This window comes from Drosophila hydei, unplaced genomic scaffold (assembly GCF_003285905.1).
Source record: "Drosophila hydei strain 15085-1641.00,03,60 unplaced genomic scaffold, DhydRS2 tig00000250-arrow-arrow-pilon, whole genome shotgun sequence".
In the NCBI taxonomy this organism is placed as follows: domain Eukaryota; kingdom Metazoa; phylum Arthropoda; class Insecta; order Diptera; family Drosophilidae; genus Drosophila; species Drosophila hydei.
In genome coordinates this window covers 125,596-197,684 of record NW_022045696.1, presented here as the reverse complement: position 1 = coordinate 197,684, position 72,089 = coordinate 125,596, and the positions used below count along the sequence as shown (strand labels likewise).

Genomic DNA, 72,089 nt, shown 5'->3' with positions numbered 1-72,089 from the left:
ACAGGCGGAATTAGGCGTGGCAGACACATTAAAGTATATAAATCGCTTGGAAAGATGAGCTGAGCTGGTCTGTCCGTCCTTGTGCCAAAAGAGCTAAAGACACGATACTTTAGTTATGCATATATTCTTCTACACCATCGATATTTTAGTTGAAGAAGACGAAGAGCATATCCCATTTTAGATGCATTCCCTCACAAAAATCCATTTCAAATAATAGCAATTTTACTTAGTCACAAACTACATTCAGTTAGCTCCTCTAGAGCGCGAGTTATTCAATAAATAAATTGCATTGCAGAGTCCGTGATGCAGCATAAACTAAGCAAGATGCATGAAAAGATTGCAACTGCAGCTCCGAGCATTCTTCAGGGTATCTCGTAGCAGGGACTCGAGCTCTCCCGCTGGCTCAGTTATGGCTGGCTGTGTAGCTGTGGTAATTGGACAGCTCGAGAGCTGCTTAGAGTTCGAGCCATTGTTAATCTCTGCAACTTGTAATGCGCTTGCTATGATTTACAGTCGGAATTGCAGTGCTCTTTTGCTCTTAGCCTTGTTATGTTATCAAGTCAGCCTTGCCTTACCCTAACCGACTTGCTGTTCCTGGACGAACAGCTCTCGCTTAGCTTCAGCCAGTCGAGCAACTGGTAACTATAGGAATGCACTCATGTCAAGCAGCTTTATTAGATTTAAAACAATATATTGATCCAATAATATACATATATTTGCTCTAATGAGACACTAAGTGAGAACACGCACAGCACAAGAAAAAAATACACAGCATGTGCCGCACACACACGCTGACATATTTTACATGTGCTTTTATTCATACCCATTAAGAAGTGGTAGAGCAGGTAGAATGGGTTTATGCAAATGACTTGTGACATGCTAGAAGATTCTCAGACTCGGTATATTCATGACAGGCCTTATATAGCCAAGTGTATATAGCTTAGCTCATGAAGAGTCTTAAAACTCAAAGGCTAAAGTTATAGATATATAAAATATCCGAATATAGAACTAGAACAGGAACTGGAGCTGAAACTGGAACTGAAACTGGAATTGAAACTGGAGCTGAAACTGGAACTGAAACTGAAACTGGAACTAGAACTGGAACTGGAACTGAAACTGGAACTGGAACTTGAACTGGAACTGGAACTGAGACTGGAACTGGAGCTGAGACTGGAACTGAAGCAGGAACTGGAACTGAAACTGGAACTGGAACTAGAACTGGAACTGGAACTGAGACTGGAACTGGAACTGGAACTGGAACTGGTACTGGAACTGGAGCTGAGACTGGAACTGAAGCTGGAACTGAAACAGGAACTGGAACTAGAAGAGGAACTGAAACTGGAACTGGAACTGAAACTGGAACTTGAAATGGAACTTGAAATGGAACTTGAACTGGGACTGGGACTGGAACTAGAACTTCATCTAAAACTAAACTAGAACTTGGACTAAAACTTTAACTAGATCTAAAACAAAGAGAAGCAGAGAGAGACAGGCAATGATAAAAGGGAGACAGTGGGAAACTAGGAGATACAGAGAGAAAAAAAAGTCAAAGTAAGATGCAGAGAAAGATAAAAATGAGAGAGAGAGAGAAACTAGGTTCTAGAACAGCTTTTTACTACATTGAAAATTTGAATATGTGGAAAGGGTATTGAATCGGAAGAATAGAAATAGAATAAGAAATTTCGACTGGATCTAGGCTAGTAAGTCCTGTTGAGCAATATTGTTTGGGTTTGAGTTTCGTATAGCTGCTGCAATACGAAACTGTTTACAGGGCATCATCAGGTCGAACAACGTATGAACGGATTGTTGGTAGTTTTAATATTTTAGTCCCCTTTGAGCTTAAGTATTTTTATAGCAATTTGCCAAGTTATATTGTGAAAGTAATAGATTGTCCCCCGCTAACTTAAATTATGTTTGAGTGCGGCTCACGGTGTGAGCTACACTGTTTATGTTTACGAGGATTTCTTCGCTTCTCTTCTCATCTGTTCTGCTTTCTCCTGTCTTTGCTTGCTTTTTTGTGCTCCTTCTGCTGCGTTCACATTTGGCGGAAAGGCACAATTATTATCCAGCATCCGTGGCGGCACTTCCTGGCCACCAAAGCAGCGCAGCGAAACTTTTATATAAACTCATAATTTTGCATTTTTGAGATAACAAATTGCAGCATGGAATTCGCTTCCTATCCCGAGCATTCCTTTTGCCGCACGAACGCCCGCCGCTTCCACTGCATTTGTTTTATTCGCGCGGCTAGAAAACTTTAAATTAGATTGCATTCGTGAGCGCTGTCTGCCTATATATATATTTATGTATATATATGTGTCGCGATCCCCGAGTGACGGCCACAATGCTAGGAGACAGCCAGAGCGCTACGAGATCTGCATCTTCACAGTTGGACAGACGCATTAGCTCAGAAGATCTTGTCCAGTCTTAATAATAGTAAGAATAATAGCTATTTGCTCTCATATTTCCCAAACATTTTAGCACTCTTTCATTCCGTTGCTTGCAAATAATTCAAATATATTCAAGATTCATGAAGTTCGTTTCCTAATTCAACTTCATGAATTCAGTCAGTGGAATAAAGTTGGCTAACGTTTTGGTTAGTTTGCTTACATATTTACAGCCCAAAATATATTTTTTATCATGACAGCATGATCAAAAAACATGCAAAAGTCTTTTTAGTCGAGACTGCCCGACTAGGAAATACCCTGAACCCAGTGAAAAGCTGATATTGCATACATTTCAAGCTTCTCTGATACATACATAGCCAATTACACATACATTCGCTCAATTGTGGAGTAGCTTTTATTCTAGATTAACTTGCTTAGTCTATATTTAGAGCCTGAAATTGGCTTCCAGATGTGTGTATTTGCCCTAACACAAGTCTCTAGAGTTTGAAGGAAGTTTTTGCGAATTTGGGCACACGTGGTGCAGGACAAGACCAGATCGACTCAACTTCTCAAGCTAATGAGGAGTGAGGACTTTTACCTTTGACTAAAGGAGATCCCTTTTCATAAATATAACTTATCTCAATAGTGCAGAAGTGTGCTTCGATGGTTTTGTATGTAAGGTGTAAGTTTGATGATACTCAAAGATCTGCCACGCCTCTCTGTGCCTATTCCATGCATGTTCACAAAACCCAAAGTTCCCATTTGCCTTTTCCATTTCCCACTTTCAATGGTCATGAAAAGCATAGCTTAAAAGACCTTCAAATTGAGGCCACAATAGCAAAACAGGCAGAGTCTAAAGCGTTAACCAATGAGGCTTTAAAGTCAGGTGAAATGACGCTTGAAAAGAAAATTTCTCCATATTGCAACTTGACTACTCGTATTTGGGCTGGCAGAGTGAGAAGCTTAGGACTTAGCCTGGCTTGTTGAGCAACACATTTATTGCCTTATGCATAAGCTCGGAATATACATGTTTGCATGGCATATGTCTTGGCTGCTGCAGACTGCAGCAAAAGTTGGTCATTCGCAGTTGGGGGCGTGGTGTTGAATGAGTGTGCGGAGACAGCGGCAGGGCGTGTGTTTGATTGCCCTGCCGTTTGTCAAGCGGCATTCATACACTCGATTCAAAAATTCATTCAATTCAATTGAAAAATTGCGTTGAATATTTGACGTATGGCCTGCCAAGCGGGCGGAACGTGCGGGGAGGGAGGGAGGTACGGGGGGACTTAGGGTCACATCAGCTGTCACTGGCAGGCACTGAGTGGGCGGGGGCGGGCGTTGGCATCAACGTCTACAACGTCGTCATTGCTGGTAGCCAGCAAAGCGTTAAAAATGACTGTCATAAATTAATGAGCGACGCCCGATTAAGTGACGCATTGAAATTGAATTTTGCTGAATTGCATTCATTATTCATTTACGGATACTTCTCAGTGGCTCAGCAAATTCTCCTCACCTTTGGCCAGGCAGTGCACAAGGCCAAGTTAATTGCACGTAAAAAGTGCACCGAGCAGTTGGATTGCCAACAACAATGCAAGCTACGATTCCCTACAGCATGCACCTCGAACTTCAGTTACGAAATATCAAATCCCAATCTAGGCATAAACGTGACAATAATATGAATCAGTAGATTACGTCGCTCTCGCTCTCTCTGTCGATGTCCAGTTGAAGTTGCCAGTGTCAGTGTCAAATAGCCGTCGTCATCAGCCGTCCCATGCTCCGTGTCGCGACGGCCAGCAGCATGTAGCCATTTAAGTTAATGCCACACCCGGCAAAACGCTTTGAATCTGGCATGGTATTAGAGAACGCGTCCTGCAATTGCGCCGGCCACTGGAATTATGCCAATGGCAACTGCGAAAACGTGCCGTTTCTCTAGATGAAGTAAGTAATTGTTTCGCCAGCTGTTAAAAAACATTTCAACAGCTAATTAGGGATCCGTGACAGCGCCATGGCAGAGACAATCCCAGCCAGCAACAGCACGAGCTCCCTCATTGAATTAGCAACACGAATTTTCATTCTTTCAGGTCAGCAATTCCGTTAGGCTTTGATAAACGACCTTTGATAGACCGCGTCAGCGAATTTTCCTATGCGATCCCAACTAACTGACCTAACTCAGACATCGGGCCATTATATACCAGGGCTCTCGATATCGAACTGTTAATAAATGTCAAGATATCCTATATAAAGCAAGCAGATATGGTCCACTACAAGATACATCTTAGTGCACGTCGATCAGTATAGTATAGCTTAGTATAGATTAGTAGAGTCTATGTTATATCATATCATTGGAGTTTGAACAAGAAGTTATATATGTTTTTATAGTGAGTTTTTTCTGAGAAAATTACACGAAATTTTAAGTATATATATATTATATGAGGTATATATATTTAAATGCAATCCATATTAACTAATGTTTAATAGCTGGAAACTTGAAACTATAAACTGATTTTCTCAATTCAATTGGAAACAAAATTTTTCCTTTTGAAGGCATAACAAATGGAAAAGGAACGGCATAATCGATATATCTATATCTTGCTGAGTTTTAGGCGGAACTCTATCCAAAATTCCAAGAGCTTCTCTTGAGTTGGATACTATACATTCATACCTACTGGATCCGAAAAACTATATGTTCCTAAGCTACGGAGCTAAAATCGCCATATACAATAAATGCTCTAAGTATAGCTTTAAGTTATATGGTCCGCTCATTGGATCGGAAATATTGATTTCGGAATACGCTTAACTGAATGAGTATTCTGCAGTCGATTTCACTCCGTTGTATGATTCTTAATATTTTTCTTCTTGCCAACTTTAAAATGTATTTGAATTCGATTTTTACTGCAGCCCAACCTTAAATAAGAATATTCTGTTTGTATTCCAATAAAAACTACAAAAATTTATTAATACACATTAAAATGAGGGACTACAAAACAAAACTTTAGATATATTTAATTGTTAAATTATTTGTGGGAGTGCTTTTCAAAAGGGAAAATCGTTGCATACTTTTAGGCAGTTAATTCAAAAGGATATGGTTTTTTAAACGTATGTCATTAGGAAACTGTTCTCCATAACATTAACCATTAGGCAATGTAATATAGAAATCCGCACAGCCAGTCAGGCATCGAATTTTATTTGAATATAAAACATCGGCTCAAAATTAGACAAAAAGTGGCCGCAGTCAGTTAACTTTTAAGTTGGCCTTTTAGATATTGGCCGTTTTACTCAATAAGCACTGTTTAAGCGCTGTTATACAGTTTATACTGTAACATCGTTGCTAACAAATGTATTCCAAGTCAGTTACGTGTATAACATGCATTCTAAAAAGAAACGGCTAGCTACTACTACAGAACAAGTATACGAAATAAAAGACTGTAAAAAGTTTTTTGTTTTTGGATCCTTTAATTTTTATTAACAATGCTGATCGCAAACGATAACATAACATAACATAACGGTGCCAAAATGAGTAGCTTATCGATAAGTCTTAGATATGAGTATTGTATTATAATAGTTATATAGAATGAATAGTTATATGGAATTATGCTACATAATAAAATTTGATTTTGAGATCTCAATCTGTTTATATATAAGCGGTCAATCTGTGTGGCTTATATATAAGCAGTACTTTCAGGCTTGGGCTTCGTGAGTTTCATAACAACATTATGTTAATCCAATACTTAGAATTTAAATGTTATATGTCAATTATAGGCTTTAGTTGTTAACAATTATTATCACAATCTGTGAGGCTTAAAGATGTTACACAAACATTTGCTATATTGGTACTTACAATGATTGAAGCAAATAAAAATTTACTTCAAATTGGTTACCTTAAATATGCGATAGCTATCTGCTCTCCGCAATGTCACCAATAGAAGTTTTTACTCACTTGGCACTGCTCGAAAATTCAATTTCTTCTATATTTAGGCAATATAACCGCCAACAACTACGAAATATGTATATATCAACATTTAATAATGAAATAAAAACTAAATTTGTTTTCATAAAAAGGCTGCGCTATAAATCATGTGTATTATACATTTTTAATTTTATATAATTTGAGTAATTGCCCTTGTGAGGAATCGATTACATATGCAAGCTTCGTAGACTTGGGGAGAAATACCCAACCCTTTGGACCTAGATCAAATTTACCAATAATAATCACAAGTGTTTGAGTCATAAAAAAAAAAAACAAATGCATTTTTACTTGGGAGCGTGTGGAAGCAAAGCATTTGGCATCAGGCAAATTAAAACAGTTGTGAATATAGAATTAAATTCATGTACATGATGGTCAGCATGACAATGTAGGTGGCGAAGCAGCATCATTTCTTCTTAGCATCCTTTAGACCAGCTCCGGCGTTAAATTTGAAGAAAATGATATCGCCATCTTCGACCGTATAGTTGCGTCCCTGTTGGCGGTATTTTCCAGCCGCCTTGGCGGCTACCTCACTGCCCTCGGCTTTGAAATCCTCAAAGTGCATCACCTCGGCCATAATGAATCCCTTCTCGAAATCAGTGTGAATACGGCCTGCTGCCTGTGGCGCCTTTGTGCCCTTCTGTATTGTCCAGGCCTTGACCTCGTCGGGGCCGGCAGTGAAGAAGTATTCCAGCTGGAGGGCCTTATACCCAGTTATAATGATCTTGTCGAGCTGACTCTTGCATTTAGTCTCGTCCTCGTAACCTTTGCGTTCGAGCTCATCCTTCTCGCTAAGCTGCTGCTCGAATGCGCCAGAAAAGGGAATAAGTAGAGCGCCCGGATCGTTCTTGTCAATCCATTCCTTAATCTTGGGCAGCCATTTGTTCTTCTTGCGGATGAAGTCCTTGTCGGAAAGATTGACCAGATAGATGACTGGCTTGGAGGTCAGGAACAGATACTTGTTCAACGTTTCGATCTTTGAGAGGAGAGGAAATATGAGAAGCATGAAATCAGATAGAAATGTTGGTTACCTACATCGTGGGCATTCCAGTCCTCAAAGCGCAACTGACGCTTCTGATCCATCAAGATGTCCTTGATCTTCAACATGGACTCATATTCGGGCTTTAGCTTCTTGTCGCCGCCACGGGCCACAACCTTTTCCAACTTATCCAGATTCTGCAACAGTTTCTCCTCATCCTTCAGACGAAGCTCCTCGGCAATTATGCCCAAATCGCGCACGGGATCCACTTCGCCCTCCACATGCGTTACATCTGGATCCTCGAAGGCGCGGCACAAATGGAAAATGGCATCGCAGGCACTGATGTGCGAAAGAAAGTCATTACCCAAGCCCTGCCCCTCGGCGGCACCCTTGACCAGCCCCGCGATGTCCACCACATTCAGATAAGCGGGCACAACGCTACAACCAAAGAGAAAAGATATATATTTGATCAAATGGCTCCAGCCACTCTTATTTGACACTCAATATATGCCACACTCACCTGGCCGGCTTGTGGAAATCCACGAGGTAGTCAAAACGATCATCGGGCACGGGCACGCGACGTATGGGTAAGGCAAGACGAGCGAGCGATACATAGAGAGCAAGAGAGACAGAACGAGAAGGAAAGGGAGAGAGCATGTTAGCTGGCTTTTATTGTAATTGGGAGTTTGGGGCGGGCATTCAATGCCAGGCACTGCCCTGGCCACATTGCCAATCATTGCAATTTTCTATAATTTTTATAAAATCACCAAAACCCGCGAGCACTCAAAATGAAGTCGCTCAAATTAAATGGGCTGCGCGTAATTTGCATACGAAGCAGCTGCTGGCTGGCTGACTGGCTGGCTGTGGAATCTTAGCCTGCAACTAGATCTGGCAAATTGCCGAGATTGGGACACGCCCCCGCGACGGCAGCCAACTTAGAAGCGACTCATGGAAGCTGCGGCAAGGCAATCGATCGAACGCAACAGAACAAAAAAAAAATAACATTGATTACAATTATTTGGAGGCAACGCAAATTGCGACTGCAATGGCCAGCGGCAGCTCATGGTAATTGGAATACTTATTCTCATTGGGCTTAATGGTGCAGAAGGGGAAATTCTCGGCTGGCGCGGCGCTCTGGGTCAGCACATTAAAGAACGTCGACTTTCCTACGTTGGGCACGCCGACGATGCCAATGCGCAGGTTAGTGCCAATGCGTCCGATCAGCGGCTTGCGTTCAGGTTCATCGTGCTTCTTAGGTGGCATATTGACTGTTGCTACAAAATATATATATGTATATATATAGATATATATTTGTATATGTATTTATGGCTTTTATTATTTTTGGCCACAACAGCATTCGACCTAACCTCAACGTCGCTTGCTTGCTGTTTACACTTACTTCAAATCCGTGCGCTGTTCTTCGCCCTGACTGCAAAGTTACTTCAAAATTATAAAATGATATTCAGTTAATACAAATGCTTCTGCAATATTATTTACATTAATCTCTGCTGCCGGTCAAAATAAACTAAAGTTGCTGCACGGCTGCTGATTCCGTCCACCTCGTTGAAGCAAAGAGTAAGAGAGAGAGAGAGAGAGAGAGGGTGAGCGATTGAGTGAACAGCTGTCAACCACACAGCGATGTCTGAAGTTATGGTAAATGCCATTTGCACTTCTATCACACATAGCATTCAGCTTTGTGTTATTTGCATTGCTTTTAGTTTACGCTGTAGGCAATGGATGGCGCTAACGAGCGCGCATTTCAAAAACAAATTTTAATTTTGAAATTAACGTTTCTCCGTAGAGTTCGATTATGTTACCTAACCCACTATTAAGCTAAGCTGCTAAAGCGTGTATATAGATATATAGAACATGTAAAACATAAATTGAAAAGACTTATACGGATAATAAATAGCATGTCAGCGTTTTAAGTAGAATATACAATAAGCCTTAACAATCTGTTTGTTTTTATCGTCGAAGTTGCACAGATTGCAGACATTGCATTCCTTAACTCTGTACACTTTGAGTATAATAAGCGACAGCAAGGTGTGCGTGTTTCTGGTCGTAAAGAATCTGGTCGAAATTATTTCTTAATTTTTGATACAGTTTGCCCTCGCTAATGTGATTAGCAGCCACAAAAACAATGGCCAAGATATCTGTGAAAGTCATTTTACAGACGCACGTACGCGCAATTTGGCGGCTTAGTGAAAACCCGCAATAATCAATAATTAAGCATAATTAGTGAGCCGATCGTGAGCTTTATGATACATTGAAACGCAACGCAACGCAGCACAAGCTGCGCAGCTTCCAAAAAAGCCAGAGAGATAGCCAGTTCAGGCGAGAGAGCTCGCAACTGATCGTTTGATTCGATTTGAATCAATTCAATAGGGTCTTCTTTGGCCCAAATTAAAAGCGCCGTTATGCGTGCGCGGACTTACTTTATATAACATATGAATAGCTATATATATATTAATATATATACAAATATATATACATATATGGCACCATTTTAACGGACAAAGAGTGTGGGAGGGGGAGAGAGAACAAATAAATTGCTCCCAATCAAATAAAGTACATATCGAATCGAGGTCGAACCGATTATTGCATTGAACATAAAGGACTAAAACGATCAAAAAATCTCTGAAAGCTCTTTTTTAAGTATTGTGCAGTGCATCAAAAGCATCTACAAAGCCAAGGACATCATAAGGGACTAAATCGAAAACTGATCAACAAATGGAAAAATTACTGTTTATATCTAGCTGCAATCGTCACAAACAGAAGGGACTATCTCGGAATTACACCCGACTTACGGCTAGCCTTCTGAAAAGACATAGGACAGGTCCCAAATATACTGAGTCCCAAATACGCATAATATGTTTTGGTCCCTCAGGCTCAATAGCAAATTATACAAACAGATCACGGGAAAATGTCTAACCCAACAGAAGACTGCCAGAAGACTGCGGCACAGAAGAAGAATGACTGAAGAGGATAATCCCATCACAGTTACCAGAGCGATTCATATATTGAAATAACTTCTCACCTCGGTTAAAAGCCTTGTCTACACAAACTAAAAAGTCTAGCCTCACATCTTATCATTCATGTTTGGTTTGGCTTAAATGGTGAAGTTATCAATTCGCCGCAATGTAGCTCGGCTCGCCTCTCAGAGGTTACGACCAACGCATCGGTCAATGAGTCAATTTTGATGTTTGGAATCTACTTACGAATATATCAAAATAACTTAATATGACTATTCTCCGTAAAGTTTTCAGATCTGTTGAAGCTTTTCAGTTGCCTTTGAGCAAGAGCATACTCCAACGGATGTTTCGCTGAGCGCAGCAACGCAAGTTAATAATCAAGTTTAATTTAAAAACAAAATACTTAAATTCATTATTATTTATTTTATTACCATTTATTAAAAAATACGTAGTTTTATATAGATGCAATTATTTGAACTATTTTAAATACCGTAACTTAAGAAGACAAACAATGTTTAGTTCAATCAACATTTCTCAAGGTATCTAGATCAATGTCAAGTGCTTATAGAGTGAAATACGTTTTGTTCCACACTTTGGTGCGTTTCATTTTATATTATTATATGTGTATATTGATCGTCCCTTTCTGTATGATACATATATATATATATATATACTATACTGTAATATCGTTTCACACTGCACGCTAGGGATGCGGAACATAATTTAACGATCGATTGCGGTTTCAGGGCATTTAAAAATCCATTTGTATAGCCAACCGCAGCAGCGCTTGAAGGATCATAGCCAGGCCAACTGTTGTTTGCTGATTCTTAACAATTTAATTCGTTTGCCCACAAAACCGCAAAACGTTCTCTCACCGCTTAGTTATTCTTACATTTTTTATTCTTTTTACAACTCTTGGAAGAGGGGAAAATGATGCTAGGCACATGTAACAGGCGGGAAAAGTCGTCTTCGACCCAACAAAGTGAATTTTGTGTGAATCACAAACCTTAATGCTTGTCGTAGTTCTGTTTGAATGTTATTTATGACTCATAAGCTAGCTTTGTCAAATGGATGTGAAATGTCTGAGAAACATTTAAATTCTTTAAGTCGCTCTGCCCTTCTCTCTGTATCGGTAATGTAATTTAGCCTTTAGCATTTCGTCTTTAATTGTCAAGCTCACTAGATTTGATACTCGTTCACGAAGTTTAATAGCTTAGGTGCTAGACACTTGAAATCATAAACATATAGTATACATATCTACGCCAATTGTCCATAATTAATTTTTTTATTACAAATTTTGTTTATGTGGAAGAGTTGTGCATCTGAACTGCAGTCTTAGCGACGGCATTGAAATGCATTAAAAACCATTTTGAAGATTATACAATTGAATTCAGGATCATATTGAAGACTTCAGTATCAATATTTAATAAAATTATATAGTCAACTACATCCCTCAACTATTTAGCATAAGTCGTCTAAGCATGCCGTTTGAGCTTCACAAGTTTTTGCTCTAAGCCTACGTTACGTTCTTTCCTTAGATAGATAAGAAGAAGAAGCAAATGCCATCTAATCTCTAGAGATAAAAAGATCTACTATCGGTGGCAAAGATCATCTTTAACAGCATAGCTCAATCTTCAAAACAGTTTTATTTAACTTTGAAGTTTGTTTTAAGAAATAATTCTTAATCAAAATATATAATTTGATCGAATAAGAATAGCATTTACGATATTTATGTTTTATTACCATATATATATAATTTATATATATTTTTATTTCGCATAACTGTTGGATCTAGAAACTGTAGAAAGTCTTTGAAAATATTTTTAACGTTCGTTGCTTAAGTCTTTTGTTTTAGCATATTTCTTCAGCAATTGAATGAAAGTCATGTTAAGGGCAATTATTTTAATTTGGCAATAAAATTTGAATATTTCAGCATTCCATTAATTGAGGCAACAAGCTGAAATGGCAGCAAGAGCAGCCACAACAGCTCGAATTCGTGGAAACTTCATGCAATGAGCTCAGATCTATAAATTTATATATATATACATACATATGTATAACATTCATATGCGTTTCACCTGCCCGAATGCCGGGCTACGCTGCGCCACGCCTCGCCCCGCCCTGCCGCGTAACATTAACGCACGCCTAATAAGTATGAATACTAAATACGAATCGTATGCTGTGGATGGGGGTATGGCCGCTATAATTATGGACACAGGCCGCGCACACCTGGAGCATGGAACATGGCATAGTTGCGTGGGCAGACGCCTTTTGCCTTCTGCCTCTTTGGCGGGGCTCTCAGGCTCGTTGCTAATTTGGCAAATTAAAAGCGGGTGCTACGCCAATAAGAAGCCGCAATTATAGTTACGCGTCCAATACAAATATGCATAACAATATTTGAGTGTGTTTGTGTGTGGAAATTTATGGGCCGCATACGCTTGTGGCTTGATAGCCATGCGGGCGGGCGGGCCAAAGGTGGAGCCCGCTTGCCCAGCCAACCGCTGCCCGCCCAGCGCCGCGCTGCCACTGGCCGCCTCTGATAATTAAGCGCAATAAAAGTCAATTAACTGCCGCTAATTAACAAACAATATGCAAAGAGCGGCTTCAATGAATACAAAAAAGAATATTTGGAAAAAAAAACACATATATATATATATATATTTATATATATTAGCGTCTGTATGTTTGATGATGTTCATATATTCTAATATTTTATATATTTATATGCTCATATTTGATTAATAATTTCTGCTCTTATCGAAGCAAATGTTTTTAAATATTTCAATAAATTATTTGAGCTGCTATTCTCGGACTTAATGGTGTATCATCATATACTTCCATTTATTATAGACTGTTTATGTATATATTTCAATTCACAGGCCACGCCCATCAGCGTTTGAGTTAAGCCATAAAAATAGATTCGCGAAGTGATATAGTACTTTTTGTGCGATGTCCGCCTTGGTGTCCGTCCGTTTGATCTGCTCTATAGATGCAACTAAAATATTTCACTATTTTGGAGGGGGGGGGGGGCGTGGCATATATAGAAACTGCTCTTTAACAATTTTTAAGCAAATGCCGTAAAATGATAGAGTCTACATTGATGATTGGAAGATTGTATGTGAATTTCTTCTCAGGATTTAACCAAAAATAATATGCCCACGCCACGCGACAGTTGTGTAGCTGCCGTAAATTTAAAACTAATTGAAATATTGACATTAGAGGCGGACTTTATATCCTATGATTTATATAATGAAAATGTTGTATATGAATTAGGAGCACTTATAAATCGACTGCATGCTAATAGATAAGGCTTTGTCGGAAAGTCAAAGGAGTTTAGAGCTTAACAATCTTTGTGTTTTCCGAAATCTGTTAGATTTATTGATAACTCTCATATTCATTAAATAAAATTCTTGCTTTCTTTTCTTGTTTGATGGATAACACGAAGAGAAATAAGTTTGCTTGACTTTCGACCCAATTGTCTAGATAAAGGCAACGTTCATAAAAATAGTAGCGCGACAGAGCACAACACAATTTAGTGATAAATATATGATTTTTAAAACAATTTTAAACGAATTTTAAGAATAGCATATTTCTTATTAATTTAGATTTTTTTTATCACAAACTTAGCAGCACATACACATCAGGGCAAGAGAACGGCAAGACTTAGTTGTTCATAAAAATAGTAGTGGCTTAAAAAATAAGGAAACCTATTTGACATTAGTTGAACTTTCTGTATTAACTATAACACAGATAAAGCAGCATGTAGAGCTTAATAGTGTTGTTCTGGCAGTGTCGAGGTCAGCTAGGTAGGGACCAGGTGCCGGAGAAAGAGCAGAATGCGGAGCTGGGTCTGGCAGCAGGGGTAACCTCAGACTCTCAGCGAAAAACCTCAGGGTTGATTTCAATTTCTATTTTCTTGAATGTTCCTTTTTTTGTGTATGGTTTTTTATGATTATTATTGTGTTTATTACGATTTCCATTTCAGCTGTGTGGCTAGGGGAGACGCAGGGCAACGCCCACCTTTTTCTTGCATATACTTGAATATAATTGTGATCGGGCTCGTTCCGGTGTCAGCTTTTCCTCAACAACAGTAGCATATGTTTGTCTGCCTACATACATATAGATATATATGTGTGTATATAGAGATAGATATTTATGTGCATAAATAATATGTTCCGGGTCTTTGAATCTATCGCACCTTTAGCACTTAATGCAGTTCCTCTTGCAACATTTCAAACTTTCCTCCGTCCTCGTCGCTCCTTTGTATTTTGGGCATTCGTTCATGTTTCTTTTGTCTCTCTAAAACGCAAATTGAAAATGGCTGAGCTGGGTATTATGCGCCAATACGTGGCTATGTGACAAGGCGAAGGCAGCTCCATAAAGTTCCATAAAATTAGCATATTCCAAATGGTTGCCAACAGCAGAGCCGATTGATATTTGATACAGTAAATACACCAATTGAAGGCATATCTTAATTTTAAATATAAGTTCAAATGGTTGTGTCCTTTGCTGCATACAGGACATCTTCTAGTCGTAGACTTCCCAACAAATAGTTGTTCAATTATAATTGTGTAATTGAAACCAGGTGTGAGCGGGATCAGAATGGGGATGCTGAGCAAGAATTGTCAGTGTTTGTGATTCGCGTGACGATTCGGAGTATTTTTTACGATTCTGTTTACACTCTTGATACGTTCAATAGAGTTTATGTGAATTAGTTACACGACTTTTCAAATTGTAATTTATGGAGCTACATTTTGTTGCCAGTTCAAAGTACGCTCGAGTGTGCCACGGCGAGCAGAGTTAGATTAGATCAATCAGGCCAAGCACCTTATACAATTTAAATATGATGAACATGAAAAGAAGAGACAGACCCATAATAGTATCTTATCTGAGTCAAATAAAAAAGATCTACCAATTTGACTTGCGCATCTTGTTTATCTTTTCATACCTTCAGCTCCCACTTTTGCTTTAGCAATGGCGCATTGCCGCCATTTTAAAGAGCAATTATAGCAGCCGCTGCAGGGGCGAGCCAGCCAAGCAGCCAAACTGGCCATACCTTTCCAAAAAAACTGAGCTAAAACACTGCACGACTAAGTGATATCCTGTAAATGACTTTGTGGATGGCAAATTTAATTTGATTTAGTTTGGCAGGTTCTTTGTCCCTCAGTCTTTTGCATCAAGTATATACTATATCAGAGAGCAGAACTAGTTTATAGTCTCAGTCCCAACTGCTTCCTTCATAATATCGATCTAAGAGAGTTAGCATCCATTTTGGCTATAAATAAAAGCATCTTTTACAGGGTATGCAGCAAGGCTGCAGAGAACGCATTCGCATTTTGTGAAACATCAAATATGCGGTAATGAAAATTAAGCTGAAGTTGAATTTGAAATTCAGATGCCAGTGTCGACGGCGACTTAGCCAACAAGTTGCAGTTGCAAAAACGACACACTGAGAGAGGGAGGGGACGACCGACGACCAACAGCCAACTGAGCAAAAAAGTTAATAGGACCGCATTCATTAAATCCATTTAATGTACAGAGCGGCAAATTATTGCGCTAAAAGAAAAGAAAAAAAAAAGAACAGAAAAAGAAAAGGAAAAAATATACAGCGTACCATAATTGCAGTTGGCTGAACACCCCAAACGACGATGACGGCCATTAAAATGGCCAACAAATTTGCCTCGGCAGAGGGATGGGTTAGGTGCTTGAATGCTAGCACTGGCCATGTAAAGTGGCCCGAAACGAAACGCAAAGCAACAACAAAAATGAAAACCGGTAGCAAAACTGAACAAAAAAAAAGGAGTCGTAACAAGTCCAGCTCCACCTTTAGCTCCAACTGGAGGCCTCAGCTCTCAAACCAGGCCAGGTTTTACTCTCTCTTGCTTTAATTACTTTCGTGGAAAACACGCGCGCCATTTTGCTGCTGCAGTTGCTGCTGCTGCTGTAGCTGCTGTTGTTGTTATTACCAACCATCGTGGGCTTTTCCAGCACCAGCGAACTGTAATTTTCGTGGAAATGTTACTTCTCTTTTTGAATCGTCAAACAATTTGCAAGCCGCATGCAACAATATCTTCGTTTGATTTGCTGTTGTGGCTACGACTGCACTTTCCGTCAGTTATTTGTGATCATTAATGAAATGCGCCAACTATGGAATAGCAGTGAGAAGCAGGTACGACCACGCAATGCCCCATTGCAGGTGTAATAGCAGCTAAATGGGAGCTTAATCAAGTTTCTCATAATTCGTGGTTTGCCGACTCGAAGACGTCTATTGGCCAGATTCATTGGCATTTAGGCTAACTGATCTTTGAGGCGGATACGCAAATCAACGAATGCCGAATCTATAAACCTATCTAGCTTATCTATCTAACTTCTCTATACCACTAGTGGCAGTCAGACCGTCCTTGGCTTACGCCATTTTCCCAGTTAAACCCTATGAGGCTCGGCCCCCCCTGACCTCGAGTCAGTCAATTGTTGGCTTGCATGTTAAGTCTACATTTTCCACACCTTTAATTCACACTGTGCGCCATTGGCTGGCAGAGCAAATGACAGAGTGTCGCCTCTAGTCCTGCACTTTGGACAACATCCGACGTCGCCGTCTAAAGGAAATCATTTCTTCCATTGTATATTTCAGTTGATCAAAGGTAGCTAATTGGCATTATTTATTGACTTATTTGAAATATAATTGAGTGGAATTGAATCTGAATTGACTTGAAACGACTTTCAACTCTACCTTCAACAGTCAGTCCATGACTTCCCAAGTGCTTTTATAGTTGTCCACCTGTGTTTACTTACGAATTGAAAGCCTCTTTATAGCACGTTTTTGAAAGAGAAAAAAGAAGCATAGAAAGCGAAAGCTGATGAACTCAAGCTCCTAACATTTTTTGATCTTCTATAATTTAATATAGGTAAAATAATAGTTTTTCTTTTTTTTTTTTTTTTTAGAGAGATATTTTTAGAGAGATAACAATGACCTATGCTTCGTCAGCCAGGACTTCACTCTGAACGATGTCTCGGACTAAATTTGCTACTTCTCGACCAAACAATCTCCAGCCTGCTTCACAACTTCGAGTCAGGCGCTATCCCACATTAACCTTTAAATCAACCCTTCTATGTGCTTAAACTGTGCACTACCCTCAGAGCTCCTGCGTCTGGGTCTTTTTCCCTTTTCCCCTTCAATAACTTTTTCAGCGAAATCACAGTCTGCTCTCCAAGCATCTTTCTCCTTGCACATTTACAATGTTCCCCACTGTAACTTCATCGATAGTTTCAGCCAGATCAGTGCTTTTATCTATCCACCTTTCGCAGTAGAAAAAAGCTTACTTTCAAAAGTAATCACGTCTAGAGAACACTTGTATCAAGGACGTCCAAGAGACCCATTTCACTGAAGTGTCTCGCTCAGACCTTCTTTCCTTTTAGCCGGCCTTCTCGCCTGAGATTCTATATCTTCTTGTGCAGTTGCCCAAGGAGGTCGATCGGTATCACTGTTACTATCATAGCCACTACTTATTCAGACACTGTTCGATTCACCTTAGATATTCTTAGGACTATTCTTAGATCTTTGACCTAACAGCATAGGATTCCATTTCTATATTTCAGCTCGCCTCTTTTCAGACTCTTCCAGCCTTTGCTGCCATCGATCTGTCAACATTTGCCATGAGTCTACACAGCCAGCCTGTTGACATCACTGCTTTCCTTGTCGCCTGTTGAAGCTATTCCAAAAGTTGAGCTTACTTTGCTTAATAGTAATAATAATAATAATATGAATAATAATTTTAATCATAATAATACTGCAGATGATCTTCTCGAAAGATCTACTTCAAAGCAGACATATTTCAGATAATTCCTTTGATTAAGAATAACATGATTGAGTTAAAGTTGAATAGTTATGCGCATAGTAAGAGCTCTCTGGCTGGTCTACTGTGCAGTCACATATGAATTCATTGAAATGCGTTGACATTAGCATTCAGTTGCGAAGCAGTAAATTGTGGAGTGTGGAGTAGAAATGGAAATTGGACGGCAGTTAGAACTGTTGGCGCACCCGTTAGACTAGAAGGAAAATGGAGAATTCAAACGAAACGAAATAAACCTTCCATTAGCCTGGCTCTAATTGGGCTTATTAAATTATAAGCAGCTGTTTTTTACAAATATACATATGGCTTTGGCACTTCGCGTTGGGCTGATATCGAGTAGCGATGCTACGGCCCACGTTATAGTCAAAATGGCAACAATCGTTGCACAGTAACAGCTAAAAAGAGAAGGAGCTAGGGCAGCTAGATCAACGGCTATGCAGGAAAGAGAGAGAAAGAGAGAGAGAGAGGGAGAGAGCCAGAGGCAAACACTACAAAAAATAAAATGTTGCAACGCAACAGCGAACAGTGTTTTGCGATTGGAGAGTAGAAGGCGAAAACGACCCCGCGTACTGGGCCAAACAATGGACAACGCCTTCAACGTGACTGATTGCCACATGGCACGGAAGCAGCAACGATGATGACGGCGGTGGCGACGGCAACGGCAACGGCAACGGCAACGGCAACGGCGACTTGGCGACTTGGCAAACCCAAGCTTCAGTCGTCGCGTCGCCATTGCGCAGCCGCCGTCAACGTCGAAGCCAGCGCAATGGCCGCCAAAGCTGTTTCTCTGCTTGTTGTTGCTGTTGTTACTGTAGCTGTTGCTGTGGCTGTTGTTTACCATTTTGTGCGTGTATTTGTGTGTTTTATTTGCTGGTAGCATGCAAACCAAGCGAGCCACTCCCCGCAGCAGCAGCAATCTTTCACTTGCCGCGACCCATTGTTAGCTTGCAGCCGCAAACTGGTTGAGCTTGCTGGCTGCGATGCGACTCTCGACGACTTCTGCTGTTACACTTAAAGCAGCCATTGCGACTGTTAACAGCGCTGCTGGCAACACCAATGATGCTGCTGTACCCTACACTTGCGCAGCATACACCGACTAGCTCATTCAGTTTGTCATGCAGAGATCAGAATTCTAGTAGAAGTTTAGACATTTCAGCTGCAAAGCTTAAAGCTGAAGAGAATAAAGTTTTTAATGCAGGTTTCGCTTGTCAACTGCTTTACTTGGTCAGCATTACCGAGCAATAGTATAGAGGAATACCTCTTTGGAAACAACACTTTTGAAGTTGGGCTGCAGCTGACTGATTTGTTAGGAACTCACATAGTTCACATAGTAGACTCCTAGAGTCTCAGGGCGACACAGCTCCAGATAGACTAGCAGCGCATTCAAACCAGCTCGGAACTAGCTGCAAAAAGCAACAGCGGAAGACCTGAACTCTAAATATTGTAGAATTGAATGAGATGTATACAAGAAGATGTACATCATTTTATGTACTTACGAAGATGTTCATAAGATGATGAACATAGAAAGATGCACATAAGATGATGTACATAAGAAGACAGACATAAGATGACGTACATAAGATGTTCATAAGAAGATGTACATAAGACGAAGTAAATAAGTGGATTTACATAAGAAGATAACGTACATAAGATGATGTTTGAGGTACGTATGAAAATGTACTAAAGGCTTAGGGCTAAAAGCTTAGAGCTCAATGCGCTAAAGAGTCTAAAGCCAAAAACGGCAACAGGAAAGCAACTGTGTGACTATATCTGAATACATAGAACATCATCTTAACAAATAGTTCAATTCTAAATATTATTAATTTTAATGGGACGACCTGTTGACAGTTTGTAAATGAAAGAATATCTGACATATTTGATGAATAAGCCTAATATTTGTGAAGCTGAGACAGGCTCAGAGAGGTTCGACCAGCTCCACCAATTTTTCTATAATAAGTAACAAAAATATATATATGGAAATAATATATAATTTGGATATATAAATATGTTTTTAATATACATTTATGTATTGATGTCTGGGATGTCTTCTAATGTATGCGACTAGCTTTTAGAGTTAGGACATGTCACGCTGCCGTATGAAGTGTTCACTGAAAGACTCTGCTAAGCAGAAGAGTATCTGCGTGTGGTGCTTAGTGTCCATCATTCTCTTATGGCCGTTGTTATTTACATTTTTGGTTAATTTGCGCGGTTGTTACTGCCGTTGGTCGTGATTGCAAGCTGCAGGCGCTTTTGCGATGTGCTGTGCTGAGCTGAGCTGAGGGTTCGCATCGTTCAGGCTAGCAAAGAGCAAGAAAAAAAATTATTATTAGGTGTATCTTATCGACAGGAAGCGATCATCGCACATTCGCATTGGCCACGGTTGCTTTGACCAGCTTCCGAATCTCAAACAGTCGACCGAGCTGGCCAACCCTTCATCACGGCTGCGGCTGCTGCTGCTGCTGCACTTGCTCCACCAGTTCAGTTTTGAATTTTTCAGATTGGCATTTGCAGTTGCTTATTAAATGCATTTTGTTGTATTATTAGGCTCCGGCATTCGTGGAAATTGTTACCTACTGCAACTGGTTTTCTTTTTCCTTTTTTTTTTGCTTTATTTTTTGCTGTTGCGCATATTCTTGCTGCAGCTACGGCTTCTGTGCTGCATTCATAGCTTCATAGCATACGCCAGCAATTTCGTCGGCCAGTTTCGTGCTGCATTAGACACAGATAAAGCTAGACCACAGCTCGGGGATGTGGATACACGTATTATCCACATTCATAGTCATTTGCTCATGTCAAAAGGCATTCGCTATCTATTCGGGTTGATTTTCATTTATTTTTATTGTTGCCAAAAATAAAACATTCCAAGCTTGTTAACTTATTTTGTGGCATTAGCTGACCAAGTTAATGCTTCTATGATAGGATAGATTTTTAGTTAACCATTTTATATGAATTTAGTGCCTGCATTTGGAGCTTATCTTAGTAAGCACTGTCTTTCTGTCTTTCTATTGCAGACAAAGCAAATGACTTTGTCTGCTCAATTCTTGAAACTCCCCTCAAGATGCAACTCAAACAATTTGATTTTACTTTAAAAATATTAATTTCTTTAGCTAAATTTACATTGTACATGAGCCTCATTAAGCAGATAATGATGCTTCTTGCTGAGTTTACTTTGACATTTTATTATGAAGAGACTTATACTAGAACAACGCTGGCAAATTACTGAAGTTTTTTTACACTTGCTCTCCCCTTCGTGCAACGAAGCCCATTTTCCATAGGCCGATATATCGCAGCTTGAGTGAGAATAATTCACAAACTTCAGTCGAAACACTATTACATCCATAGAAAAATACTACTTACTGTGCTTTATAGACTGACGAAGTCAGTGCTTCATATGTCTTTAAACATAATGAAGTTCTTGAGTGGAATAAGTGTAAATAATGGTTCAGATTGGTCTATGTTTATTCAGGAATTACAGTCATGAAATTTTATATCCAATAAACTTTTTTTTTATTGATATTAAAAATATATTTATTTATTTTAGAACAATTAAAACTTGTATAACTATGTAATGTATACAAAAACACGCTGTATAATATAATATTATAATATAATTAATTAATAAGATAATAATATATATAGTTAAATATATTTTAATACATAATGAAAATAAAATCTCTAATATTTAACTAATTTAGATTTTGCTGTGAGCCTATTGCATCATTTATTCAATGAATCAATATAATAAGAATATCAGAGGCCAAAAGGCTGCTGCACTTTATCAGATGAGCTCATTCAGATCATATGCTAATTTAAAATGTCTAAATTTGTCTGCAAGAAATTGTTATATAAAGAGAGGCAAAAGTTACTGTGAGAGACTGGGCAGAGTGGGAGAGTGAAGGAGAAAATAGAGGCTGAAAGGGCCAACTACGTTTGCAAATAAACTGGAGAATAAAGTCAAGCATCTTACCTGATCGAGCGTGATGCTGACATAAGTGTGAAAGTAAAGTGAGACAGAGAGAGAGCGTCATAGGAGTCAGACTCGCACGCGCTGAACCTTCGGATAGGTTGATCGATTTGCAATAGCCAACAATGCTGCGATATTTGTGTCGATAATTCAAGATGCTTAATTAAATTAGATGCCAACGGGCAATTGTATCGTTAGGGGATTTGTATGGAAGGCAAGAGGACTATTTGATCGAGGCAGCTGCAGCGGGAACTGGGTGCCAGACCAGCTCTCTGCAGGATGTGTGAAAGCCGATACTCGCGCATTGTTTTGATAATTATACGGTGCACGGAGGAAGATGACGAGATTGTGCTGAGGCAGATTGCGCGTTGGTTTTCGGGCATGTGCCGCAGCAGTTGAGTTGAGGCCTTCAGCCATCCATCCATCCATCCATCAAGGACTAGAAATTGACTTCCGCTCGCCAGGAGCGCAGACGCACAAAGCTTTGGCACCCCGTGCAGGATGCTTTGATTATTTGGCTGCTGATGGAAGCGCTTCCGGGGCTTGGCCTATAATTATATTAGTGCGTTGTCGTTGTTGCAGGCGTCAAAAGGGTGCTATATGCGACGTCCTGCCCGAGTCCTCTGCGCAGCCGTAATTACAGCCAAGCACTGAGCGAGAGAGAGCCAAGCCGAAGTGTAAGGGAGAAAGCGAACCGTTGCGAACCTTTGCTTGCTCGCTTGCGTCCCTTACGTTGCGTTTCGTTCAGTTTAGTTTTTTTATTTTTATAGGTAATTTTTGCACACTTCCGGTTTGACATGTGACAGGCAACGCGTTCGTCCTATATTCAACAGTACGGGGCACACATTCATGCACACACATACACACGGGGGCGTTCCACGCCCGCCCGTCGAATGAATCGCTGCACAAATGCAAACGCGCGCAAGAAATAGGCCGGCTGCCAGCCAGCCAGTCAGCCACTGGGCGTTCACCAGCTGGTCCTGGATTCGGAGTCCGGGGTTTGGCACCTCGTCATCGCCAGTGGCTTCTGCCATGATCATTCGTACTCGCGCTCGCTGCCACGCCCGTCCCGCCTCCGTGGACGCCTTCGCCAAATGTGCTTTGTGTTCGCTCTCAATGTGTGTGTGTGTAAGCGTGGATAAACATTCATGGCACTCCTGGCTCATTCCCTCTACATTACATTCAAATTCATGAGGCTGACCAAGCGTTTACTTAATGTTCCACGCTCGCTTCCTGGAATGTGTCAACGTCAACTAATCACGTTCCGAGTCCATGTATAATCCTTTTTCTCCTTCCGCACACACATGCACTCACTCATAATACGATTTCGGGCAGGATGGGGCGTGGACCAACTGCTTACAGTCTAGTAATTGTGTGGGCGCTTAGTTGCTGATGCGCTTATTATATGAATATGAAAATAGAGCTATGCAGAAAGGGCGATCGGAAGCTGGAACTGCAACTCAAACTGGATTATCATTTGCTCTTCACTTCAAATTCAATTGAAAGGATCAAATTTAATTTAGCAAAATATTTTGCTTAATCTGGTTATACATACATATGTATCTACGTAAGACGCTTACAGAACTGTCAATCAGAAAACGGACTAGCTGAACGAGCCCTCAGAGATGCGATTTTATTACCCCACTGCTATGATTTGGACTTGGCTGCTGCAGGAAATCACTTTGAAATTATGAAAAATATGGGAGTTCCTATGACATATGTCCATCTGCCTAAAACAAAGCAAAAATATTTATTACAAACCTTATTTATGGAAATGGGATTTGATGAAATCTTGAAAAATTCATATTTAAGCTGCGAAAATGCTCGAATAACTAAATGTGTTTTCCTCTGAGCACATTTTTCATTCACATTTCAAAATCGTCATTAGAATAATGTGGTCTTTTACCTATTGGAAAAATACTTTAATAATATAAAATGCTTGCAAATGGTTTTAGTATTTACTGCATTATTGCTTGACATCCTTTCTTATAAGGAAATCAAAAATTAAATCTTAAGTTTGAAAAATAGAGTGTTTTTCACATTTTGGATATCTTTCTCCATTCACTATAAAGTCTAACAGCATAAAAGCGTTAAAAAGCGGTCAGGGTAGTTCCTAGTCATGCGCTCCCAACTATAACGTTCATCCTGCTTAAATGTGCATAACAGATATCAAGTTATTTGAATTTTTGCTAATCCAAGTGGCATAATGAATTTATCAATCAATCAATCACTCAATCAAAAATTGTCTCAAGAATTTTTTATCATTTGATTTGCTTGCATAAAAAAGTGAATGGTCTCCAATGCTGTCAATCAAAATTAATTTAAAGATCAAATTGCTTCTTTTGCTAGTCTTATAATAAGCATTTGATATACTTTTCCGGCTAGCATAAAATTGAAAGGATCTGTAAGGGTTGCTGCTCTAGACACCTCAATAAGCTAAGTTTTGTTAAGTTTTCTTTGAATGTACTATTCAGATCAATTGGCAAAGTAAAATGCGCTGTTGAGGATCAATTGCATGCAGATCATGATCAGGTGCGTGTGCACGGATGCAGAACAAACCCATTAACCCTTTTGCTATCTACGCCGAGTAGAGTTGCCCACTTTGCTCTGCCATTCTGGCCGGCAATGTGCGTGACTGGCTCTCAAAGATGTGTGCACACATATTGATTGAAGGGAGCTGGCACTGGGATGTGGGTCTGGCGATGCAATGCCAATTGCGTTGGTCATGCCGTGACACATTTTCTATGTCTATGACAAAGTCTGCTGACGTGCAATTATGGCTGAAACAATAGACACGCATGCGAGTGTCAAGCACAGAGAGGACCTAGTGCGAGCTAGGTAAACAGAGTGTGTTCTTTTTTTACTTTCAGCCTATACCCTAGCCACAGCAGAGGGTATCACTCTGCTCTGCAGCAGTCAGAGTTGCCTGAGAGCGAATAGCTACTTGAGAGTTGTGTGAGACAAGGTAAGGTATTGGATAGGGTATCTGCTGGCTGGGCAGTCCCGAGCGGCGCGCGCTTGGCTCATAGCATTTTCATTATACTATTATATTTCATTTCATATTCAATTTGCAGCTACGAATGCACGCCAACTATGACAAATGGTTTTTGGTTTCTGTTTTCTTTCTTTTTTACAGCCAACCGCAAAGAGCACGGTAAAGGTAAAGAGTAAAGACAGAGATGAAGTCTGTAAGCCATGACGGCGGCAGCACAGATGGCTGATAGATTTGCACCTCTTGGCCCGATAGCAATCGCTTAGCACGCGCAGCCCAAGACCTAGCCAACTGCGAGCGAGCGGGCGATGCCATGGAGCTGGTGGGGGGCCAACGGGTCGACCATATGCCAGACGAGCAGCTGCTGGCCAATCATCAGGCGCAGGTCGCCCGATGGGCAGCCACAACAAACAACCGTTGGCTGGGGCCATGCTCGACTCTGGATGAAGCATTGGCATTGGGGGCGTGGGTTAGACGGGCGCCTCTCTCTCGCTGCCTCTCTCTATGCGTATTCATCAGTAGCTCAAAAAAAAAAAAAAAACAAGAAGAAACAAACTTGAAAAAATGTGTTATTAACCTAACCGCGTAATTGCAGCAGCAGCAACAGCAACAACAATGTCGGTCAGGCGGTGCATAGAAAGGGTATATGTGGGCGTGGCAGCCGTTCCGTTGACAGTTTTTAGTAGAAGCCATTTTTGCTGCCTTTTATTTTGTATATTGTTATTGGATTCATGGCTATTTATTCATGGCTCATAACATATACTTAAAGCCTGTTCATTGTCTCATTCGTATTTTTCATTTTTCATTTCTCATTTGCCATTTGATTGTTATAATCATGTATGCTATTATAGCATATACCCATTGAAAAGAAATGTAAATGGGTATAATGAGACGGGCAAAGATAGAGTGAGCATGACAGAGAATATGAAGTCTCTTCTCCTTGTGGGGTTTCCTCTTAGCAGAGTACAGGGTATCTGTTAGCTGAGCACCTCTGTTCTGTGTGACACAAGCGAAATATCTACACAGCACGCACGTTCATACGCGGAGCATCATTTGTTGAACATGGCAACTGGCAAAATACAATTTTGTCATAAGCCTATAATATAAGTATTTATTGTTAGTAACGAGCTAATCATACTCTGACATGATGTCGAGTTTGGTCTATTTAACTTAAATACAGGGCTTTCATTCTAATCTCTAAACAAATATGCCTGCTCCACTCGAGTGGGCCGCACTGGGTCAGAACGTCTCTAATTAAATGTCCTTATTATATCATCGCACTAGGCAAATTCTGAGCTGGGAAGTATTTTATTTGCTTTCAATTAGATTCATTAAATTCGTAAATTTAGGCATATTAGATGTTCGTATGCTTAAGATAAGTAAAGAAAGTAGCTAGATAAAATAAGGCAACTGTCTCTTGATCTAGATCTAGAATGCTATACAGAAAACTAGTCTGACCAGGTTTATGTGTATTTTATAAGTTCAGGTCGGTCTGCGGAGGTCAACAACATTCTGCCTGGCAGTGTTTGGGATTCAAAGTTTCAGTTTCTTCTGTTGCTATATCTTCTGTACATAAATATATATTTAAAGTTTCAGCTTTCTACAGGTCAAATAGCACTCAAATGTGTATTATTTTGACGATGCTTAAGTAGCTTAACTGTCAAGTTTTTAAGTTCTTATTGCTAGCTCTTCCAAAACTATAAACATATTTGTTTAAATATATTTTTATATGTTTATAGATTTGTATGTCTATGGATACATATAGATTTATTTCGCTTATATAGCTAAGAGGCATCAAGAGAAAAGAAAAACAGTAGATTAGTTGTAATATTCTCTTATAATTTCAAGCTGTAAAAGAGTTCTTCCCGATTTGCTAAACCAAATTGGAAGAGATATATATACAAAATTTTATAGGAATTATATTTTCCACACAAATATATAATCCAAATTCCACGTCTATAGAGCTTAAAGCAATATTGATTCTGTTAGAATATATAAAGTAATTTCCCGGGCATATATGTAAAGTCTAAGCACTTTAGAAGGCCAGGCTAACAAAGAGTAAATGTTGAAAACTTCTCTGATCTCTAGCTGCAAATTGGATTCTAGTTCTACGGACAGACGGTCAGACAACAAGTGAGACATTGCACAATAAAAATAAACTCTTTTCATTCCGTCAACGAGCATTAAAAGATCAATTTGCGACTAATATTTTGTTGAATTAGACTAATGATTCCGTTCTATAGATATACCTGGTATCGAGACTTATAAATATTTAACATACATGAGGCGTGTATCATATATCATATCAAATAAGAAATTTCGTTATTTATCAAACAATAAAAAAATAATATGTAAATAAGATAAAATAAAATATTCATAAAAAACTTTCATATATTTTCAAAATATATAAAAAACTTTCTGAGGTATAGCTAAGTTAATTTGTTCACATCGAATTACATTTGACTGTATTATAATTAGAGTTCACTCACTTTGACAGAAATCAAATTGAAGAAAATTACATCTTCGACTATCTTAAGCAGAGAAAAACCATCAAGAATGAATCGTGTAGAAACTATAAGCCTAGGAACCTGAGATCAGTCAAATTTGCCAGCTTATTGTTGTACACCAAACTCAAGTCAAGTGATTCCATAGTCTACAGGCCCTTTAATAGCTAAGAGAATAGTTTCCTACTCAAAGTCTGGCCAAACAGAATTTGTTTTTCTTACTATTAAGTGCATGAAATATGACTTAGTCAAGCAGTCACAAATATCTAGAATTAGGTTCTTGTTTCTTTGAACTATACCGCAGCAGTCTTTATAATTCTGTTTCCGTTTAAGATAGTGCTTAGTCTATCTAGACTCAGTCATACATATATGTATACATATATTCCACGTAATTGTGCAGCAATTTGTCTAGGATACCGATACGATACTTTCAGTTAGCAGCAGAGTCCATTGGCTCAGTTCGTCATAATAAAGACCTGTAGGAAGTTGTCAATAAAAAAAAATACAGAGAAAAAAACGCAAACTGCCGCATCGACGAACAAAGCCGATGTGGAAACGAGCCGCCATTTGCCAAGTCCATTGCATAAAACGTGCCATAAATTGGAAAAATTGCAATAACAATGAACAAAGTCAACAGTGGCCACAGGATCCAGGCAGGCCGCCGGCAGCAATTGTGAACAGGATAAAAATGTGCCTCATGCATGTATCCGAATTGAAAATATGAAAGCAAGAGAGGTAAAGAGGCAGAGGGAGAGAGATGGACAAAAAAATACATAACAGTCAAGCATTGAATGTTGCATAAAAGTTATTGTTTGGCCAAGTAATGGATACGCTCTCAATGGGAGTCGGTGGCAGGGCGAGTGAATAGAGAGATGGACAACGCACGGGCAGGGGCATTCACACAATAACAATAACACGCATAAATGTCAACTTCATGTAACTGACAAACTGCTCTGGGGATGCGGTTGGCCTTTGCCAGTCGTTCGCTGTTTGTTGTCCGTAGTGCTGATCCTTGGTGAGGGCACAGCATGCGACACAATTTATCAATTAAATAATTTTGCTTGTGCTCGGGGCCTCCAGAAGAATGTTGCCAACTTCCCAACGAGCCCTTCAATTACGTACTGCGCTGACAAATTCCCTACAATTTCCCTTCTCCTGCTCCTATCCCTACCCCTGCTCGTGCTGCCGTTATTCGGAGCGACCCTCGTTCCGAACGGAGCCCTCGGCCAGCCCGGCACACAAATACCGCTCATAAATCGCAGCTAATGATTATAATAGTTGTCACTTTCTCATACTCATTGTCACTTTCAAAATTTGCTGATCGATTGATCGCCGAGCGCTTGCATTGATGCCAACAGCCGCATGCCATGATGCCACACAATATCTCTGCCATGTGTGCCGATGTCCTTCAGCCGATTGTTTGTCTGGCTAACCACAAAGCATCTCGGCTGCCCGGCTGCCAAGCTGCCAAGCTGCCAGGCTACCAGACAGACTGGCCTTTGTTTCAATCAGCCAGACAGCGTATTTCATGATATTTATTTATGATCTTAGCTATTCTATGTAAAGTAAAGAATTATAATTTCTTATTAGCTAACAGAGATCAGCAAGATTGGGCAATCTATAAGCAGACTGAATAAGCATCGGCTTAGTCTTGGCTCTTGGCTTTTCTGTATATTCCATCTGCAGGCTTGATTGACGCGTGCCAAAGCTGAATAGAGAGAAGTTCGCAGTTTGAGAGTCAAGTTTGTTATTCTCGCTGAAATCGAGGCGTTTCAGCCAGCGGACAGACAACACTTGGCAAAGGGATAACAATGCAAATGCTGTCTCAGCATGTGGTCGTAGTCCAGCAGCCGATCGAGTCGCACACTCAGAGCCTAACAATAAAGTCGAAAACTTTAAATTGAAAATCGCGCCTGATGTGTTTGTGCGTTAATTTAGCGACGCTGTTTTTAAACTTTTTAATTGATTGACAATTTTCACATTTATCGCTCAAATAAACAGCACAGTCGAGGACAATTACTACTTTTTGTTTTACCTCTGCAATGCATATTGTTTTTTTCTACTTTGTCAACAACTCATTCGCAGGCGAATTCATTTGAATGACGCCCCGGATTTAGCACGCTTCACTGCGTCCTTTCACAGTTTGCCCGACCGACCGTCCAGCCCCTGGCCCGAACGCTAACTATTGTAAATATTATTCCTAATTCGATTTAATATTAAAAAGGTTTAAATATTTGTTGTTTCTCAACATGAATCGGTCCTGCACACAGTACTAAGAAGATGTCCTCCATCTGCCCGAGGGAACATATCAAGAGTAAGACTTTTTAAGTTGAACAATAAGGAAATTAGCAATTCTCATTGCTGTGAACTTAACGGTTAATTCCGCTCTACATAAATCTAGTCTATACATTTATTGGCATTTCCTATTAGCCACACGCTCACTAAGTTTATTCAGAAAATCCTATAACCCACTTAGAGGCACATATTCCAAATTTACAGACAACAATCAGGCTTTTTATTAGAGTTACCAAAGTTAAAGTTATAATAAAATAAAAAAATATATTTTTAAGATCAGCAAAATAAACTAACTTGAATAAAACATTTTATGTCATTAATGATTAAATATAATTTCGGACATGTACTCACTGTAGCTGTCGCGACAAGGCGCATTCTAAAACACAAATTTTCACAATCATAAGAGCATCATCGGTTTTGATGACATAAGAACCAATATAGATTATCCTCACTCCAAATGCGACAATTCTGCCAATTTACGTACCCTTTTAACCTAAAATCGAAAACACAATTTCCTAAAAAAATTGTCAAATGAAATCTAATAAAAACCAATCAACAACTATTAAATGAGCTATCAGAAAAAGTAGCTTTGCCATTTCAAAGTTTTAAGACTCTAAAGAACCTTATTTGCCCATATTATATTTTTACAGGGGCTTAACATTTTTCTGACTGCAAAACATGTTAGTCCTAGAATCAAAGATTGAAAGATATAGTAGCCTAACGATTCGCAACGATTTGGTATAGGCACGTGAGGCTGGGCTCCACAAATATTTTAATTTCCAATCAGCCACGCCTATAGATATGTGTTCTTAGCCTAAACCAATATACTTAGCTTAGTTCATGGACGAGCATTAAAAGCTAGTAGTCAGCTTAAGAATTGACTTCACCAATTAGTTGACTTGTTTTAGCAAAAGTGAGTCTAGCGGCCTTAGACTTTCTGTCCTTTAATATGAGTTCTAAAATAAACCGATTCTATTTGATACATTCAAAATATACGTTTTTTATTTATTAAACAATAATACTTTTCTTTCCCCTGCCAATCGTAAGATGAAATTCGATGCTTGCAATTAATTATGCTGTCAAAGACTTCAGATTAAAGCACTCTTGTTAATATTTTTTTTATTAAATTATATGAATTAACTATTTTATACCTTCGTAATAAATGGAATGTAAGGTTAGAAAATATGATAAATTATTTTTTTTTCTGATTTTATGTTGTCAGATATCTTTTGAGATCTGCATGATTAGATAAATGTGAATGAATCTCTGAATAAATAGCTATGGGGTATAAACTAATTGATATTCAAGCAGTGCTTAAAAGGATGTGGGGATAAAGATAACTTAATTAAATAATAATAGTTAAAAAGTTTAAATATCGCAAATTACTGCTTGAGTCAACTGACCAATTGACATAATTTGATTTTTTTTTTTTGTTGATAACTGTAATCGGCAAATTTTTAGCAGAACAAAACCAAATTTTGTTGCAGACTTTTAACTAATTAACTCTAATTTAAGACCAAATAAGTTAAATGAACAGACTTAATATAAAAAATAACAATTCTAGATCTAATTATTGAGCAATATCGAAGTTTAAGTATTTTAGTCCTATATGAAGAAAGAGACGTTTCCTGATCATCGTCAAGTGATCACACACTTAGCCAAATGAGACATGTGGCATATGAAAATTGGTCTTTAACCAAAGAATCTAATTTTCCTTAGCTTTGCAACAAGTGCCCAAAAAATTGTCAATAAATCTGAAACATGACATTTTCATACTCTTTCAACAAAATGAAACAGATTTTTTTGGCTTTGTAGCGTAGAGTACACGAAAGATTTAGATTTGTTATACAGACGAATCGAACATTGTTAATGTGAATTTTTGAGACATGAGATACAGTTATGTATTGTGCATAAGGACGTTAACTTTTCTCTAATTTGTGGAATCAGACATGCTCAAGAGACTGAAGTGCCCAATACTTGGTTGAACTGGCAATTCTTGAACACATACGCAACTGAAACGAAGTGTAGGGTATGTCCAGGTCGGGAGTGCTCTGCTATTTACTTATCGTATCGGTGTTAAGTGTCCTTGCATAGCGAGAACAACCCGTGGCGCTTCATTCAGAGGAACTCCCGCTGCGTATTTTAATCTCATTAACTGTGGCCCTTGTTGTTGCTGTTGTTGTTGTTGCTGCTGCGGCCGCTGCTGCTGTTGTGGTTGTTGTTATTGAGCACAATACATTGTTGTAGTTCCACCAAAAAGCAAATTGCATTTCTTATCCTGGGGCTATTGCCATTGGAGCTAGCATGATGTCGCGTGTGCGCTAGATTTATTGGTTTTCCCCTCAATTGTTTAATTAAACTAAAAAAGCAATTGAAATTGAGAACTGCGCAATAGTTTGAGGGAAAGTAAATTTCATTACGGCGAGTAAAAGTCGCAGTCTGGCAAACTTTATTGCTCTCTTATCATGTACATTAAATTACCAAAGCTAACAAAATATCTTTAAGATTTTAAATTGTATTGGATTTAGTCCAAATCAATTTATTATATGTATATTATAACTATAAAGTAAAATTAGTAGTCTTTTATATATACAATTAAACTTGGTTTACAAATGCTTTTCTTGTTTAATGTTGCTAAGTCTCATGAGTATTTGCTCGTGGGTCTTTTGAGCCGTCTTCTGTGGCGAAGTCTTCTGGGAGTACAGTTTTTATAGATATGTTGCTGACTGCTTGTATATTAAGTCTGCGACCAAGCTTAGTATTTCTTATGTACCACTGAAAAGTCTTAGAAATTTATTTCCTAGAAATTTATTTTGAAGAGACGCATTTTTCAATAAAAGGTAGTTCTTTTTAGAGGCATATAACTTTGTATTAGCCAGACTAGTTTATTTGAAAAAATATTTAATAATTAATAATTGTTTTTTGCTGAGTTTTATTTGACATTTTATTACACTGACTTTGTTCATCAAGTTGATAAATTCAACTTCATGAACAAAGTCATATTTTAGATAAATTATTTCAAAAAATATTGTAATAAAATGTAAAATAAAACTCAGCAAAGAACAACTATCAATTATTAAATATCTTCTCCACATTCATTTCAGCGCATACAAAATAATTAAGCCCATTTTTGATTTATCTTCTACATAAATAAGCAGAGTTGTCTCATTTGAATCAAGGATCATTGGTCCAACTCATGATTGTGATGATTGTGTAAATGTGACTAAATGGCCAAAATTATAATTATGCGTTAATGTCATTAAATGTTCTATACAAACGAGCTCGTTTTATTATTTTCAAAAATGTATTTCTTTGTATTATGTCATAAGCTGATATAACAAAAAAAAAAAAAAAAAACAATCGATTAATATAATCGACGTACTTTGGTCTGATCGCTGCTAAGCTGTGCCATTAGTCAATAAGTACAGACTAAGTTTCGGTAGAAATAAAAATGACTTTCAATAATCGATATTTATTTTTAAATTAATTCCAGTTCTATTATTTCTGATTATTCATTTAGTATTCATCTTTCACAGTTTTTCGATACGCACCATTTTTTGCCTCATTATTTGTGTCGTGTAGTTATAAAAACGTTGACAAAGAGACAGAAAAATATATGAATAAAAGTTTTTAGGGATTTGCAGATTAACAATTTATAGACGAGGTCAATCTTTGGAATGATGTCAATTGCTTCTCACAACCCGTTATTGCGTGTTGGCAAAATGAAACTTACATAAAACATATGCTTTATTGTACTCTTTAGGTCTTCAGCATGCAAGCTCAATTTGCCACAGTGAAGCATGGCAGTGTACATAAAGATATATCAGAATAAATTGCATTAGCCTGACAACTATGGCCTTCAACTTAAAGCCTCTTACTGCATTTTAGATATGATTTCGCCTGTTTAGGGACTATAAAATTAACTAGACTTAGGTCTATTACCAATTGCTTCAGCTGATTAAAAGTGCTTGTCATTAGATATAGAAATCGATGCCAATTATCCACTTATTGAATCAAAATCAATATATATCCACACTTCAGTACCCAGAAGACGTTTATATTACGTTACTGTTGGTCTAATTGCTCTATTTGCAGACGGCTGAGAGACCCTTGGAACGGCTTGAAAGGGGGAATAGATATCTGCTTCTACCTCTAATAATATGAACAGTGGAAAGACATGATGGGAGTTGCTTTCTAAGTTCGGTTTGGTGCATTTGCCTGTGGCGCTACGCTTAATAAGTTCGTTAACAAGTCTTCGAATGGCATATTCATATGTATTATTATGAGTTAATGTTTAATTTGAATTGTCCAACCTGTTATTTGGGCCAGAAAGGGTTGAGCGCACATTGGTCGGAGTACATACAATGTGTGTGCATATGCAATGACTAGAACAATTTTCAAAGTTTTCGATATGATAACTAAATAATTATGCGACAAACTGAAAACTCAGAACTGAAAGCGGCCAGAATCGAAAGACAATCGAACCCTTTTTTCGGGAGGCGCTATTCAAATGCCAGTTAATTGTAGAGCCAACTGGCAAACGTTGCACGAGGCTGCACGCAATACTCAATTCTGTCCACGCCTCGCCACGCATATCTCGACCATCCACGCTGTGCTCGGGCGTAGATCGATAGACGGATGGCTGGCCAAAATCGAAATTACATTTAATTACTTACGACAGGCTGGTGGCGTACGATAACACTGCGATCTGGATCTAAGGCTGCCAACTGACAGGACATGCCGTGCCGAGCCGTGCCGTGCCGTGCCGTGCCAAGCCAAGCCAAGCCGAGCCCAGCTTTGCTGCATGCATGCATATGCAGGCGAAAGAGTTAAGGTGCGGCAGGCAGTTAGTTCCTTAACCTCAGAGCAGTAGCCTCAAGGACCAGAAAGGACACACTTGTCAGTGCAGCGTCAAGTATCCCTAGACAATTACCTCAATTTTTGTACAGTCTCTCACACACACACACACATCGACACACATACGACATACGCAAGCGGAAAGACGTGACAGAGGCCGAGATGATTATCTGCTAGAGTTAAATTCGATACCGTCTATTAGCCTCGTTATTATCCCTTTGGCTGGCAGCATTTGAAGTGGTATCGTGTGTCTCAAAGCGCGCCAGGACCTGCAGTCCTTGCTTGGGTGCTGCGGCAAACAATGAACCTGTCCACGTCCTGTGTCTACCATTGCTTGTCGATCATCGCTGTGTGTTAGGCTTTGGCAATGCGACCGGCTCCCACGCTGCGCCAATAGTTTCCATAGCATTTTGTGCCCATTGATGAAATGGGAGACGCGCCAGACAGACAGGAAGCGTTTCACAGGGTGTTCGCTGTTTATTGTGCCCGCATTGTGCGGCTTATCATTCATCAGTCGAACATTAGATGCCAACGCCAACGCCGATGCCGATGCCAATGCCAATGCCAATGCCAATGCCAATACCGATGCCCATACAAATGCCGATACGAATGCCCTGTATGGGTTTTGTCATCCAATATCCGTTTACAGTTTCAAATGATGCAAGTGCCACAAATGTGACTGGATCTGGTTTATTTTAGCTGCCAACTGTGCCGCGACTGTCTATTGTCCGCTTGTATCCCGGTGGCTGAATGTTTATCAGATTTCCTGCACACTCGCCAGTTCTCACAATTAGCTCTTTAGCCAGTTCCAATTATCAAACGACGCCCTCCATGTGCGCCACGCCCACCTGTCAACATGCCATTTGACTTGTCCACGGCGCAAAGCTAAGTACAAAGTAAGTACAACAAATTCGAATCAACGAAAAAAAATAAATAAATAAAAAGAAAAAAGAAAAAATTGAGCACATACATAAATTAAAAATGCATTCTAAATGATAGAGCAGCACATGAAAGCCAGCTTGTCTCCTGGCTTATAATTAATATTTTTCAAATGAAACGCATTACAATTAATTCCCTTGAATTTTGTTTTTGTTTCACTGGTCTCCTCATGTCCTGCACCCAGCTATGCTCCTTCTAACCCTCCCTTGCACCACATTTTGCGGTTTAACACTGCTGTCGTGTAGATTATTAAAAAGGCAAAAGAAAAACGAAAGAAAAAACAAGTGTTGTAGTTCATGGCTTACAACTGACTGCGAGTTTGTCTCATCATATACATATGACTTGCGGTCAGTCGAGCCTTGAAAAGCCACTGATACGGCAGAGATGTGCTATAAATGCTGGGAGCTGGGCTAATCTGAGCAAACCAATCTCAGTCTCAGCCTCAACCAGCTGACAAGAGAAACCGCAAAGTCTTCCACCATAGAGGACCCTTCGAATAGCTAACAGGACCTGCACGGCGCCAACAGGCGTTTGCAGCAGAGCCGTATCAATTATTTACATTTAACAGTTGCTAACAAGGCTCTCAGCAATGCTGAAATGAAAAATATATGTCTATGTGAAATCGTCTGAGTGTCCATAACAATTATATTCCCATTCTCATTCCCATTCCCATTCCCAGTCTGGCCGAGCCGACAATTGCTAACAGTCTTGGGAACTATAGCTGATTGTGGGCACCAACTAGCAACTGGAGATAGCCTGTAGTTAGCAGCGATCTAGCTGCTCTAGCTAAAGCCAATATATTCGGCTGGCCACTGAGCGAACAGCGTGTAATGGCTGTAATGAAAGTCATTTGTCTGAATTCATTGAGTTGGAATAATTTCACAAAAGACAGCAAGACTCTCGCCGACTCGCATCCTTCTTCTGCCTGCGGCGTTCGCCTGCTGCCTGCTAATTTACACTTTTGTCAGCTAGTTTAAAATTTTCCACACGCGTCGCGCGTAATTTGAGTGAAGCTGCAAGGCAGGGGCAGCGACTCCTGTCTGCCAACCGTGCAACGGATTTAAAGCAGCCTTCTTCAACTCCATTTGATTCGCAAACTCAAAATGCGCTTTACGCTAGACACAGACAGAACATAGCAGACTGTCCAACGCTCGCCAGGATACTTTTTCATCTATTTCTATATATAAGTATATATATCCTTACTTATTACTAGTTATATCGATAACCATTTCAGCAATTTTCAGATTATCAGATCAAGATTAGGTTATCTTTACATACTTCTCCAGCTTACTTTAGATTATGATAATAGAATGATTCAAAATCGGTTCATTTAATGGCGTGTGAACCAAAAAATATATAGAAAGTCTAAAGAGATACAGTCTGTAGAGAGAGAATCTTTAGAGAGAGTCTATAAAAGAAATCTATAGAGACAGACTAGACAGAGAGTGGTAGAGTCCATAGAAAAAGAGAGAGAGTCTATAAGACAGTCTATTTAGGTAATCTGTAGCGTCTATAGAGAGAGTCTATAGAGCGTCGGTAGAGAGAGTGTATATAAGGAATCTAAAGAGAAAGGCTATTAAAAATTATATAGAGAGGGTCTATAGAAGACGAGAGAGTCTATAGAGAATATTTAGACAGAGAGCTTAGAGTGACAGTCTATAGATAGAGTCTATAAAGGGAGAGACATTCTTTAAGAGAGTCTATAGAAAGAGTACACAGAGCTTATAGATAGAGAGTCTATAGATAGAGAATCTATAGAGAACGAATTTATACAGAGAGAATCTATAGAATGAGTCTATGAAAAGTGTCTTTAGGAAATCTATAGGGAGAGACTATGGAGAAAGTATATAGAGAGTCTAAGAGGGAGAGAGAATCTATAGAGAGAGTTTATAGAGACAGTCTGTAGAGACGGATAGAGTCCATAGAGAGAGACAGAGCCTATAAGACAGTCTATAAAGTGAGTCTATGGACATAATTTATAGCGTATTTAGGCAGCCTACAAAGAGCGAATCAATGGATAGAGTCTAAAGAGAGAGTCTATAAAAGGAATTTATAGCGGGAGGTCATGGAAGAAGTCTATAAAGAATCTATAGAGAGAGTCTATAGATAGAGAATCTATAGAGAGAGAATCTATAGCGAGAGAATCTACAGACAGAGCCAATAGGAAGAATCTTTATAAAGAGATACTATGGAGAAAGCATATCGAAATAGTCTCTAGCGGGAGAGAGTCTATAGAATATATATATAGAAAAAGTTTATAAATAGAGTCCATAGGCAGTATCTATAGATCTCTACACTCTCAAACTAAAACTTTGATTGGCTTGACCCTTTCAACAGGAAGTCCACAACATAAATCCGAAGAAAGCAGAGTGCAAGACGAGTGCTACAATAATATAAGAACGATAAGACATTTATATATTCAATATAATTGCAGAGTTAACTACAAAGTGATTATGATATAAATATATATATATAGAGTACGACGACAAACTGAGACTAGCTCTAATTGTGCTGCAGCTGAAGTGTGTGAGTTGTTGCCCGTCGACTGCATATCAAATGTACAATTGCACGGCCTTCATCGTCCTTTTTGTCCAATTGTGAGTGGAGCGAAAATGTAATGTAAGCAATTAAAAGGACTTGGAGCAGTCTATGTAAAGGGGGAATGAGAATGGGAATTAGTTGAGTAATTGTCATATTTTTGAGCAGCTAATCAATACCTTTGGTCCTTTTAATAGCTACTTACAATTTGAATTTATATTTGTCATGATACGCTTGCTGGCCAGAAAGGGTTCTCCTGCTCTCCAAGAGCACTTCCACTTCATTTCAATGGCATTGCTAAGCTCTGGCCGTCGTTGTTGTATCGTTGTGCGAGTGTTCGAACTGTCTGTGTCATTGGCTACACCTTGTAATTAACTTTAATGATTTAATTTGAAAATAATCGCCGATTGACTATGAGCATTAGATATTTCGATTTTATTGTTCGATTCGCCTTCTAATCACATGCCGCGTATGCAGCCACTTTAAACGGTCCCCCTACCTCCGGCTACTGTCCGGCTAACCACTAAGTCTTACAGCTGCTTTCCTTTATCGTGCACTTGTGACTTGAATGGAAATATATATTATAATTGCTCTAATGTGTGTGTTCGATTATGTCAAGTACACTTCTCTCCATGAATCTATGCGAAGATCTGCAGCAGTTACTCAATACTACATTATGACATAACTAAAAAATATTACTTGTAAACATATACGTAAGCATACAAATAGACATGATGCAATCAAAGCAGTTTCCTAATTAAATAATTAAGATACTGATCTAGTCAGCAGTATCCGACTTCGAAATACTCTGAACTATGCACTGAGCTGCTCTTTCAAACATTCTAGACCACTATGGGAAGTTAGTTATTCCTTAAGTAAATAAGATTACTTCTCTGCTCTCGAATGGCTCCCGAATGAGTCACCAGACGCGACTCCTATGGAGTCTCTAAACCATTCTGTAGAGCGCTCTCCGAAGAAAGCAAGGGCAAGCGACATTCGGTTAGCTTACGGCACAAAAGTTGCTCATATCGAGCCAAAGTGAATTGATTCTGAATTATTGATTGTTGACACACATTTCGTATTACGAAATATATGGAAATTTGAATGGGTTATACGAGTTTATATGAACTCATAGACGCAGAGAAGGACGAACAAACATACATGGCTAGGTCGGCTTAGTTCATCCTACTGAATATGAAAATATGCGTATTTAGGTCTGCCCCTCCTGCTGTTTGTTGCTTAAGCTTTAAAGTTACATTTTTAACATGAATTTCCCTTCTCATCGGTTATAATATTTTTTATAATTATTTTATCGTGTTGATATTTACCTAATCCATACCCAAAAGAAGCTATCAAAATAGTGACAATTTATTAAGCTGTATGCCGAATGGATAAAGAGACTCGAGCTCATAAGCATTATTGAAACATATATTTATATATATATATATATATATATATATTGAACACTTTACTATGACCGCTATGCCTGAAGACGGCAATCCTTCTGTGAGTGACATTTTTTAAATGCTTTGTGCGCGAGAAAAAATTGATCCATTTGAAGTGGGTGTGAGTGTGTGTGTGTGTGTACAGGGTATAAAAAAAGAGAGTGGAATTTGGGCATAAAGCAAGGAAGAGCTAAAAAATGCTGTGAATGCGGGGTAAATAAATCACTGCCATAAATTAGTTGGCTTTTAATTACGATTATTATGCTGATAATAGACCGCATTTAACGCGCGATAAACATAAATAATCGTGTCAAATGCAAACAGATGTGAAAATCCCAGCCAGAGACAAGCGAGAGACAACTCAGCGACAAACGACAACAACAATAACAACTATAAGACAACAACAACAGATTACGCGCACTCATTCAGCAGCAGATTCCAAATTTTTGGTGCTGCTTAATGAAAACAATGTGTGAACAAGGAGGAAGCACCCGCAGAGCCAGAGGCGAGCAGCCATTAAGAAATTTTTGAAGTGCCAGCGACACCCCTGTCACTCTGCCCCAACGACACATAGTGTTGACACTCGGTCGGGCTGCTGGAATGGCAGCGAGGGAGCGCTGCAGCGATGGAGCGAGGAGCGAGGGAGCAGCTGGTGAAGCAGCATAGCTAACAGCTGCCCATTCCAAGACTCCCACACTCTGCCAGGCGAGCGCCTGATTAGCGGCGCCTAACGCCACTTAAATGATATATGAAAATCATATTTAAACACACACTCACACACACACAGTATGAGATATGTATACATACATAGCAGAGCTTTCTCAGGTTTATATGAAAAGCTGCTAGAGCAGAGCGATTTACACTGTTGGCAAACAGTATTTAGCACTCGAGCATATGCTGCTCGTTTTAAGCGCCCATTTATCATCTACAATGTCCAGTGCCATTGACGGTGACTGTGCGTGTGCGTGTGTGTGTGTGTGTGTATGTGTGTGGGGGTGCGTCTGGGCATGAGTGCGGCAAGCCGATGCCAAACGCATGCCTCCTCTGCTTCTGTGTTTGCTGTTTTTGTGTACTATTATAATTTTTATTTACAACTTTCATGACGTTCTTTTGAAATTCGACTATACAAATGGTGCTCCAGCACAGCAGGAGCAGGACTTGGCTGTCGTGGAGTGGGACTCACACATCTTTCATTTGATACCCAAGCGAGACAATAATTTACTCAGTGTGTAACGTTACGGCTTTAAAGTATCTGAATATAAATTTAAATATTTCTTTTAGTTTCAATCTTTTTATTTTCCATTGCTTTTATATTTATAGGTAGGTGTAGAGAGAAAGGATGGACTGAGAGTGGGAGGGAAAGAGGCAGATGGAATGATGAAGAAATAGAGAGAGAGGAGAAAGACAGAGAGCTATTGAGAAATAAAGAAAGGTAAGAAAGAGGAATAGAGAGAGCGAGAGAGAAATAGCAATAGATCTACAGAGAGAAAGAGTTCTAGAGAGAGAAAGACACAAACGGAATGGAAGAAAAAGAGAGAGAGAGAGAGATAGAAAGAGAGAGACAAATACAATAAGAGAGAGAGAGAGATAAAGACAACGAGAAAGGGAAAAGGACAGAAGGAGACAAAGAACAATAGAGCAAAATGGAGAGACACAGAAAGAACGAGAAAGCGAGAGAAAGATGGACAAAGACAGAGGGAGAAAGAGAGCAGATAATGAGAGAAGGGGAGAGAAAGAGAGCCAGAGAGTAAGAAAAAGAAATCAGGAGCGGAAGAGAAAAACGGAGCTAAAGAGAGAGAATGGGAGAGGGGGAAAAGGAAGCAGAAGGCGAAGAGAAAAAGGCAGCGTAAGATGGAGAAGAGGAAAAGAAAGAAAAAATACATGTATAAAGAGAGACAGGCAGAAAGAGAGAGAGAAATAGAGAGATGAAGAGGCTGTGAAAGAGAAAAAGACAAAGGTGAGCCAGAGAGAGATAGAGACAGAGAGAAAGAAAGAGAAAGAGTCAGAAAAAGAAAGCAGGAGAGGAAGAGAAAAAATAAGAAAAATTAGATATCTAAAGGGAGACAGCTAGAGAGAAGGAGTGAGAGAGAGAAAAAAAGCTAGACACCTAGACAAAATAGTACAAATATTATTCTTATCGACATGGCATTAAGTTCATTTGTTTATCAAGTGACATACTGTTGGGCATAGATCCACCTGCTTGTTTCACTGTACATTGTTATATTATCTATCAATTAATGAACTCTAATTTTTGTGGAACAACTCTTGCAACTAGGAACACAGTTAGTCTAGCGCGACAACAGGAAAAGCTTTGATATGTCGATGTTCCGTTGCAGTCGTCAATTGAGTGCTCTTTGCTATTCATTAAGGAACCCATGTGTCATCAAGCATTTGACCTTTGACATACCGAAAGATAACCACTATTTGCTGTTACTTATTATTTATGTGCATATTTACGGTCGGGCATTTTCAATTCATTTGCCACCCGTCACCCGGCAGCCGGCCGTCGTCACCCACGCTCGAACCAAGTCGAACGCCCCTCGGGGATGTCAACACACATACCAGCTATCAGAAAACTAAATGCGCAGCTTAATCTACTCATGAGAGAAGCAGAAATAAAATCAAAAACAATCTGCACACACTTCAATTTCAATCTGCCCTTACCCCAATTTTCCGGCGACCCACTCGTCCTTTATTGCAGCTGAGTCGACGTCGACCCCAGGCAACAAATCCACGGTAATAAAATTTAAATCACCCAAATAGCAGCCGGGCCCCATAAGTAACTGGCGTAACCAAAGCAAATAGCGTAAACCGTAAAGCGTTTTTCTACCCGTCGCCTTTTTTCTACGCTTAAGTCGTTAACGACAAGGTTGGGCGGGCCGCCCCCGTTGACGCCCACAGCGCAGCATTCCGACCGTCAAATGTTAAATAAACTGTCAGCCCACCCATCCAGCAGCCGAAACAGACAAAACAACCAACCCACCGACCCATCAACCACCCGCAATCCACATAGCTCAGATCGGAAGTGTATGACCCAGCATCCCCTCTGCCCCACCCACATGATGCCGCTTACTCCTGCCCAGCTATCAACGTATACAATTTTCGTTATCCGGCTGTCGTTGGCAAATTGATATTCATTGAGCCCAAGTCGAAAACAACAACCAGAAAAGTTTCATAACTGAAAGTTTTGTTACATTTATTTTTAATAAAATTTTTAATTTTTTAAAATTTATTTTAAATATTTAATTTACATTTTGTTGTTTGTTGACAAAAAAAAATATTATCTATATATATAGATGTGTATATATATATATATATATAACTACATATGTGTGTATGCATGTGTATGTGCACACACACACACATACACAGTTACTAAAGTTGCTAAGTAAGTTTGATCTCGCTAGAGAGTTAAAAACTAGTCAAGCCCTATTTTGTTTTTTGTTTTCTCAATTCGCGTAATGTAAGTAGTTAGATTCAATTACGAAAACAACAAAAAAAAAAAACACATTTAGTTGCAAAATGTAATGCACTAGCGTCTTAAATATAGTATGCATAGTTTTGTATATTAAGTGGATAGAAAAAAAAAAGTTATTTAACAATTATTAAGATAATGCATATAGCGGGCAAAGAAGTGCAAGCCGCCTCCTCCAAGTTGCACTGAGCTTGCCTGCACCCCGCCTCCTGGTGCCCCTTCTCCTGCACAGTTAGAGTTCGATTGAAGCAAATCATTTGTTTTGATTTACAATTTTGGTTTATCATCCTTAGTTTTAGAAATAATTTTTTTCCTTCATTTTTTCGTTTTTCTTTTTGTTTGTTTTTGTTTTGTTATCTTTTTTTTGCATAATTGGACTAGAAATATTATTTTAATAATATATAGGTTTAAACTATTTTTTGAATTGCTCACATAATGTTCAACAAATAATAATAATAATAATAATTGTTTACCTTTCATTGAAATCAGATTTGTTTCTTCTTCGTTTCTTTCGCTTGTGTTTTTATTATTTAATTATCAAGTTTAGCTTGTCATGTGTTAAGCATTTAATATGTATATATATATGTATTTATATATATATATATAACTTATGTAAAGAGAGTAAGATCCATTTCTCTTAATAATTGTTTACCTACGAGCTATAAAAAAAAAAGTTGTAGCATACTTTATAGCAATAGCAATAATTTTATGATTGTAAATTTGAGGATCTTTTGATATATATATGAAACTATATTCGTATAGACATCTAGAAATATATTAAATACATATATACAATAGGATTTAAGCAGGACTTTAAGATATTTCATTTTATTTCATTCCATTTCAAGAACTTGCAATAAATTTGTGTTTTTTTTTTAATTTTGTTTTTGTTTTTTTTTTTTTTGTTAATTAAGATAGCGGAAACTGGTATTTAGCATTTCTAAGCACTTTTATGTACACATATATTTAATAAAACATACTAAAAAAAATTGCTTAGCTTTTATCGAGCTTCCATCAACTCTTGGCGCATCTCACGTGATGCGGCACGAAAAAGAAAAAAAATGCGAATTCCACAAAACAATTTTTGTTTGTGTGTGTGTAATTAGTTTAACGTTTGTATGTGTGTGTATTGAGTGCAGCCACGCCCACTAATTAGAGTTGCGCCCAATGGTGGTGGTGCAAAGGCAGCTGCACATCGAACGGCGTCCAGGAACCCATTTCTGCTCAGTTAGTAAACAAAAAGGGTCCCAGCGATCCTCAAACCATCGGCGGCTTTATGTCGACCAGGGCGCTGTGATCCAGACGCTGATCCAGGCCAGGGCTGGGTGCTGAGGCACCCACCAGATGATGGTGATGATGATGTAGATGGGCATGTGGATGGGATTGCTGCTGCGAGAATTGCTGCTGCTGCTGCTGCTGCTGCTGCTGTTGCTGCTGCTGTTGCTGTTGCTGTTGCTGGTGCGCCGACTGATGCGAATGCTGTTGATGCTGTTGCTGCTGATGTTGATGCAGCATCACCGGCGAGCCGCCCGCGGCGACCATCTGGTGCGGCGTGGCCAGGTGCAGACCGCCGCCCAGCAGGCTGCTGGACGTGCTGGAGGCGCTATGCGCGTGCAGCGAGGTTGGGGTGCCGGGATGGCTGCCAGCTCGATTGCCACCGGCACCGGAGCCAGTGCTGCCGTTGCCGGAGCCGGAGCTGGCGGAGCCACCCCCGCCGCCACCACCTGCGCCCGTCTGTTGGCCACTGGACGCGCCGCCCAACCCGTTCGACTCACCCGACTGATTGGCTGCCTCCTCAGAGTCGCTGCACGACTCCGAGGAGCCCTTTTTAATGCCATTCGGCGCCGTGCCATTGTGCGTCTTTACGTGCTTGGCCAGATGGTCGCTGCGCATAAAACGCTTGTTGCACACGGGGCAAGCAAAGCGCTTCTCGCCGGTATGTGTCCTCAAATGCCGCTGCAGCTCGTCGGAGCGCGTGAAACGCTTGCCGCAGAACAGCCAATTGCACACAAAGGGACGCTCGCCGGTGTGCCATCGCAGATGCGCCTTCAGATGCGACGTCTTACCGTAGACCTTGCCGCAACCCGGTATATGGCAGGAGTGGATGTTCTTCTTGCGCAAATGAACGCCGGCCGGTCCCAGCCGTTCCGCCTCCTGGCAATTCGGGCAATCGCATGTCGCCCGGCCCGCATACCGCCGCTGCGAACGCGGCGAGGGTGTTGATGGGGTCGAGGCCTGCGGTGAGGCTGCTGTGGCGGCCGCGGACGGGGAGCTGTGCGGCAGCGAAAAGCCGCCCACGCCCTGCCCGGGCAGCATGCTCTTGTACGTGTCCTGCAGCAAGTGCTGTCCGGAGCCCAGCAGATGGGCCGTATTCGACAGCGAATGCGACAGGGCCGAGCTATAATCTGTGCCAGCGGCCGCGGCGCTAGCATAGTTGGCCATGGTCGAGTGCATGCCAGCCGCCGCTGCGCTGCCCATGTCCAGCCAGCTGCCGGCAGCGGCAGCGCTGTGCATATCCCACCAGCCCGAGTTGACGCTGGCGGCCTCGGCGGCCTTGTGAGCGGACGCGGTTACCGCATTGAAGGGCCAATCGTACGGATGGCGCGAGTAGACCGACCCGAAGGCGGCTCCCTCCACCTTGCCCAACAGCCCCTGATGCATGTGATGATTGTCAGCCACCATGCTGCCCGACGATGTGGATGTGTTCGGAAAGTACAAGTCACTGCCGTACGCAGAGGCCGAGGTGCCCACGGCCGCGCAGGACGAAGCGAGCGGACGACTGTAAGGATATATGCTGAAATTACTCACAAGTTGTATAAAGCATGCTGTTGTCTGGGCAACGCACAGTGGTCCACAAGCTAACTGAAAACTAGCTGAACAAGTGCCGCAAGCACACGGATCTAGGTCTATGAATGCTTCCACTCGAATCACTCGATTAGATCAGTTCAGTCAATTTAGCTCGGGCTACTCCCAGACGTCCTTAGTCAAAATCTTGATTATTTTTACTCGCGTGTGGTTCGCTTGTTCGCTTGTTCAGCCAGATTCATAGGTGTTGGACCACTGTGCGCCGTCGCGCTGCTTACCTAGCTGTGATGTTTACCATAGTGCTGCTGTTAGCACTGGACGAGAGGCTGCGCGATGCTTGGCCGCTGCTGCCGCCGCCGCCGCCACCTCCTCCGCTGCCGCTGCCGCTGGAGCTGGACGAACTGGCCGCTGAGATGGCGCATGGCGAGTGCTGGCCAACGCTGCTGCTGCCGCTTAGGCTGGATGCACCGCCGCCGCCACCACCACCGCCGGGTGCGTTGCTGCTACCTGCTGCCGGGGAATTGGGACTCTTCTTCCAGGGATGGAAACCCTTGCCAACGGCCGCATCGGCCAGCGGCGGCGGCGATTTGTTCGACAGCTTGTTGCACTGGGCGGCCAGCATGGCTAGCGGAGTGCCGCGCAGACTAGGATGATCCTAAAAAGAGCGTGAAGAAATTGGGGTACCGTCATTAAGTTGGGTTCATTGCAGTTGCCATGGGAACGGCTCAACTTCCTTTACTTTTCTTAATTAACAAGCGCGTCTTTCGAGCGAATCTGAAAATTTTTTGAATTCTAATTAGTTATGCTCAATTTCATATCCTGCTGCAGAAACCACAGAAAAAGTCTGAAAACAGATACAGAAAACCGTTTCAATGCCACCGACGCAACGCCAGCTCGCGAAATTAATTCGCAACGTAAATCAAATTGGCGATTTCGCGTTTTTACGACCCGCATTTCTCGGTAGCTCAACGAAATTCCAGAAGCTCTGTAACCAGAACCATTGATGAACCTCATCGCAGCGTTTTCATTTCATTTTCAAGGAAAGTGCTTAAGACGTTTTAATAACTTTTAAGCCTCAACTGTTCCACACTCAACACGTGCAGTGATTTCAGTTTCTTGACTTTGACTTCCGCACCAGCTGCATTATTCATCCATCTCTCTATCTTTCTCTCTATCTCTTTCTCGAGAACAATAGGACAGCATTTGTGATCCTGTCGGGGCCAAGGCTTTGTTCGCTTGGCCCAGAACGAATTCCTTGCTTTGGCCTTGTCTAGCGGTTCGGCAACATCCTCTGAGCACTTGTGCATCTATCTGGCTTACACTCCCAATTACTGTCCCTAGCTGTAGCCAAAATTGCGGTGTGATTGACGACGGTCAAGGATTAACAGCGGAATCAGGCTTACCTGCCCAACCTTGTGGCCGTCTGCGGCTTATCCTTTCGCTGATCCTCATCACACACATTTCGCCTGGCAGCCTCAGCATCTGTTTGATGCCCCCCAAAATTGTCACAGAGCCACAATTGGCTTCTCGCGAAACACAGCTGAAGCCGCTTTGTCCACCCAGTAGTCAAGTGCCTGCCTGGCAGCCTGCCTAACTGTCTAAGAGAATTAAGTTTGTGTTTTACAGTTGAGTTGTACCGTTGCTTAGCGGCCAATTTAGTTGCTAAAATTAGCTGCTGCTGCGCTGCTGCGCTGCTGCGCGGCTGTAGGAGGAGAAACAACTAGCTGTGGCAGGCCGCAATCAGGCAGGCGCAGATTGAGGCCGCGGAAGCTGCTATTTGTCGAATAATTGCTGGGGTCGCCCAGCTACCCACAAGGAGCGCACTTGGGTTCATAGCCAACTTCAAATCGATAGCTGGCCCAAGCCGTTTCCGCATTGCTGCTGGCTGATTGTGTTTGTGTTTTCTGGTAGCCGGGTCGAAACTTGTTGTTGCCGTGCTACGTTTATGGCGATGTCGCTTAGCTGCTATCGCCGCGCAATATGTCAGAGAGGTGCCACTGCCCCGCTGGCAGTATAATGATATTGAGGCCAGTCCAGTCAGCAGCAGCTAGAAAGGATGAGCCGGGCAGTCAAAACAGAAAGCCACGCTGGCCACCGAACTACTTTGGCCCCGGATCCGACAGAGCCAAGACAGAGCCAGGCAAGGCCCAACCCGCACCGGAGCTAACATAATTGGAGCAATTTCAACGTCGTGCAACTGCGCACATGGCTCCCTGTGAGCAGGCTCGAGTGTGTGGCAAGAAAATTATACAAAATGATATCGGGGCAGGCAGTAAGCCAGTAAGTCAGTTAGTTAGTTAGTTAGCTAATCAGTTAGCCAGTCAATCAAGTCTCTGCAAATTTAAATGCTGGACGATTTGATTCATCGATTAGCACAGCAGCTAAGACCAAGTCAGCAAGTCAAACTATAGGCGATATGGCAAAGGCTAACTGTCTCTAGTGCTCTACTTTGAGTAGAGGATGCTCGTCGATCTGCCTGGGCAGCCCAGTAGACTCGAAGTAATCATATTTGCTTCAGTCTCGTCTCGAGGACCCACGTCCACCTTCAATTGCTTGCCACGGCAAACAACAAGTGCCCCAATTCGAGTCGCTTACAATATTTAACAATTTGTTTAGCATTTGTGCGCCGTAGGGGGCGCCATTGGCGCCAGGCCTTCGTTCCATAGCCATCCAACATGACCAAATTAGCGCGGCGAGCCACTGCAACGCCCCATGGCTTGGCTGTGACGCTGTAGGGGAAAGGGCATAAGTCGATCGGAACCGTACTTAACCGGGCTAAATTGAAAGGAGACAGACCTATATGCACATATATATATATGTATATATATATATATAGCAAACACAAAACGAATAATAAATTGTTTTTCGACTTTATGTTGTTGGGCAACAACAATGCGCTGTCCATTATCTCAGCTCTCGCTCCCTCTCAGTTACTGACGGTCCCTCCTCCACTCAGTTTCTCCGCTAGCCCTCTGACTGCGCTGCCCGTTGCGACATCAAAGAGCGGCGCGTCTGCCCACAACGAATTTAGATTTTTGTTCTTTTTTGTCCAGGTTTTCAGTTTTACTACCGCTGCAGTTTGTTGCGCTCGTTACTCTGCAGTTGGTCTAAGTGCGCCATCTCTCTCTCCCCCCACAGCTCTCTCTCTCTCTCTCTCTCTCGCGCGCTCTCTGTCTGTGGCACTCACACCGCTGTAAATCATTAGCAGCGACACCTGCTGTGAAAATTATGACACCGCCTCCGATTGATGTAGCCAACTTATTGCCGGCTATCGCACAAAAGGTGCTGAACCTGCAGCGCCGTCGTTGATAGCGCCTGCTGTGATCAGTTTCCCGTTTCCGAGGCTGCCAGATTCTCCGACCTGCCACCTGCTGCGCTAACCAAATTTGTTTAGCTCGCGCCTTGCCCAGCGCGCCTTTGAGGTTCCGTTCGGGAGCCCTTAGGGTCAAATGACATTTAACTATTTTAATTAGCCATTCCATATGCCGCCATGTGCGGCCACCTTAACTGAGGGCAGCCAAGTGAAGTGCCAACTGCCCGATTTCCATCTGGGAAACACGAATGTTAACTAACGCTGATTGATAAGTTGACAACGGATAGATCTAGATTAGAATCTTGATACGAGCTTAGGCTGTTAGGCCAACATAATTGAGTTCGTCTTTGTTGCTGCTGGGGGCTTCACTATCTTGTTGCAGCTGAATGCTATATTTCAAGTCGCAAAGACATCCTTGTTGCCAGCCAATCAATATAGTTGAGCCGCGCGCCATAATTTAAATGATTTACTTGGGCCATAAACAGTGTCGGAGCTGGCGGAGTGGAAAGTGCAGTGCGGTGCTGTAAACGCCACTCGGCTCTAATCGAAACAGGTCGTTAATTTGGGCGAATGTGAGCGGCCGTAACGGCGCCAATTGTCTAAATAACAATAACAACAAGCCGTAAAACTTTAAATTGTGGCAATGCGCAGACCTGAGAACGGACTAACGTCTGGCTACTCAAATACGCGACTCACAGAACGGATGAGCCTTAACTGGTGTGCACCGGGAACGGGAACGGGAACGGGAATGGCAATGGGAATGGCAATGGGAATGGGAATGGGAAGGGGTACGGCAATTGGGAGCTACAGACAGGGATTGGCGGTCGAGGTTCATAGGCAATTAAAAAGTTCATTGGTTTTATTCAGCAGGATAGGCTGGCTGCTTGGCTTACCTTGCCTTGACTTGACTCGACTCGAGTTGGCTTTTGCTTGCCAGCTAACCAGAAGCACGAACATTGCTATCCTCCTGCCCCGGGGCAAATTGTGAAGGACGCGACAGGCTCCTTGCGAGCCTTTGCCATTAGCATGTAAAGTGTAAACTAATGGCTTTAATTTTGGTCCGCTGGACAGCAGCGTGGGAAAAGCCTGGCAAGTTGCTGACTGCCGATGGAGGCAGCAGCATGGAGTGTGCTGGCGATGCAGCATATCGATGTGCTTCAGCGCTTAACTTCTATCTAAGAAGTTTATTAAAAAGAATCGCACAGAAGTTGCCAGGCAACCGTAAGCTCAGCTCGAATCAGGCAAATATTAAGTAGCCTCTGTGGCTGTCCTGGGCTGGGCTGGGCTGGGCTGTGCTTTTGGCTTGCCAACTTTGTCTGAGGGCCACAGCGTGGTCCTAAGTTCCTCGGAACTGGTCCAGGCTGCGGTGCTCCTCTCGCTATAAGTAAGCCATACGCAAAAACTCATTAACAATGACGCAGCCGCCGCAAACGGGCCTCAAAAATAACAATAACAGCAACAGCAACGGCAACAGCCACAGCAACTGCCACAGCAACTAAGGCAACAAAAATTAATGGAGTTTCATCATAATTTTTTTCTCCATATACATATATATATATATATTGTGTTTTTTTTTTATCTGCGAGCCAAAAACGACCCATTTTGTTGTTGAGGCTGCTGTTTTTATTATTTATTATTTTTGCGAAATCTTAAAATGCGAAGCCGACTTGAGTTAGTCTGGGGCAAAGATAATTACGGCTATGGCATGGGCTCAATATTCGCTGCACACACACACACACACATACGTAGCTGGCCACCGTGTTATAGCCATAACCCAAATTGATGAAGTGCATTAAAGTGTCTTTATAGTGCGGCAACAACTTTAACCCGAGCTCGAACACGATCCCTATCAGGCCCAGTGAGTGCTTTTAATTTACAAGATGCTTTCATTTTATGTCCATTCGTCCTCCACCTCCTCCCCCTGCTAGCACCCAGAGCTAGCAGCATATCATTATTAGTCAGCTCTAGGACGATGACCAAATGGCACTGTCTAAAATGTCATGATTAACTGACCGCTCATTAAGGCCTAATGAGAGAGTCTTCTCAGGGCACATGGAACTAGAGATCAACCCTCGATGGGGTCAAATTTAATGTGTCTCATATTGCAATTAATTTGAACTTTTACCCGGCGCGTTGTGGGTGGCTTATGGCGCTGATTGAGTGCTGTCTGCAAGTAATTGGGGTTGGTTCCACTTTTCAATTATGTATCAAGGCGAAGCGGCTCAATGGTCGCCAAGGCGTGAGTGGATTACTGCACACTCCACTGCCTCCAAGACCAGCTCAGTTTTACTGCCCGCTCTGATTTCTTAATCGAGTTGCGTTTTATCTCCGTAGCAGAGCTGGCCAGAGCCCACTGCAATACTCATTATATACAGTTGTTGTTAAGTATATAAAGTGCTTTGCTAGCTCCTTTTCCCAATTCCAGACCATAAAGAAGTCGTTGAGAAATATCGCAAAAGTTTTCCTTTCATGAAACTCTTTCGCAGAGAGATATGGCAGATGGACTAGACGAGCATGACATATAGCAGCTGTTGTATCGGACCTTGAACAGGTCGCAATTACTTGAAGCTAAGTAATCAATATACTTAATATAAATATATAAAATATATTGTTTATTCATAACAAAATTGCCTTAATTGACTCTAGGGAAACTCATCCGTAGTCTTCACAATCGATTTACACACTCTAGGGTGGATATAACTTAGAAGTATCTATATGCTGCTATATATACTCATATATGGAACTACATGGAAGAGGAACGACACTCTATCAAGCTCACTTTGAGGCGAGTTTATTTGGCAAGCCCTTGAAGTATTCGTAACTGTGTAGAAAGTTAAAAAATTTGATTAATTACCAAAAACATTTTCGCCCCGCTCAACATGCTTTATCAGCGTTGGCCCGAACTTGTATTGCACTTAGAGCCTGCTTAAAAGTCATAATCATTGGATGTCCATCAAATGTGGGGCCAACGCTGGGCAGGGGCTGAGGAGCTGAGAGGGCAGCGCAGCACAGCTCAGCTCAGACGGCAGCAAATTCATCGAGTCATTAGGCTAACAACAAAAGCAACAAAAGCAATTTGGCAATTTAGCCCCTTGAATAAAAAATGTTTTAGTTGAGGCATTTGCCGTTGGTTCTTGCTTGTTGTCGGCTGTTGCAGGTGTTGTTGTTATTGCGCATTTAAGGCCACGAATGCTGGCAGCGACGTTGCGAAAGCCGAAGGGAAAAGCCGCCCCATACAAAGCCTAACTACCCCGAAGGCTCGCGAAGGCAGGCCAATAATTAAGTTGAAGTAAACGGGTTTATTAGGCAGCCAATAATTGAATTGGTTATTAGGTGGCAACAATTGTCACTCATCTGAAGCCGCAGATTGTTCTACACAGAAATGAAATATAGAAAACATTTCAAATATTTAAATTTCCCCCAGCTCATTTGACGCCTCCAGCTGCAGCCCCAGCGCCAGCACAAAAGACGCTGCTTAAACCAGTTGCTGAATTATATTATAGCTTCTCTGTATTCACGCTCGCCATCGCCATATACATATGCTGTGGCATAATTATAAACTTTAATATTATTCTTTATTTATGCATCTATGCGTTGCTTTAATTGCCGCAATTAAATTAAAAAGAAGAAAAAACCAAAATAAGAAGAAGCAGAAGAAAAAATTGTAGTTATGTTCGGATCGCGCTGGCGTTGCATGTTTCGAAATGTCTAGAGGCCGACGCTAAGGAGTGATCGTCCGGCGAATACCCTGCACCCAAATCTATCAGAGATTCCCACATCATTTACAAGTGTCTACGCGCTTATAAATGGATGAACTCGGCCTTTTTAATGATCGCAGCAATTTCTCAGCTTGGTTACGGAATTGCCCCAGCGGTCGGCTCTCCCCCTTCGTACTTGCCACCTGAGCAAAGTTAGCTCTTTATATCGTATTTCAGTTGATTTCTATCGGTCGACGTTCCCCGATCCATCTGCTGTTCGGGGCTAACAAGAGCGAGCCCAACAATTTGGCCATCTACAAATTGGCAACTTTTTTGTTTCATTATCGGCGCATGCTAAGCAAGTTAACATTTCTGAAACTTTTTAAATGAAAGCTTAATTTTAACAAATATTTACACAAACAGATAAAAATCTTTTGCTCATTTTGTTTATAGTACGGACAAATTTATACGTCGCCGCAAGCTGTCGATGCTCATGTCGATGATCAGACAGGCAATCATGATCATGACTGCGACTGGTTCTCGAACTGAAACTGAGACGGCCACTGAGACTGAGACAGAGACCTGAACGGGGGCTGACACTATGTAGAGGTGGAGCTGTTTCTTAAGCACAACCATCGGACTGCCAGAGCCGCTTTCTTAGACAACTCGACAAGTTAGTCAAGTCAAGTCAAGTCAAGTCAAGTTGACTCGATGCGAGTCAAGACAAGTCAAGTCGACTCGAATCACTCAATACTCAAGTCGAAGCAACTTTATTGAGTTCGTGGTGCACACACACACACAGACACATGCACATCGGTATTTACCTACCCATGTGTAGGTGTCTCGAGCCGTATGTCTTTATTATCATAATGAGGCTGATTGAATGCAAGTTGATATCGATATTTATGGCGCGCCAATATGTATATTGACTTTGAACGTATGGGAATTATCATAGCTCTTGCTTATATTGACCCTAGGCATGCACTTTACAATGTCGCATTGATGAATTGTTGTTCAAGAACAAAGCTACGCTCTAAGCTGGTTTATTCTGCTACTACTATAGCAGCAATTACTTAAGGGGTGCATGCCTCAAAGACGAAAGGTAAACCAGAAGTGCGAATCAGTCAAGACACCATAGTTAATCCATATCTCCAGTCTAGTCTAGTCATTGATATGTTGTGCTGACTGTACATTGTGTGGAAAATGGCCATTTGGGTGGCGGCTGCTCATGCGGCGCAATGAAGCTAAATGATTCAATTGGCGCAGTAGGAGAGGAAAGTCAAAGTGCACTGCCGCATCAGAATATGAACGAGGCATAATGAAAGGAGAGGCAGGAGGTAACTGCCAAATGGCAGCGCATTTGATGGATGGCATGGGATCGAAATCGAAATCGGTCGCTGGGATTGGACGGGGATGTTGTGAGCCACTGTGAAGCTGTGAGAAGGTAAGCCAGGCAGCCTCGCAACCTCGCAGCCTCGCAGCCTCACAGGCAGGCAGTCCAAGTTAAGCTGAGTTCCTGTCCTACCCTATGTTGGGCTGCCTCAGCTAAATGTGCAACTTTGTAGCAAATTAGCAACTATCCCAAACATGAGCAAACACACAAATGGAGAGAGTTCCTTTGTTGAATAAAAAGTGCCGTTGTGATTATCACCGCAGGATGTCCAGCCAGGTACCAGCAGTCGAGAGGGAAAGAGATGGCAGCAGAGCGCAGCACAGCAAAAAAAACGAGATCAACCAGCACTCACTACACCATATAAATCCTCAGCCATAAGATCATCCGCTTTACGCACAATGCCTGAAATCCTTTAATGCGCCAGCCAAGCAGCGCCTGTTAAATAAACAGCGCATTGTCCTGGCAGCGCTGAGCGCTGAGCGCTGAGCGTTGCTCTAAATCTGATGCCTAATGAACAATTTCGGTCAAGTACCTCATACAGCCAGAGCCTCGATAAACATCCACACAATAGCCATTATCCCCTGCCACTTGACCAGCCATCGAATGGCAACAATAGCTGACACGGTCTTAAGCAAACAACCAAACTATCCAAAACTATGCTGTGGTCTGGCATAGTTGCATGGGCCTAAAACAACATCAGAGACAACAAACGGGCATGAGTCGAAAATGCATGTCCGCAATTCTGGCAAATTCTGAATTTTATATAGAAGTGTATATATATATGTATATAAATTCTGAACAAGCCGAAAATCGTTAAACGTTTTTCACTTCAATCTTCAGTGGCGCAGGCAGGCGCAGACGCACTTAAAAGCTAGTTTCCTGACACGCCCACTATATCATACATCGGAATTGGCGGGCCGACTGGAGTGGCTTACTATATCGTCGACCCCACTGCACTGCAGCTGAATCCCGTTATCATTAAAGCCACGCGAAAGTGTTCTAATTGTAAAACTTTTGCCATGCCACCAAAGCCGAGCGGTGGCGCGGCGCGACGAGGCGAGGCGAGGCTCTTGTTATTGCTGCCGACTGCTGCCAGCCAGGCAGCCAGCCAGGCAGGCAGGCAGTCAGTCAGTCCACAACCGCGTGTTTGTGGTAATTGCAAATTGCTGTGGCATGCAGCTGCAGCCCCTCGAAACGAACGAAAATCCCCAACCAAACGGGGTCCGGTTCAGAATATAGCTCGGCTTTCGACTTTCGAGCTTCGAGCTTCGAGCTTCGAGTTGGCTTTAAATTAAAAGTGACAAGTATTTACTAAGTGATAGGCATGCAGTCTGTCCCAAAGCTTATATTCACCATGCATCAAGTCGATGCAGCCCGACTGCCAGCACTAGAGGGTATTTAAATGCTTTCGTTTTGCGGCTACAACAGAACAGAATTGCCAATTCATTTGTCCCATGTGCCGATCGTTGCGTGACTGCAGTCATAATACATTTCCATAAATCAACGGCAATAATTTTGTTGTATTGTTGCTTGCTTCGCTCCTATTTGGCAGAGGTTATTAAAATAAATCTGCAGCTAGCCAGGCTGTTCCGCATATGCGCTTATGCAGCTAATCACATTTTCAGCTGGCTTCGTGTCACTGGCATATAAATGCGTATCACATTTGTCACACTGCAACGCCCTGCCTGTCGCCACAACAAAGCTTTGTGTATTATTGTTGCTAAACGTGCGACAATGTGTGTTAAGCCAACAGCATCCATCGATCCATCCAGCGCACGGTAGCATTCATCGTTCGCACCGTGGATTCGTGGAAGCGCAAGGATCGAAGGCGTCTCCAGCAGCCGAATGTGTTTATAATTGGATATTCAAATCAACGCAGAGCCAGGCTTAACCTGCTGATAAATTGCAGAACGCTGCATCATAAAACCAGTAACTGATATTACTGCTGCTGCTGCTGCTGCTGCTGCTGTCACTGCCACTGCCACTATCACAGCAGCAACAGCAGCCGACCATCCGTCCGTGCCTCCTCGCTTTTGCAGCTTATTTGATTTGGCCAGCTCGAAGCTTCAACTGGATCTCTCGACTGAGCATCGCGCCCCGCTGCGAGCTGTCCAGTTGCTTTGGTCAATACACAAAACGCTGTGGATTTTGTTTTGTTGCTCTGTTGTCTGTTTGTCGCTGTCTCTGTCTCTGCCTCTGCCTCTGTCTCTGGCTTTGGCAACAGCAGCCGCTGGCTTTGTCTCTGGGGCTGCGACTGGTGCTGGAGCAGCTCTTTTGCATATTCATTTAGAGTGGAAGTCGGCAGAACACCAGTAGCCAATTACCTGGCAGTTAAGGTTGCACCAATTCGTTTAATAATAAATAATTAAACACATGCATATGTGCATACAAAGCCTCGACGTTGACCAAGTCTCGGCCGAAAAGGGAACGCGATCAGCTTGAATTATTCAATTTTATACCCAATTCACAGTGCAATCAAGGAGAGTATATGGGTTTTATACACTCTCCACTACACAGCTGACAGAAATAGTCAAATCGAGTGCTCACTTTTGGCACTCTAAACAGTGTATTGCAGAGTCGTTAACAGCCGCTTCGCATGCATACTGGTTTCATTCGATATTTACGTGCACACTGCCTGCCAAAAAGCAATGTTCGTCGCCAGCTTTTCAATTTGATTAATGGCCATGTGACAAACCAAGAGCTGCGTGTCTATTAATTATATTTTTTTCACTCTGCTTCAGCTTTGATTTCATAATTTTCAATATTTGCTCAGTGAACTATTACTAAAACACACAAAACGGCATTTAGTTAAATTTTAAAAAATATATAATAAAATTAATGAATATATACAAATATATAAATATAAATAAAATAAAATTATAGAAAACTTTAATCAATGAAAGCTTAAAAAAAATTAAAATAAATAAATAAAAATAACAAAAATTAAAGAAGAATATATAAAATGAAAAATTGGAAATCTAAATTAAAATTTAAAATAATAATAATAAATTAAATAAATATATTTAAGCTAATAAATAATAATAAAATAAATCTATGCATAAAACAAAAAAATTAATAAAAACAAATGAAAGCATGAAATGAAATTTAAATCAAAATAAAAATTTAAAAAATAATATAAATGAAATAAAAATAAAATATTAATATATATATATAATTTATAAAAAATTTAATTAAATTGAAAAAAAAAAAACAAAAACAGAAATAAATATATATAAAATAAAAATAAATAAAATTTAAATTTAAATTAAAAAAATCAATAAATATATATAAAATAAAATATATAATAAAATAAAACTCATTAAAAAATATGAATTCAAATTAAAAAAAAAAATATAATAAAAATAATATATATAAATAAATATATTTTACTACGATAGGCCGTATCTGTTATGTGAGCAGAAGCTTCAATAGGAATTTTATAAAATATTACGATGTAACTTTTCAAATTTTGCTTATTCATTTAGCCAATGTTTGATTTACTGCTGACTGATGGAAAATATCTGTATTCATGTGTCCGATTCAGTCTGAAATGAAAGCTGGCAGTGATTAATAAGTCAAGCTAGTGCTAGCTTGAAGAAGATCACAGATTGACTCTTGGCTATGTCCATATTTGCAGACCTTAAAGCAGACAGTGGCAAGAAATCAACATAATCGTTAGCTGAATATCTAAAAAATGCTAAGCAAGCGAATTATGAATGCTGTTTAATGGCTCAATGAATTAAAAATGTGTTTGCCATATTGTTTCGCGGACTGTGACTATCTATTGCCATTGTGGCTGGCGTTGGTGTTGCTATTGTTGTTTTATTGAGCATTTAATGGCTTATTAACAAAACGCAAAAGCGCGGCGGACGGTGGACGGCGGACGCCGGACGACAGACGGCGATAGACAACATCAATTAGCTGGTCGCGGCAAGCACATTAAGATAGATGGATGTATATTTTTATGGAAAGTGCAAAACAAGCCATAAAAAGGCGCCATCAATGATAATTTCTGATTGAATTCCGTACACGACAGCCGCCAGCACGAAAAGCCGAAAATTGCCCATAAAACATTGTATGAACGAGTCTAAGGGCGCTTGCCAAACAGTTGCCCAGACTGGCAGATACTCTGCCAGTAGAGCTAGCTGATTCGAATAAGCACTTTACCCACATCCGAATATACCCGTTTATTTTTGGCATAGTTTAACTATGTCCAGGGCATAAAACAATAGTTTTATTAAATTCTCTGTCTGGTGGAGCAAAAGCGCAAAGTCGTGTAAAGCATTTCATTGCAGCCTGCAATACTTGATGAGTGGCTCAGTTAGCTAGGTCGGCCAGAGCTATCTGGAGCTCTCCGGTCGATAATGATTGGGAAGGCGATCTCGAGCTGAAGAGCTACATCATACTTTGGCCCAAAACATGGCCCATAAAGTCATCGTTTGCAGTGCTTTCTATTCTCAGCCTTTTCTTAGGCGCAAAGTGGAAAATTACAACCTGCACACACGGCAAAGCTTATGTAAGCAGAGCCCAGAGGCCTGGGACCCAGCAACGACTTAAGATTCGAAACTCGAAACGCGAAGCTTGAAACTTGAGAGCAACAAGCAGCCAGCCAAACCGCTTGCCGGGCCCCAAAAATTACTGACAGTCTGCCAGACAACAACAGCGAGTCGAAGAAGAAGAAAAAACGAAGAAGAAGAACGACGTTTAGGTTTTCATTTTTGGCTGCAAATGCCTATGCCGCTGCCGATGCCCGAACCATCTCACTGCAGCGTCCAATCTGCAGGCCATGTTCCTTGACGGCTCTAACGAATGTGGGAAGATCAGTGGCGACGAGTTTAATAATGGCTTCAACATTTCTATACACTGTTCAGCAGAGCGAGCATATTGGCTGCCCTAAGGTCCCTAGAGCATTGATAGATATATATATATATTAACATATTTGCAGATATTACAATGACAGCAATGCTGATTTGATACGGCGTTCGGGCGGGCTCATCTAACGTATTCTCAGGCAACACTCACTGTGCCCTAATGGCTATTGAACTCAGCCTAAATTAATAAGACTGACTTCGAGAGTCAATCGAATGAGAGGCGCAAGCAGCGGCTGTCGGAGCCGAGCGCCAAATTTGTCATGTCAACATGCAGCAGCAGCGATTGCTGTCAGACGCACTTGACAAACAACATGTCGGGTCAGAGGTTTTGCTGTGATTTTCCTCAATGGCGAGCCGATGGAGTAAGCGCTCAGCGCTGGAATTTAATTCATTGCATACAAATTGCTGCGCGGCTGCTGCTGCAGTAGCAATTGCTGCCGCTGCTGCTGCTTTAGCTCTTTGCATGCAATTGCGCATTTTTTCAAACGAGCAACTGCGGCAGTAGCAAAAACGACGACAATTTTCACGTACAGATTTCAATTGAGAAATAGTTATGTGGCAGTCGCAGCGACAGGCCCATCAGGAACTATAACCGCAAGAGCAGCAGCAGCAGCAGCAGCAGCAACTTGGCAGCAACTGCTTCACTTGGCTAGCAGCCAATAGTGGGCGTTGCACAACATTTCGTTACGTTTCAATTGCATTTGCTGCATATATTGTCGCCGTCATTTGAAAATAGCGCGCATAAATGTGTACACATTGATAGATTCTGGCATGCCAGCAATGCTGCCTACAACAACAGCAACAGCAACAGCAACAGCAATGGCAGCAGCCACGGCTGCCACGTTGCAACAGCAACAACAACGCCCACTTTTTGGCCCCCACTCATGGCAATTTTTGTCGTTACCAAAGTGCCTTTAAAATGAAATTGAAACTGAAACGAGTTTTGATGCTGTTGATGTTGCTCTTGCTGTTGCTGTTGCTGTTGCTGTTGCTCTTGGCTTGCTGCATTATATGTAGTTGCCTTGCAGCTTTAGTCCAGCTTCGTGCCGTGGCAAATCAATCAATTTACGGGCTATCTTGGCATATTTCTGCTGTTGTTGTTGTTGCTCTTGCTGATGCTGGGGATAATCGGTGCGCTTCATCAGGCTGCAAACATGAAACATGAACATCATCAACGCCATTTCAACGCGCGCCTTGTGCTAAGTTAAAAAATAAAAACAAAAACGAAACCTAATTTCGGGCGTAAGACTTAACTTGAATCGAGCGAAGTCAACTGCGGCTACGCGCACAAGGACAACGTGACCTAAAAAAAAAGCATATAAAATGCTAAAGTATACGCTCGCCTGGTGGTAATCACTGCACATACATCTCAAGCAGCAGGCGTAACAGCAACAAGAGCAACGGCAACAACACCAAAGGCAAGACGACTCATGTATTGTGCTGTTGCAGCCATGTCGCTGGAGTCTCGCCTTGCTTGATGCACGAATCGCTTGCAGCCAGCAAAAATGTTGTTGCCGGCGTTGATAATGCGCCCAGCCTGACCTTATGACTACGCTCAGGCATTAGATTTTAACTTGGCAAGTCATGCACTTGCTGCAGCTGCAGTTGCTGCTGCTGCTGCTGCTGCAGATGATGAGCCGAAAATGTGGCATATTTGCGCAGTGAATTTGCAACGGCTCGAAAGTTGTGGCAAAGTGAGCTGTTCAAACGCATCTCCTTGGCCCGTCGAGCTTTATCTGGATTCAATTGATAAAGTAACAAATTCAGTTCGACTTTCAGCAGAGAGCGCAGCGAGGAGTGTGGCATGCAGCATGCCATTTTTACTAGCTATGAATAATGAGTCGCGCATGCAAAGCGGCAGCTACCAAGTGCTTTTGCATGCATTTGTCAATTTAGCATGTCATCAAACATCCTTTCAATTTTGTTTGACGAGAGCCGCCGTCGCCGCCACTAAACAAATGTCATGCCACATGTCTGGCCGGCAGCCATTTGCATGCCTCGCTAGAGTGCAACGCAGCGTTGCAACAGCAGCTGAAGCCAAAGAAAAAGCGTCGGCGTTGAGGATCGCTTCACTTGTCAGCGCGACAGACACAAAAGTGCAATATTAAATGATTTTAACGACTTCATATAGTGTTTAACATAATATTTACAACTGTCGACGACGCAGTCAAAGCAATATATTGCCACTTCACGGATCTCTGCTGCTGTTGCTGCTGCTGCTGCAAGTGACAATGCGGTGAAAGCCATAAGCCATAAAGTGGGTCACAACATTTTGTTTTTATCCATTGATGAGTTGTGTTGCTTGAACGGAAATCGGAAGTTCCAAAAGAAGACTTCACGACTCAACTCTGTGCTCCAGCAATACTCCAAAATATACAGACTTACTAAGTAGACATAGCTTAGCATAAAGATCCGCTCTCGAGCCGGAGTAAAGCCTTAAGCAATGCCTGTGAGTGTGAAGTTGCACTAAAGAGAACTATCATTGGCTTGACTTCAGAAGGAAGCACACATAATGCAAGACTCTCACTTAGACTCAACATTCTTGCATATAGTGTAAGAAATATTTGTGATTTGTCACTCGAGTCTGTCGCTGCACAGAACTCATTTCTCTTAGCGACGGCTCGTCACAGTGTCGCACTTTATGGCCCATAAATCAATACAAATATATACATAAAATATATATGCATGTAAAGATATATATATATATATACATGACGATGACAAGCGACATTAAATCATTGCATTTTCGGAGTAATAACAAATGTAACTTACTTAACAAGCCCAGGACGGCACAAGACCAAAAATCCTATTCACAGTTAATAAATAAAATGTTTGAGATATTTGAACACTATTCGGATATGACATTTGTAAAATATTTGCAAGCATGCGGAAACAAAACGAACAACACTAAACAAGCAACAAGCAACGAGCAACAAGCAACAACTTTTACGACCATCCAACGCGCTCGTTCTTTTGCTCTTCTCGTCTGCTCGCCCCCTTCGAGCCGCAGAGCTTGACATTTAGTCTGTCTCTTCCGTCAACAGGCTTCAGCACCTACCAGAAATATGGCCACATAAAATGACATGAAATGTACAGCGAGCCACTTAAAAAAATACATAAGAATCTAACTTGGATTCAGTGTTGCCCATGGCCCATGGCCCATGGCCCGTGGTGCATGGTGCGTGCATAAGGAACAGCATAAAGACATCTAAGCCGCCTAAGCAAATAAGCCCAGACCCCTTACAATGGCCCTCAGAGCTGTGCACATAAACACAAAAACATCAACAAAGCCAAATCCGTTATGACAAACAAACGGCATCACATCAACACAATGACACCTACAGTGAACACTGTCCGTCATGTAGGTCGTCTGAGCCGCTTAACACGCAGCAGATCTTCCATAAGCCCCTTTGGGAATAGGAGCCATTTGGCAGCAAACTGAGCGCGACTCTATATCTATCTATATAGCTCACTCCGTGTGTGTCTCTCTCATTAAGAGTGCGAACAATGCCTAAGAAATTATGAAATTTGTAAATCGTAATGCACAAGGGAAGACAATGGCAATTCCAATTTCAATTTCATGTTCCTGATAGCTATTGAGTCGAAGCAGCCTGCTGAGAGTCTCAGTTGTATAACTTTATCTTTTAAATGAGCCTCTCTGTTCTAAGCCTGCACAAGCTTCTCTCTGGAAACAATTATTGAATATTACTTTTTATATATATAAAAAATGCTTTTTCTAAAAACTCAAGAATTCAGTCTATTTCACTGTACCAAAGCAAAAAGCGCGCATCAATCATGTTCTGTTTACTGTTAAATTTTTCTATATAACTCAAACTATAGTCCTACGTTTTTTTATAGAGCTCTGCTAAATTTATCTTAAAATTAAATAAATAATATTAAAAAAAAAACTATGAGAAAATGATTAAAAAAAAGATTTTGAAAAATAAATGTTCAAGTGCTTCAAGAGTTAACAACAGAAAAAGACTTTATATGACATATGGTATATAACTATAGATCAATCTATAATATATATAGATATAAATTTATCTATAATATACATAATTGATCTATAATAAATAAAGATATTATCTTAAGTAAGGAATCCATGAAAACAAATTTGATTTATAATAAAAAAAAGTATAGCTAAATATTGAAAAACTCTCTATATTTATTTTTGATTAATATTTATAGTTTTATATATATTTATATTCATTCCTAATTTAGCGCATATGAGTCATGTTAGATCAGATTCTGGCGGAAATGAATACCACCTAAGGAAGCAAATTTCAAATTCTTCTGGCAGACTCCGCAATTAGCTTTTACTAAAATATTGAGTATTGTAGAAGCTACAAAAGGCCATTTAATATCAAGTCTAAAAGTAGCAGCAATAGCTATATAACAGCTCATATATAAAATAAATCAATATATAATTTATATCACTGAATATAAGTATTTCTGAAATAATCTGCAATAGTTCGCCTGATCAGTAGAGTTTCTCTAAATTTGAGTGACTAAGATCAATTCATCACTGTATGCTGAGAAAACTGAAATTGAAAATTGAAATTGTTGACTTGTAAGTGTAAGATCGAGCAAAATACCAACCGTAAATACCATGAATGCCATTCAATCAGCTCGTAAAGGGTATAAGAACTTAAGAGACCCAAAACTGTTATGCATTTTAGACACGCATCCCGCCAAGCAGACAGAGCCGCCAAGCAGCCAGTGCCCATCTCGATTTTATATCGATTTCAGACCAAAAACAAAACCTGCGACTTCGACTCCAACTTCGACTCCGACTCCGACTCCGACTCCGACTCCGACTGCGACTGCGCCCTTGCGGTATGATTATCACAATTATCTGCAATTCAGACCATAAATCATTTTATTCTGCAGCAAACGTTTTAACGTAACCCAATCTTGCTTAGCTGTTGATGTTGCAGTTGCCTTTTTGATCGGGTAATACAACGAATAGATGCATATACATACACATACATGTACATAAATAAATATGTATATATGTATATATAACTGGCTAGCTGGCTAACTAAGCTGCATTGCCTTGGCTCTGCCATATAAGGCAGCTCGCCGACATCGTCGTCACCAAGTCGAAAAGCAAATTTACAGCACGATCAAACAATTCAAAAAGCTGTTTCGCATTTGACTCCGTCCACGGACACTGATCGGTCCGCGGGCCACCGCCACAGCCACCGCCAGTCGATCTATCGAGGTGTCCAGTTCAGTTAGCCCACAAGCAGTTATTTATATATCTATATATTGATTAACTTATGAACTTGCATTCAAATTAACGCTGACAAACGCTTTGACTTCGCGCCAGCAAATTTCGTACAATAAATTGTCGACGTGGCCAATGCAATCGTCGCACGGGTCATACGCTGGGCCAACATGAAAATTGCCAGCGCAGCGAACTTAAGGCCGAGAAAGTTGCGATAATGTCGACACGATGCAGCAATACGAGAAAAATGAAGTACTTGGCAAGTTTTTGTATAAGATTTATGGTGTGTAGCGTAGTGTACTTAAACCTAAATCGGACAAAACTCTGAGTGGAAATTTGAATAACTTTTGCATAAACTTTTCGTAATAATTTCAATTTCTGCGTTCTAAATACTTCTAAATATTTAAATAAATATTAATTGCTAAGACTTTCGAATAGCTACGCTGAAACCCATCAATTTGAAATCGAACTTACAATGATTTATGTAAAAATAAATTCTAAAATAATTTATTTTGAATTTTGTTCCAAGCTAACTCAATAGTCCGTGGGCCATAAAATCAGAACCCTTGGACATTGACTGAGCTGGTGATGTCTGATGACATAATAAGTATAGAGAATAAGTTAACGCAAGTTCGCTGCGGCAATTCAACGCCTGTCCGCGTTTGTCAACTGCTCGGCTAGCATTGCGATGTCAGGTCAAATGGGCATTAACTAAATGATAAATAAAAGGTGAGTCCAAGGTGCAACGGCCACAGCGCAGGGCCCAACGCAACTCCGCTGGGGCCCATTCAAAGTGTTCAAAGTGTTAGCTACGCGCACACGTCGTCAGCTCGACGGGCCAGTTAATTAAAAGTCTACTCACTCCATCCACTCGGCCTCTATATGGCATGCCACAGCTGCTGCGGCTCTATGCAATTGCTTGGCTTATCTAAATTATGCACTTTAACTATTAAGCGACATTTATTATAACAAGTCTTGGCAATTCGCTACTTTTCATTAATTTCAAATTGTTTTTCAAAATATGACAAATATTTTAATAATTCCCTATAAGCTCTAGCTGCTACTGTGTCTGATTGGAAAATCTATTATGAAATTGTGAAAATCTGAGTGACATTTATCATTTTATTTATTTCACTCTTAGTCATATTAAAATGTAAATTACTGAAAAATAGGAATTTCATTTAATTATTAGAGCTATACTGTACAGATATGAATATATTGAAATAGCACTTGATAATTCTAAAGATTGGCTTTAGGTAGAAAATATGAATAGAGCAAACTTTACAACTCTAGGCAAAATATTTTTTTATATTAATTATATATATATATATTTATATTTAAATTTATATACGAATATATTCATAGGTATATATATTATATAAGTTTTTTTATATAGATCTGACATCTACTATTTTAATGCTGTACAATTGAGATGTGTTCCAAGATTTTCTTTTGACTGATTTGTAGCTGGCTTATATGACTTAAGACTGAAGTTTCTACTAACAAAGGCTAACAGCTTCAAGTGTTTTGCTTGTGTCTTTTATATGGTCCTTAAATGTAAGTCTCTTATGAGCCTCAAGTGCCTGACATTTGCTTCCCACTTGGCGTTTTCCGTGCCTAATCTGAAGTCGGCTGTGATGTAAATGGGCTTGAGTTTTTGGGTAAAGTCTTGTAAAAAGTCTACATAAAAAAGACGATACTTTATGGCAGGCAACTTTCATGGTAACAAGTGAACAGGTCAACGAGTATAGGGCTTCACTAGGAGAGTATCTAAGTATAGCCAGTTTATCTAAGTATTTCCGCTACTCATATGAAAATAGTTTTATCAACCTTTGCCGTACCCAGATCTAAAGATCAAACAGAAGCAAACCAACTTCCCTTTACAAAGATAACGCCTTCAAGTGAGCTTCGCTTGACTTGGCTGACGATCGATACTTATAGATGTTGGAGAGAAAAAAGCTCTGCTTGGCTGCGCTGTCAGCTCAAATAAGTTACTTTACTTGACTGTCACATGGCTTTCAACAAATCTGATTAATTCCATTATGCGTTGCGTATACGCCGCGATTACCAGCCGGCTGTCAGCGTCAGCCCCAGTGACGTTTTACGCGGTGGCAACTGACGGTGACGAGCTGCAAGTCAGCAGCGGCAGTTTGGAAAACCAATTGAAAAATGCTCGCGAGCGGCTTCTTTGATGGGCCCGAGGAGCGACCTTGTAATGCGCGCTCGCTTCCACTGCACTTTATTCCTTTCATATACCTGCATTTGACTTTTTAGCAGCATCATGCCACCTAAATTTCTAGATGACGCAAGTTAATTGCGCTGCGCTGCGCTGCGTTGCGTTGCCGCAGCCCATTGTCAAAGGTGAAAATGGTCAGACAGTTGCACAAAGCGAGGCGCATTCATTAAGCCAAATAATATGAGGTAAATATGTCGAGCTGAATGAAAAGGAAATAAGCTAAAAGTCCAACAAACGCCACTTCAATACTGAAAGAAATTTTCAATGAAAGCCGCACAGATTCAGATTGATGCAATATTTATTTGAATGTTGTTAGATGAAGTCGAACTGCTGCAGTAACCGGAGGCATCCTAGACGGCAAGCAGACTTAGCCTAATGAATTGGCCTAAGGACTGGCACTGCGAAGTGTAGAGCAAGGCTTCTGTGGCAAAATGATCTCATAGAACTTCAGTTGAATCAATTACGCATTATTCGAGCGATTTGTATTGAAATAATTTCTCGCTGTGTAGACAATAGACGAGTCGATGAAAATGACTGGGTATCTGCTGACGGCGCCTGCTGTTCGGGGCAGTCAGGGCTACCGATGCCCTGCCGCTGAGCGACGCCCTGGCGCCTAACCGTGTTGAAAACACAACAAATTAGTCAATGACGCGGCGATGTTGCTCCAGCTGGCTCACAGCTTACCGCACAGCCGCCTCGTCGCTGTGCATTTGTATTTTCATTAATATATTATTGCTTAATTTCTTTTGTTATGCTGATTATGCCGACAGACAGTGCCCAGGCCCAGCCAAAGGCCCAGGCCCAAGTTCAGAGAGTGTTTCGAGTCCAAGTCCAAGAGATGTTCATGGGAAAAACAGCAACAGCAACAGCAACAGCAACAGCATTGCATGATTTTCAATAATTTAACAGCCGCAGCTTGGACGCGTACCGTTTTACCGCTGCCTTTGCCGTCTGACTCCGTCCGGCTGTCCGATCGTCAGACTGTCTGACTGTCTGACTCTCTGAATCTTCGGCTATCTGGCTGTCTGAAACACATGTTGTGCTTTGTTTCAAGCACAAATGTTAATTTCAGTTTGTCTTGGTAATTTATCATTTTTTTTTAATATTTCTTCTTATTTTTTTATTTTTCGTTTTTTTTTTGTGTATTTCGCGTCGCGTCTTTAAACGCCTTTAATTAAAACCAATGCGCATGTGTAACTTTCTTAAACAGAGCCTAAGATTAGAGCGGACAGCGTGGCCGCAGTGGAGTCTAGAGTCTAGCCGAGAGCTGGCTTTGAACTTGGCCGACAGCACGTTTGTAAAATGATTGATGTGGTATTAATTTTAATAAGCGCCTGCCCGCTCCATCAATATGCATATATCGGGGCCCCAACTCGATGCCAACAGCAGCCGCAGCAGCAGCAACTCGGACTCCAGTTCTAGCCCCGTTTAGAACATTTTGTGCTGCGGCTTTACATTTTGAATGACGCACGTAGTTTCGTGGCGTTTACACTTTGTGCTTGTGGCACAGTCCCTGCCATGCCCCATGCAACACACTTCACTGTGGCGTCATAAGTAGTAGAGTGCGAGCGGCACGGCAACTTAGACGAGTTCCCAACAATTTTGCGCCTATTTGACCGGATGGTTAATGGCCAGCATTGACGTTGCCAACTCTATTGAAAGTGTTATGCAATTAGGCCCGCAGTCAGTGCCAGCCAGGCTAAAAACTCTATCAGTCTCGGGCACCACCAACTGGCGATCACATGCCACTGCAGCTGGATGCGTCCATGCACATAGCTAAGCCTGTGTCAAATGCTACTTTTGCGTCTATAATTAATAATTCATTAACCAAATGAAACATTCGTAAATGATTGCAGAGTCAGAGTTGCCGAAACAACGCGACAGCTTGCCACATTACGAGTCTATGAAGAAGAACAATGCACAAAGAATCTCAGATAGAACAGCGATCCAAAGAGTTTATATCAACTTGATATATCCTTTGCTGACTCTGCCCTTATAACATTTTTGGCTCTGTCTGCCAGCTGCTATTGCAGCCTTTCGACTTAAGATTTTCACTTTTATTAGCTACTCCTCACTTCAAGACTAATTTATATTTTCATGAATACATATTTGATAATACATGAATTGGCGGCATTATTGAGCGACTGAATGTAAATCTGCCAGACAAAACTTTGCAGTTCGTAAAGCAAAGGAAATCAAGATCTATGAACTCATCTCATAGAACTTGATTTTCTTTGTCCAAAGTTTTGTCTGTCAGATTTGCATTCAGACTCACTAAAAAGTGTTTAATTTATACTAAACTAAGTTCAAGTAGAATATATTTTAGCTGATCTATAAGCTCTGTATAGATCGAAGATCTAGGAACTAAAGTAAGCTGAGCTGCTCCAATGCAGGCAGCTTCCAGCACTGAACTATGATTAGTAATACTTCTAAATTGAAATTCATTTGTTTCTTAACTAATTTGAAAGGAAAAAATGCTCTAAATATAGCTGCTCGTGTGTGTGTGAGAGCATTTTCCGTATCATCATCATCATTAGGATTTTTGGAATCGATTTCGCTCGAGCAGCATTGCCTTAGTTTAGATTTACAAGCGGCGCGATCAAAGCAGTTTTTCTTAATTGTCGACTTTAAGTATGTGCAAAATCATTAGGGGCAGAGCAGAGATGGGAGTTCGACTGGGCCTAATGGAACCCTGGCCACGTCTATGCATGAGCCGTGTTCGCTTGAACCGTGTTCGATATCTGAGATCGGCCTGTGTCGCCACTCGATCTGAGATGCAAATCATATCAACTTTGGCTTTGCACCTCGGCTAAACCTAAGTGAGCTCAAATAATTGATTTCAGAAGCAGCGCATACCTGAGTGCCCACATAATTGGCGTGTATCGCCTACCTGCATCTGTAGCTGTAGCTGTAACTGTATCTGTATCTGTATCTGTATCTCTAAGTGTGGCTGTATCTGCGATGTGCGTATCTACAAAGCCGTAGCGTGAAATTCGTTTGCACACAGACCGCGACGCGTTGAACAAGCCGCATCAAATCAATTTAGAAACTGACTTTAGCTCACATTCAGACTCAGGGACTCAGCGCCTCATCAGCAGCATTAGATATGTGTTGTTGTTGTTGTTTAATTCATGGAGTCTCGTTGATCATCGCACAGACAACAAAGGAAGCCATGGGCCTCTCATGGGTGACTGAATTTTCCAGCGCCTTTCAGCGCTCGCGTACCTGGAATCCCGAATTTAGCCCTGAATTGGCATGGCGTTTAACGGCGTTGCTTTGTTTCTGCTATTGTCAGAGCCATTGCCGTGTAAGTGGTCGATGTGCCACATCACAGAAAGCAGCTCGAATGCCTGACAAATGCCTATGCAAATGCAAAACAACAAACATCAAAGTATTATTAATAATAATACCTGTATTTGTCGGGCTCAACACCTAAGTCGTTTTATCTGCCATCGCAATGGCTATTAAAAATATGTAATCTAATTAATTAAGGCTCGATTAGATCTCTGCCCACGCCAGAGCCATAATGATTAACTAAAAAATATCATCACATTCCATAAGAAACGTGTATGCACACTTAGCCACATACATAATTAAACAGTGGACTACATACATGTGCGTATGCTCGCAGATATTGTGCCCAAGCTGAATGGGATTGGGACACTTTTTTGCTAGGAAAGTTAATTTGTGCATGACATGCAAAATAGGCGTACGAACTTGATCAAATCATGTCAGGATAAGTGAATATCTCTGGCTGATCTATGTGTGTATGGAGAAAACATATTTTTAAATGGAACAGCAACTATATATATATATATAGATGACCGATTCAATATGCTGAATATGAGTTGCCTTTAACAATGATTTCGTGCTATTCTTGATATTTGATTCAACAATTTAGATGCATTGAAGAACTTTTAGTCTCTTTGCAGCTCAATTCTACTTCTTTCAGCTGATCGCCTTTACGAGCTGCATTTTCCTACACCTGACACAATTTCCATGCAGTTTTCGCCTGGCGGAGTCAAGCTCAATGAGTCTTGAGTAAAGTAAGAAAATTTTGAAGACGAAACTTAGATTGGAATAGAAAATGTTATGAAGACTTGTTTTAGATACTTGCAAATAGGAATACCTCAGGAAATACTTCAGTCATTTCTAGCGCTTTCTCTTTCTAGCCATTCGCCAATTGGTCAAGTCACCATATAGACATTTATACAGATATATATATATTTGTAGTTTGTTTGGGTGTTGTCCGCACTTACCGGATTTACCTGCGGCTTCTGCAAATGTGTCGCGATGTTTGTGATGTTCATGCCTGCCATGGCCGGAATCTGTGAGCCGTACAATTGGCCGGCGGTTGGTGTCATGTCCGTTAACATTTTAGCTGCTGCTGCTGCTGCTGCGACAGTGGCTGCTGCTGCTGCGGCTGCTGCTGCTTCTGCTGCTGTCTTTCTTCCTGTCGGTGTTGTAATTTTGAGGCGTGCAGCAAATGTATTTGCCTAGGAACCTAGATTATTCCAAAACAAAGCACACAAACAAAGTCGCTCGATGTTCAAAGAATGTCGCTGCAGCCGCTCTCTAAAGACACACAATGATGAAAGAAACACACAGAGAAACACGCGCGCTAGTCGCAAACAATAAAAAATATGCAACAAAAAATAATATTCTCTTAAGGATGCTAAATGCACTATTCACTGTTAATTGATTCAATGAATTTCTTTCCAATCTTCTTCTTCTTCTTGTTGCTGTTGTTGTCGGTTATGGATTAATGCTGAAAATATTTCTTCTACTGTCACTGTCACTGTCACTGTCACTGTTACTGTCACTGCGACGCTGTCATCTGTGACTGCAACACGCTGTTCGAACTGCCAATTTGAATGGGGCGCGGACGCCAGCCTCTGATCGTCGCAGCTGCCCGATCAAGTGAAATGTAAGAGATTTGAATACTGTTATAACTGAAGCAAAACAATAAACCGCGTGGGCCAACTTACAACAGAAAAAAAAAGAAGCAGAATTTGAATTTAAGAGCACTAAGACGCACTTGAAACTGTATGTGATTGTTGTTTATGTTGTTATTATTATTATTGTTGTTGTGGTTGTTGTTGTTGTTGTTTTTGTTGTTATCGATGTTGTTATTATTGTTTTTGTTTGCTTGCTATCGATATTGATGTCGATGTTGTGCTTTGCTAAGGCGTCGGCGGCGACGTTGGCGACAAGGAGGCGTCTGCACTAACAAACAAAATATATCCGCGCAAAAGTTTTTAGCGTCGTCGCTGATCGTTCAAAGGCTTGCAACTGTTTCACGCGATGCCAGCGCAAACAAAAAGCTTGGGCCCATTCCCGTTTTGTCGTTGGCGGCGACTGCTCCGTCAACGTCAGGCGAAGGCG

General features: G+C 41.0%; 2 protein-coding genes across 4 annotated transcripts; both read right to left on the bottom strand.

Annotated features, from left to right (window-relative positions):
- Window positions 1-6,457: 6,457 nt before the first annotated feature.
- On the bottom strand, window positions 6,458-8,923 carry LOC111596588 (obg-like ATPase 1). 2 transcript variants are annotated; one of them, XM_023310867.2, is made up of 6 exons: window positions 8,822-8,921; window positions 8,724-8,753; window positions 8,407-8,598; window positions 7,845-7,905; window positions 7,381-7,762; window positions 6,458-7,321 (listed from the first exon to the last, which is right to left on the bottom strand). In XM_023310867.2, exons 3-6 carry the CDS (start codon window positions 8,585-8,587, stop codon window positions 6,752-6,754), a joined length of 1,194 nt encoding a protein of 397 aa, XP_023166635.2. In that variant the 5' UTR covers window positions 8,588-8,598; window positions 8,724-8,753; window positions 8,822-8,921; the 3' UTR covers window positions 6,458-6,751. The 2 variants fall into 2 exon arrangements, with proteins under 2 accessions (XP_023166635.2, XP_023166634.2); XM_023310866.2 differs by having other exon boundaries at window positions 8,724-8,923.
- A 35,324-nt stretch (window positions 8,924-44,247) lies between these two features.
- LOC111596538 (transcription factor Sp9) lies at window positions 44,248-71,681 on the bottom strand. 2 transcript variants are annotated; one of them, XM_023310809.2, is made up of 3 exons: window positions 70,964-71,681; window positions 46,239-46,615; window positions 44,248-45,949 (listed from the first exon to the last, which is right to left on the bottom strand). In XM_023310809.2, exons 1-3 carry the CDS (start codon window positions 71,078-71,080, stop codon window positions 44,413-44,415), a joined length of 2,031 nt encoding a protein of 676 aa, XP_023166577.2. In that variant the 5' UTR covers window positions 71,081-71,681; the 3' UTR covers window positions 44,248-44,412. The 2 variants fall into 2 exon arrangements, with proteins under 2 accessions (XP_023166577.2, XP_023166578.2); XM_023310810.2 differs by having other exon boundaries at window positions 44,248-45,934.
- Window positions 71,682-72,089: the final 408 nt, after the last annotated feature.

What these genes read in the sequence shown, in the direction of transcription:
- LOC111596588 (XM_023310866.2), bottom strand. Translation starts at nt 8,587, where the DNA reads ATGCCACCTAAGAAGCACGATGAACCTGAACGCAAGCCGCTGATCGGA. An exon ending in CACCATTAAGCCCAATGAGA is followed by an intron (nt 7,906 to 8,406) that starts ATAAGTATTCCA and finishes CCTTACCCATAC; the next exon opens with GTCGCGTGCCCGTGCCCGAT. An exon ending in AGGACTGGAATGCCCACGAT is followed by an intron (nt 7,322 to 7,380) that starts GTAGGTAACCAA and finishes CTCCTCTCAAAG; the next exon opens with ATCGAAACGTTGAACAAGTA.
- LOC111596538 (XM_023310809.2), bottom strand. Translation starts at nt 71,080, where the DNA reads ATGTTAACGGACATGACACCAACCGCCGGCCAATTGTACGGCTCACAG. An exon ending in AGAAGCCGCAGGTAAATCCG is followed by an intron (nt 46,616 to 70,963) that starts GTAAGTGCGGAC and finishes CGCTCTTTTTAG; the next exon opens with GATCATCCTAGTCTGCGCGG. An exon ending in ATGGTAAACATCACAGCTAG is followed by an intron (nt 45,950 to 46,238) that starts GTAAGCAGCGCG and finishes GAGTAATTTCAG; the next exon opens with CATATATCCTTACAGTCGTC.